This window comes from Mustela lutreola, chromosome 5 (genome assembly GCF_030435805.1).
Source record: "Mustela lutreola isolate mMusLut2 chromosome 5, mMusLut2.pri, whole genome shotgun sequence".
Taxonomy (NCBI): domain Eukaryota; kingdom Metazoa; phylum Chordata; class Mammalia; order Carnivora; family Mustelidae; genus Mustela; species Mustela lutreola.
The window spans coordinates 86,894,421-86,953,654 of record NC_081294.1 but is presented as its reverse complement, the minus strand read 5'-3'; the positions used below and the strand labels follow the sequence as shown (position 1 = coordinate 86,953,654).

The following is a 59,234-nucleotide window of genomic DNA, read 5'->3' as shown; positions in this document are numbered from 1 at the left end:
CTTATGTAGCTCTTTTTGCCCCCAGGGACTGCTTCAGGAGAGCCACACATTTTCCAACTGTCCTTTTCTTAGGTACCTCCTAAGTTTTTAGACCTGGTGGTGATGCATATTTGGGATTTGGGGAGAAGGACCACCAAGAACAGGAGGCTGGAAAGGAGACCTGGCTGGCTGTTGCAGACCAAAGTTAGGAAAGAGTACAGATGGAAATTAACCAGTAACTAGTCCACTAGTCCCCTGCCAACAGTCCTTGCCCACTCACCGCAGGGAAGACCATACGCACTGTTTGGGCGCAGTTTCTCCCTAGAACCACTCTTGACATGTTGGGTCATTTCATTCTGTTACAGCAGGCTGTCCTGTGCATTGCGCGGTATTTACCAGATCCCAGTAGCATACCCCTCCCATGCTCTGTGACAACCAAAAAGGTCTTCAGATGTTGGCACAAATACCCCTGGGGAACAAAATACCCGTGGTTGAGAACCACTGCCTCAAGGTTCTCCCATCTGAAGACCATCCTGGAAGATGGTAGCTTCACACAACTCATCTGCAACTGGACACCAGAGTCATAGTGGGGATCCAGTTTTCCTTCTCTTTTTAGTTTGCAGAAGGGGAACTTCAATCTCATTTCCACTAGGCTAAAGGGCAGCGGAAGGAGGAAGCCCAGGAGTATGGGCCAAGTGGTCCTTCTTATAGGGATGAAGGGAGGGCGTGGGCCGTGGTTTTTGCCCTTGCTTCTAGCCATCAGCACTGAGGAGAGAGTGGGGCACCTTCTGTAAATGCAGTTTGATGACAGCATCAGAGATGCTCCTCAGGGACCCCAAGAAATAATTGAACAAGACTTCGGAGGGCTAGGGATCTTTTAAAACAGAAAAGGGCAAATGTTAGAAAACATCTTTTTGACTTTTACAACCTATCAATCAACATACTGCTTCCTTCACTGAGAGTATCTTCCTATGAAAAAATGTCAACTGAATTTAGTGCTTGATGACTGTAGTATATAGTGCCATCGTTCATTTACATTCTGGCTCCAGTTCTTTAACTTGTCATGGCAGCAGTCCACACTTTGCATAGCTAGGTTATGAACCAAGGGTCTTTAGAGGGTCATGAAATCAATCAAGACTTGCAAACTTTGTTTAAAAAAAAATCTAATGAAATGGAAAAATATCAGTGTATATGCTATTTAGAATAAGTATAATTTTATGAATCTTTTGTTTCGGTTGTATACTTGTATATATAAATGCACACATGTGTACTGAGTCACAATGTCAAATAATATATTTCTAAGTGTGGGGATTGGTCAGTAAAGTTAAAAAAAAGTACTGGTCTAGGAAAATATGAAAGTGCAACTATGCTGATTTAAGGCTGGATTATGGTCTAATATGATCTTCAGAGCTTTCCCAGAAACCCATCAGCAGTAGATACTGCGTATGCCTTGATCCATATTCCTCAGTCTGTCTTGAAGTCACTTTCAGACAGCACCTTACACACCTGGTTCCTGCGTTTCTCTGCCTAAGAACGTTATCTTGTTGAGACAAAGGGCTAGGCCCTTGCGAAGGTCAGGACAAAAGTCCCTGAGAGGTAATGCCAGGAACTAGCTTCCAAGGGGGATGGGAGATGGTGGGTATAATTCCAGCTTCCTCATCCCTCAGTGGGACAGTTCTAAAGTATTACACACTCTTTCTAGGAGGGTTACAACACAGACTGAAAAGAGGAAACTGAGGTTCAGATAAATTAAATGACTTACCCAAGGTCACATGCCAGTGACTTTTAGACTCAGGTCTGTTTTATTCTGATGTCCAGTATGCTATATCTGGGTTGTACTTTTTCTCCCAAGGTACACTTCCCTGCTCCATAAAGTTATTGGCCTCTAACAATTTCTCCACATTAACCTACTTTGTTTTCTGGGCCAGGCCTGAACCTGTGCCATTAATTCCCTTGAACTCCTCCATATGGCAGGAGCAGCAATTCCTATAAGCTCCATTTCCCAGGCTCTTAGGTCAGCTGGCTTCTTCTTGGCTTCAGGTAATGGGAGGCACTAGCAGAAAATCACAGAGAAGAAGAGAGATACCACGACACTCGTCCCTCTCTCTCTCTCTCAGGTTACATCTCCGGCACAGCTCGAGTTAGGCAAGTACACCATAGTTCCAGCTTCCCCCACTTACTGGGCCCTGGACTGTGGTGACATTGATTATTCTTTGTCTTTCCAGCTTAGGAATGGTAGTACTTTCTGCTTTTGCAAATCTCCAGATTACTTGACAGCCCTCTGTTTGGAATCTCAGCTCTTTTAGGACCTCCATAACCAATTCATGGTTTAATTTCCTCTATTTAATTTTTATTTATTTATTTGGATTTCCTCTCTTCAAATCTTAGAATGGTTTCTGTTTTACTATTTGGAACTGATGTACTTTCTAATCTTATATTTCATTAGGAGTGATGGTGAGACTTCTGAACTCAACGTATGTAATGCAGGACCATGTTATGGATTAGCTGATACTGCATTCAGGATCGGGCCCAAGATTCCTTGTCAATGTTTGTCTCTAATTACCACGATTTTTTTGGGGGGTGGGGTCTCATTTTCCATTTGCCAAGTGTGCCAGTGTTCTAGCCCAGGTTCCCTAGAAAACAGAGCCTAAGGCAAGGATTAAGTGATGATGTATTTGGGAATAATTGGGCAATGCAAAGTCATGGCAACAAGAGTGAGGAAAAAGGGAAGTCAGATAGGGAAGGACATGGAGCAATGCAAGGTGGTGCATAATTATGTTGGTCATTGTTTCATGACAAAGTAACGGGAGGCCCAGCAGATTGGCTGAGCAGGTGCATCTACTCAACTACGCTGGACATCTCAGGACAGGTTTCTAGGGTTCGAACTAGTACCCCAGAGTCATGCATCCAAAGGAGGGAAAAGAGGAAATCTAACTGCCTGACACTCTTCAGTCTCCTGTATCTGCATTCATCAAAATTTGCTTCATATAGAATCAAAACTTTCATGTTTCTGCCTTACACCATCCAGCCCCTCCAGTAGTTTACTCAAGAAGCTAGATTTCATGCTCTGCAGCTGGTGTATTGTCTGAGTGCAGAAGGGGCAGGAGAAGCCAGATACCAGCATGCAGTTCCCTACACAGAGCTGGTCATCCATGGCAGAAGCTGTGAGTCTGAGAGGCAGACTGGGTGGAAAGAATCAGAGGGGGGCACATGTTATGGCTTGAATTGTGTGGACCCCCCAAATTCATATGTTGAATTTCTAATTCTGCAGTTTCTCTCATGTGACTGTATTTGGAGATCAGGACTTTTTAAAAAGATGTGATTAAGTTAAAATGAGGCCATTAGAGTAGGCCCTAATCCCATCTGACTGATGTCCTTATAAAAGGACTTTTAGATATATAAAGAAACATCAAGGATACGTGCATACAGAGGGAAAGCCATGTGAGGACAGGACGAGAAAGTAACCATCTAGAAGCTAAGGGAAAAGGCTTCAGGAGAAACTAGATCTGCCAACATCTTGGTCTTGAACTTCCACTCTTCAGAACTGTGAAAACAGAACAGAAAATAAACAGAACAGAACAGAACAGAGAATAAATTTCTGCTGTTGAAGTCACCCAGTCTTTATACGGCAGCCCTAGAAGACTAATACAGCACATAATGCTTCTGACACAAACAATTCCAGAAAGTCCTTCTTTTTACATCTAAAAGTTCTGCCAAAGAATAAGCTTGTTCTTGGGGCACCTGGGTGGCTTAGTTAATTAAGGGTCCGAGTCTTGATTTTGGCTCAGGTTGTGATCTCAGGGTCATGATATCGAGCCCCATATGAGGCTGTGTGCTCAACGAGGAGCTGCTTGACAATCTCTCTCTCCCTCTGCCCCCCTTTCCTCAGTGCTTCTGTACTCTCTCTCTCTCTAAAATCAATCAATCAATCAATCACTCTTAAAAAAAATTAAAGAATAGACTTGTCCTTGTACAACTCTGACATGGTCATTTTGGCTTGAAATCCACTCAGTGGTGGGGAGGATTCATTTGTGTGTAAAGAAAAGGGTTAGGGTATAAGTATTTCAAAAGCTGAAATACAAGTTGGTGCGTGAGGAGAGCTGTTTTGTATTGTAGTTTTATAGTGAATTCCCTTACAGATTCCAGCACAGTGAGCTCAGTATGTTCCTTCCTCTCCCAGATGGAAGGCCAGGTAGAGCTGAGGTGGTTTGTGTGAATGAGGAAAAACTTGCAGTTATGGGTGAGTGGAGTTTGCAGAGGGAACACAGAGGGTGGAAGCCAAAGAAGCATGTTCCAGTGAGTCATCAAGTAAGGGGACCTTGAGGAACGTGACTGTGCTGCGACATCATGGGGAGTTAGGTGTCTGAGGTGGGGGAGGGAGATGGACCACAGCAAGTCAGAACAGGTGAGCAATAGGGCTGCCTGAATGCACCGTGAAGTCAGAGGGCCCGAGTCCCCAGCGGGACTTCCTGGCATGACACGGGTGGGTCTAATCCAACCAAAGGCCAGGCACGGATGTGATTTGTAAATGGATTAACAAGTGAATGACTGCTGCCTCTAAAACACCCTTCCAAATGAGGCATTAGGACACATTGCCTATTATCATCAGATTGTACACGTTAGGTCATTTGGAAGTGGCTATAGCTGAACTAGATCCTGATTCATTCATTCAGCACATATTTACCATGTCTGTGTGCACTATGTGCCAAGCAATGTGCTAGGCCAAGTGTATGCAAAGAGGGACTCAGTTGGACATGTTCTGTGCTCTCTTGGCTTACTATCTCTTATACCATATAACTCAGATTATTTTACCTAACTGAATGATCATTACAATAAGTTGATATGATACACATTTTTTCTTTTATCCAGTTTCAAGGGTTAATCCCAAAGGGGTCCCTTAGTTTAGCATGTTTTTTGCTCCAAAAAGAGTTTGCTTAGTCTCATTCATAATTACCAAGATTTCAACCAAATGCTTTTTTTTTTTTTTTTTAAGTAGTTCTTGGTTTCCTCAAAAACATCTTGTTATGAGGAAAAGGGCTCAGGCAGATTTGTGCCCAGATTTAACTCTATCATTTGCAAACTGGGTAAGTTTTAATTTTTTTTAGTTTCTATATCTATGATATAGAGAAGATACCCACCTCCAAGGTGGTTGAGAGGATTATATGAAATAATATGTACTTAAGGTACTCAATAAATGCTTATAATATGGAATACTGCACTTACATTCAGATGTGGAAACTAAATGAAGAAAAAGGAAGATAAAATGGCATACTTTTTGATATTCTTGAAACACTTCTTATTTATTTATTTATTTATATAAAGATTTTCTTTATTCTGAATTAATCTCTACACCCAACATGGAGCTCAGACTCAAACCAAGATCAAGAGTTGTGTGCTCCACTGACTGAGCCAGCCAGGCATCCACTTAATAATGACTTTACATTTTTAAAAATTTATTTACTTTTTTTTTTTCTTAAGAGAGAGTGAGCACAGGGAGAGGGGCAGAGGAAGAGGGAGAGAATCTTTTTTTTTTTTTTTAAGATTTTATTTATTTATTTGACAGAGAGAGAGATCACAAGTAGGCAGAGGCAGGTAGAGATGGGGGGGGGGGGAGCAGGCTCCTTACTGCTTCATTCCAGGACCCTGGGATCATGACCTGAGCCAAAGCCGGAGGCTTTAACCCCCAAGCCACCCAGGTGCCCAAGGGAGAGAATCTTAAGCAGACTCCCTGCTGAGCTTGGAGCCTGACAACTTGGAGATTGTTCTCACAGCCCTGCGATCATGATCTGAGCTGAAACTAAGAGTTGGATGCTTAACTGACCAAACCACCCAGGTGCCCCTACAATAATTAAAAAAAAAAAAATTGAACTGAGAAAAGAAGGGTTAGAAAACTACCTCATTGAGGGGCACCTGGGTGGGCTCAGTGGATTGGGCCTCTGCCTTCAGCTCGGATTGTGATCTCAGGGTCCTGGGATCGAGCCCTGTATTGGGCTCTCTGCCTGCTTCCCCCTCTCTCTCTGCCTGCCTGCTTATGATCTCTCACTCACTATCAAATGAATAAAATTTTAAAAAAGAAAATCTAAGGAAAAAAAAGGAAAAGAAAACTACCACATTGCGGCGCCTGGGTGGCTAAGTGGGTTAAGGCCTCTACCTTCGGCTCAGGTCATGATCTCAGGGTCCTGGGATCGAGCCCCGCATCTGGCTCTCTGCTCAGTGGGGAGCCTGCTTCCTCCTCTCTCTCTCTCTCTCTCTTTGCCTGCCTCTCTGCCTACTTGTGATTTCTGTCTGTCAAATAAATAATAAATAAAATCTTAAAAAAAGAGAAAACTACCACATTGAAAGTAGGCATTAAGCCTTTCAAAAAGTCCAATGGAGTCAATTTTCTTTCAGTACTAGATATCTCTTTAGATGAACACCAAGTGAAGGAGTTGACTTGTATTTTTGGGCCATGCTGTAGCCCTGCGCCCAAGGTTGTACCTTTAAAAACCAGAATTGCACTCAGTACAGCAAGATGCTCACATTGTGAGAAGCCAAGCAAGAGTATAGAAAGTGCAAGTGTTCCGTCTCAAGCTAACCCCAGAACATAGTCATTGAGGGGATAGAGAGCAAAGTCACTGGCATTCCTTAAATTGTGCATTTTCCCTTAAGATAATTTATAAGTCTAGTTCTGCTAATACCCTGGGAGATGATGATGATCCTCCATCTAGAGAAGACCCTCTTTATCCATTCCCTGGGCATTCCATTGCAGTTAGAGTTACTAAGATGTAAGAAGAAATCTTAACAGAGTACTTTTAGAAATACACACTAAAATGAAGGATATATAATAAGCTAATAGAACTTACTGAATGTGTGTTTGATCTTCCTGTCTCATATATTTTTTAGGTTAAGCATAGTATGAAGAGCAGAGTATTTTGGTCCTTGCTGGGATTTTTTGGTATCATTGTGGAGTGTAGATAGTGAGAGGCAGAATAATTTTCATTTAATGACTTTCTTTCTTTTCTCTCCTGACCATTGTCAAAAAATGCATTGCTCTTGAAGGAGGGATCTGGAAAGAACAAAATAAAGAAGCCAGCATTGATAGGCAATATTAATCACTATTTAAACAAGTATTTTCAACTAGTTTCAATACATATTGTAGGCCATATCTCCAAGAGGAAACTGAATTTTTTTCAGATTTCTACATTTCTATGAATACTAGATAATACTCAAGGATAAAAATCCTTATGTTACTTCATCTTATGATATTTTCCTACTTCCTATTAGAAAATAAAAGAAAAGCTAACTTCTAGATTGGTTATTTTTAGCAACACATATCTTTCTCTATCATCAAATATTACATTTGAACACAAATGAAATTAGTGGAATATTTCTGATTTTTTATTCATAATTCTTTTATTTCCAAAGCAAATACCAAAGTTCAATACATATATGTACACATTTGCCAAAAAATTACTATGCCATTGACCACATCCTTTGCAATATAACTTATCAATTTTAGCTACACATTACATTGAATGAAAATAAATGAAGTAATGGGGAACTGCATATTGATTACTCTTGTTTTTATAACTTATGATACAATGAATAAACTCTATTAGATGTTACATCATTATAATCTTGAATTGCCTGCTTTTAGTAACCTGTTTTATAGTAACATGTTTTGTGATTTATTTCCCAATGGTTTTTAATATGCCTCAAAATAAGATTTAACACACTCATTAGAATTGGAAAATGAAGTCAGACTTTTTCTGAAAGCAAATCTGACCTGGCAGTTTGGTTTGACAAAAGGGACAGTCTTTGCTAGTTGGGTTGTCTGGAAAATATTTTCCACAAACTAAATGGGCTGAATATACAGGCTCATGGTTTTGACAAAAATATATTTAAAACGTGTGACAAGATAAAAAGGATTTTACTTAAAAATACTGTACTGGGGGAGCCTGGGTGGCTCAGTGGGTTAAAGCCTCTGCCTTTGGCTCGGGTCATGATCCCAGGGTCCTGGGATCAAGCCCCATGTCGGGTTCTCTGCTCTGCAGGGAGCCTGCTTCCTCCTCTCTCTCTCTCTCTCTCTGCCTCTCTGCCTACTTGTGATTTCTCTCTGTCGAATAAATAAAAATCTTAAAAAAAAAAAAAAAATACTCTACTGGGACGCCTGGGTGGCTCAGTTGGTTAAGCGGCTGCCTTCGGCTCAGGTCATGATCCTGGAGTCCTGGGATCCAGCCCCCCATTGGGCTCCTTGCTTGGCAGGGAGCCTGCTTCTCCCTCTGCCTCTGCTGCCACTCTGTCTGCTTGTGCTCTCTCTCTCTTTCTCTCTGACAAAAACAAACAAACAAACAAACAAAAAACTTAAAAATACGGTACTGACAAGAAAGTATGAAAATTAAGAATATTTCCATTTTCCCTCCCTTTTCTGAGTATGTTGGCTTAAACATGTGCCTCTAAGAGAAAAAAAAAAAAAAGTAACCAGTACTTATCAGTTGATAAGTCTTGGCAAAGTCTGTTTTGGTATTCATCAAGATTGAAGTGAATTATAGTGAAGGACCATAAGGACTGGGTAACAAATCCTTTTGCAATCAGGTAGCTGTTAAGTCTTTGCTTTCAACAAAATTGAAGACAATCAGAATAACAGTGTAAGATTAGCAATAATGTTTGATGGAGATCACATATGATATATTACTAAGGGTTCAAAGAGTTCAGTGATGGTTTAACAACAAAACTCTTATTGTATGAATATAATTTCTCAGAGTTTACTTCTTTTTTTTAAGATTTTATTTATTTATCGGGGGGGGGGGGGAGAGCAAGCACAGGCAGACAGAATGGCAGGCAGAGGCAGAGGGAGAAGCAGGCTCCCCGCTGAGCAAGGAGCCCGATGTGAGACTCGACCCCAGGATGCTGGGATCATGACCTGAGCCGAAGGCAGCCGCTTAACCAACTGAGCCACCCAGACATCCCTCTCAGAGTTTACTTCTATTCACATAAAGAATAAGAATGGAACCAATGTTAAACTTGTTCTCATTCTAGTATCCTGTAAAATTTGTCCACAGTACATGATCTAATTTTTTAAAGATCCCATTCATCTTAATAAGAGATTGATTTCAGTGCAATTTTTATTTCTGATCAATAAGCTTTAATCAAAATTTGTGATATATGTATATTCTTTTGACCAATTGTGAATTAATAATAGGACTAAGAATAATTGGACTGATAACTTAATCTAGAGGGAAATTATTAACTTTGAGGGTCAATTTACAGAGATATTTTTGTTGCAGAAAAAGATAGCGGGGCATCACCAAAAGACTTTTAGGCTTAAGCATATTACACTGGGATAAAATTCTTCGGATGAAATAGGATGGGAATATGAGATCAGAGAGAAAAAGGAATTAAAAATTTTCCAACTGTTAAAGAAGAAATATATTCTCTATTTTTTTAAGTTTTTATTTATTTATTTATTTGAAAGACAGATCACAAGTAGAGAGGCAGGCAGAGAGAGAGAGAGAGGAGGAAGCAGGCTCACCTCCAAGCAGAGAGCCCAACGCGGGGCTTGATCCCAGAACGATGGGATCATGACCTGAGCTGAAGGCAGAGGCTTTAACCCACTGAACCACCCAGGTGCCCCTATATTCTCTATTTATAGAAGAGAATGATGGACATATCAAATTGCTATGGTATTTAGATTCCATTGCATACATTTTGCTTTATTTTAAAAAAAAGATTTATTTATTTATGGGGGTGGGTGGCAGAGGGAGAAGGAGAGAAAATCCCAAGCAGACTCCACTCCAGGCTTGATCCCATGACCCTGAGATCACAACCTGAGCTGAAATCAGGAGTCAGATGCTCAATTGACTACACCTCCCAGGTGCCATCCACCACTGCATACATTTTAAAGTGTTAAATAAAGACTTTATTTTTAAATGACCACCATTACAATACATTGGGAAGTATATCCTTTGCAACTCTTTAAACTTATAATGGAAAAATTAGATGGCAAGTTGGATATGTGCAAAGGTTTATAAATATTTACAATGCTTTTGAGAATATCCCTTAAATTTAAAGTTACTGAGTTGAGGATCTAATTGGGATCATCTTACAAAGGTGTGTTAGCCTGATGCATTGATCATATTTTAAGGACAGCCTTGAATCATGGGTCAGATAGATTCTCATGTCTGTGGACCAGGTTCTCTTCTTCTTTGTAATGAACTAAGGATTCACTCTCTTTTCATCTCTGTGAGTACTCTTTTCTTTTTCTTTTCTTTTCTTTTTTTTTTTCCTGAAGAGAATTTCCCTTTCGTTAACAATTTTGGCTTAGTCAAAACGTATTATAGGGGCCCCTGACTGGCTCAGTCATTAGTCATCTGCCTTCAGCTCAGGTCATGATCCTGGGATCCTGGGATTGAGCCCTGAATTGGGTTCCCTACTCAGTGGGGAGCCTGCTTCTGCCTCTCTTACTCCCCCTGCCTGTGTTCCCTCTCTCACTGTGTCTCTCTCTTTCAAATAAATAAATAAAATCTTCATTAAAAAAGTATTATAATGAATTAGGCTGCTCAGAGACTAGTCATTCATTCTAACAAAAAATATTTTTTTTTTTTACTATCTCACAGAAGTGGATATATTTAGAAAAAATGCAAGTAGTCTGATCCAACAGAGCTGAATTGTTAGCATTGCAGTCTTATATGAAATCATTTTGAGAGGTAATATTAATTGGATACTCTAGGTTAGGGTCTGCAAACTGGAAACTCACAGCATGATTTACTTCATGTGACTTACTTGACCTAGATTGTGTTTAAAAATTTAATTAATTGACAAGTTTTTATTTTTTAAAAAAAGATTTTATTTATTTATTTGACAGTTCACAAGTAGGGAGAGAGGCAGGCAAAGAGAGAGGGGGGAAGCAGGCTCCCCGCTGAGCAGAGAGCCCAATGTAGGGCTCAATCCCAGGACCCCGGGATCATGACCTGAGCCAAAGGCAGAGGCTTTAACCCACTGAGCCACCCAGTGGGTTTTAAAAAAAAGTTTTCAAAAAGACAATTGACAAGTTTTTAAAAAGACTTCATAAAGATCCAACTTTCTAGTTGTTTTTGGAAAATTGAAATGTCTGGAAGCAATGGGCCCACATCCTTACAATGCAAGAGCTGGTCTGAGATTAAGTTTATGGCTGCCCCATTTAGGCAGGATTATTATCTATTGGTTTGCTATTGCCCCCATTTTTGCCTTCATATTAGCCTATTTCACCCATTCATTATGCCTGCCTAACTACCATAGACATTAACATTCGATAGCCTATTATTTTCCCTTGGGTTAGATGGAATCTGTAGAAAGCTAAATATTTGCATTGTATTACCATGGCCCTAATAAAACTGCTTTCAGTAGGTCCTATGGCCATATAGAACTCTCGTCTTTCGTAGATGGTCACTAAAAGAAACAGTGTTGTAAAACGTACTAATGCTTTTGAGGATCTGGTAGAGGGTATGTCCCTCTAAGTTACTATGTAGCTCAGGCAAGATATTTCTTTTAAAGTGTGCTGAAAAGCTTTGTTGCCCTTGAAGAATTTGTATATCTCTTTTCAAATAAGATGAGAATCAAACAACTAATTGAATTTATTTATTTATTTATTTGCTTTTTCTTCAGAAAGCTGCAAGCCATATTTACGATTTAACTCTTGTATTGTATTACATCTCATTACCTGAATAGTCTTGTAACTTTTTCTCTGGTGTTAACCTCCTGGTCCTCATTTTTCATATTTACATTTTCTTATTTTATTTTACCTATTTTTAAAAAATTTTATTTATTAGACAGAGAGAGACACCATGAGAGAGGGAACACAAGCAGGAAGAGTGGGAGAGGGAAAAGCAGGCTTCCTACCGAGCAGGGAGCCTGATGCAGGGCTCGATCCTAGGACTCTGTGATCATGACCTGAGCCGAAGGCAGACGCTTAATAACTGAGCCACCCAGGTGCCCTATTTCACCTATTTTTTGTAAAATGTCTCAAAGTACACATTTATAAACTTTTCTTGATTATTTCATTTCTTTTCAATTTTTTTTCTTTTATGAGAGTTTGTGTGCACACATTGGGGGAGGAGCAGAGGGAGAGGAGAATCTCAAGCAGACTCCTCGCTGAGCAAGCAAGGAGCCCCACAACAGGTGGGGTTGGGGGGAAGGGGAGCTGCAATCTCACGACCCTGAGATCATCACCCAAGTTGAAACCAAGGTTGGATGCTCAACCCACTGAGCCACCCAGGCTCATTTATTTCATTTCTAAAGATGGTTGGAGAATCCATTACATTTTGGTTCTCCTTGAAGGCTTACCATGGTTTCAGTTTTGAGTTTTCCTTCCTCTTGTTCCCGTCCACCACATACAAGAATACAGTTAGTTACGTTATAAGCTTTTGAGAGACTAGGAATCTTATGGTGATTCTAGAGTGCACAGTGTCCTGCGTAGGACTTGTTCTCTACATAATGCCATATGTTGTGTAGTGACAGAATAACAAAAAAACGGTAAAAAGCAATTTTTTATTCCACTTCCTGGAATGAGGAGACTTTTTGTCTGTACTAACTCCTGAAAGTCTTGTCATCAAAAAGAATAAGAGATCCATGTACATAGGTAGACTTTAGACACTCTATCATAAAAGGAATGTGTCATGTAAGACTAGGCAGTAAACTTTTCCTCTACTAATTAGAAGGTGAGAAAATAGCTCTGCTTCCTTAAACTGAAAATTTATTTAGCTTCACTATTTTTCTATGAATCCTTATTTAGTACCCTCGACACAGATTACATAAACTATGAGAATATAAGCAGTCAAAATTACAAATACCTACATGGAATCTTCACAGTTTATTTAAAAAAAAAAAAAAAAAGAATCTGCAGAAACTCTACTAATGCAAATACATGAGTCTCTATACTTCCTGGACATGGCAAAATGGAATCTAAGACTACATTTATAGTTTGGATTAGCCAAGTTTTGCTATGAAGAAAATATTTTTCCTAGTATTAAGTACAAGGCAGGCTGTTGGAGACACTTTCTTCATGATTCAGATCCCTGACTTGGTCTGTGGTGGCTCATGCTGTGGTCAAGCAGATCAGGGAACTGTTTAATGGCTCTGTTCACTGGACATGCTCACTGCATTTCTAAAGTTAATCACTTGCACTTAATTTCAAGCCTTTTTTTTTTTTAAACTTTGAAAACTCTAAACGCCTCATTGAGGACAGTACATATAACATGTGCCAAGCCTCTAGTTTCAAAGTTCAGCTTTGGCTGGACAAAAGGTCGAAAGATATGTTTCACAGCAGGGAAAGTGTAATTTTCCATGTCTTTACGATGTTTTGAAATGGTTGAGGTGATTTTTCGCTAAAATTTCCATAAATAAATAAAGTTTACCAGTGGAGTAACTTTAATTTTTAAGATGCCTTGGCAGAAATGTTGAAAGTAATTCTTTCCCCTACTATTCATAATCCAGTCTTCAGCGTCAGCCTTCATATGTGCTCTTGGAGGGGAGAATCAAAGGTGACCCCAGCATAAAAGCAGACCTGTCATGTGTGGACTAAAAGTATGGGAGGTTCTCAACTTGTGAGCAAAAACCTCAACTCTGTCATATAACATGCCACAATTTAGCAACAATTGTTTAGCAACAATTGGAAGAACTCTAATGTCTGAGATCACTGTCCTCAGCAAGTCTCTGTAGGGTCCTGCCATACTACTCTGAGTATTTGCATCTGCCTTATCCATGGAGCTTACAAGAGACTTTTCTCTTCCACGTTTTTTAAAGAAGATTTTATTTATTTGACAGAGAGAGAGAGATACCACAAGCAGGCTCCCTGCTGAGCAGAGAGCCCGATGTGGGGCTCAATCCCAGGACCCTGAGATCAGGACCTGGGCCAAAGGCAGAGGCTTAACTCTCTGAGCCATCCAGGCGCCTCTCTTCCACATTTTTTAAAACTTTATTTTCCATATATGTTGTTATTTCTGGCTTCCTGCCTCAAGACAATCCTGTACCACAAGGACTTGGCATAATGACTTGAACTTGCAGGATTTACTTCTGTGGGCTACCTGTGACTTGTTAGTAAATATTTCTGCATACTTGCTTAAAGTAGTTCAGTGTGGATATGGATCTGTCGGGAGTTAGTCTTACTTCTCCCAATGAAGAGCGAATGGCCAGAAGGCACATGTTAAGAGTAGGTATATCTGTTAAGCCTTGCCCTCCCTTCTCCACCCGTCCACTTGCCTATAGGACTACTTTTCTTTTTGACCATAAGCAAAAGTTTGGCCTTTTGGGTGGAAGGAGAGTTTCTGAGACTCGGTTCAGGGCCTCTGATATACTATTTTGCTCTTCCACAGGTCTATCAAGTGTCTTCCCCTGGGTCATCCCCTGGACTATTTCGTAATTAACAACTCTTAGGATTGTTCTAATTTGGGGGGTACATGCACGGTTTATTTTATGAGCAACTCCTCTGAATTGTGCAAGTCTCTTCAAATTCTTTGCCTTGATGATCTTTTTGTCCGTTCTTCTGTATGTCACTATCTCTGAAAGCCTGTATGGCAAATGACCACTTCCACCAGCCACTCCAAGAGCCAAGATATGCCGGTCTGCACCTTCCATTCCTCAGGTCTCTTCCGGGAAACCGCAAAATGCGTGGACGCTGTCCTCTCATTCTGGACTGACCCTGCCGTCCATCAGTCACTTCTCCCATTTTCCAGGGATTTCTCTTGTCCGTCAGTCTAATGCATCGATCACCTTCTTTCTTTTTCACTTGGAGACGTCCGTCGAGTTGTCCCTCCACGTCTCCTGCCCGCCTCCTCCACGTCCTACCGGACTAGAGTGTCCGTCCAGCGATTCTCCGCTGCCCCGGCCGGCTCTTCGGCCTCGATTGCCTGGACGTGGGTCCGTCCCATGCCCGAGTTTCCATTCGTCCCCCACTTGCCTCCAATTCGGCAGGAACTTTACTCCTAGCCGAAAGGCGAAGGGCGGGTCAGCGCCGGTGCGCATCGGCCGGTCCGCAGGGGGCGCGGGGTGCGGCGTGGGGCTCCCCGCAGGGTGGGCGTGCGAGCGGGCCGGGGGCGTCGCGGGCCGCCCTGCCCTATAAGGGGCCGAGCCGCCTCTGCCGCCGGGCGGGTGCCGGGCGGACCGCGGCGGCGGCGGCGGCGGCGGCGGCTGCGATTGGCTCAGGCGCCCCATCCGGGGACTGGGCTCGGCGCTGCTCGTTCGCCCTAAAGGTACCAATATGGCGGAGGTGAGCAGAGAAACCGGGCAGGAGCGGCCGGGCTACAGCGGGCGCCCAGCGGCGCCCGGCGCCTCCGGAGCCGGTCTGGGAGACCCGGGCCCCTTCCCGCGGCTCCACGAGGGGCGGCGCGGCGGGACGGGGGCTGCGGGGCGGCAACGGGCCGTGGCGGGGCCGGCCGGGGGGCGGGAGCGGGCGCGGGAGCGGTCTGCCTCCGGGACTAGGCCGCGGCGGCTCCGGCCCCGAGCCGGCTGCGCGACGGGGCCGGACCGGAGGTGGCGACCGGCGGCAGCGAGCCCCGGCCTGGGGACGGCGCCGTGCCTTGCTCCGGGGTAGCTGACGCGGGCCGCCGGAGCCTCCGCGCCGCTTTCTAGGGCCGGGGTGGGTGGAAACCGGCCGAGCTCCCCCCCCCACTCCGCGGCCGGATTGCAAGGCGGGGAGCGGGCTGCGCCACTGTCCTGCGGGAGGAGTGCTCTGTGCCCCCGGCCCACTGGGTCCGGGCTGCGGCGCCAAGGAGCTTCTCGCTCCACTTTGCTCTGGGCACCGAGGCAAGCGGGATGTACGGTCGCCGGGCTTCGCGGTAGGCGAGCGGGACTCCTCGCCCCGCAGCCCTGGAGGTGCGGGAACCCCTGGGTGTACAGGGGGCAATCCAAGACTCTCGACGTTATATCTAGGGGCTCTCGGTAACCCCACTTTCTTCTGGCCTGCAGGAGGGAGGCAGGGCTAGCAAAGCTGCCCCGGCCGTGTCCCCCGGGACTGGTGATCTGGGGGGAGGGGGTGGCGCAGCAGGAGCCCCTTCGGCTGGAGCTCGCTGGGGTGAGGGGCTCGCTGGCGGGCCTAAGGGAGAGACTGAACACCTTAGAAGGAACTAGCATCTCTGGGACTGAGGGGCCGCGTCTCCAGTTTCGGGAGAGAGAATGGGGGGTTTGCGCTTTGGTTTGGGGGCGGGTGTCCAGTTTCGAGCTGGCCTACGCACAGGTCCGAGGACAGCCTCGGAATTGGGGCTCTCGGGCCTCAGGGGTAGACTAGGTGATCGGAGGACGATTCCCTTCCAGGAAAGGGTCTTGCTTTGGAAGGTGGTGTTTGGGTCCGTGGAGAGCCGAGTGGGATGGGGGACTCCGCGATGCCGGGGAGTGGGGACCGATGCCGTGAGTCGACTGCTCTGGGTTTTGCTTCTCCTCTTTGTAACTTGCTGAGCTGCAAGGAGCGGCTTGGAGTTGCCTCTTAGACTCTGGGCTTCGTCCCGGGTCTGCGAGTTTGCACACTGGGGACTCGGGGAGGAAGGCGAGGCAGCCAAGAGGGGCCCGAAAGGGGCTAGGAGCGATTGGAGCGAAGCTACGTCTTGTACTTTTGGCAGCTGCGGAGGAGCTCTGGGCTCCGCCTCCTCTGCGCCCTGTTGCCGGCGCTGCCTCTTCCCCCTCGGCTGCGCGATCTAACCGCACGTTTTCTTCTCTCTCCTAGGCTTCTTTTGGAAGTTCGAGCCCAGGTTTGTCCTATTTTCTTACCTCTTGATGGGTCCCAAAGGGTAATGGGGGGTGGGGGGGAGTGGCTCAGAGATATATTACTAAAGGTTTTTGCACAAAAAATTGTCCTGCGAGTTTTTTCATTTGTTTTTTAGAGTTTCAGCGTACATTTTGGTAATTAAGTTGTTTGAGGACAGAGAAGTTACACTTTTCTTTTTTTTCTTGCATGTTTAAAAAAATAGCTTGTTACAAAGCTGCTAACAGACAAGTGTTCTTTTTAGTAATATATCTTTAGTTATCGCATACTGGTTTTTTTCTCCAAGCCTGAAACAGTTAATCCCGAATTAACTTTCCACTAACTTTTCCAGATTAGTTTAGGTTTTATTTTATTTATTTATTTTTTTTTCAAGAAATCAGCTCTTTAATTTGTTGAAACTTTGGGATTGCTTACATCGCTTAGTAACTAGCCATGACTCCCCATCTCGCCTTATTTTGTCTCCTAAATTTTTTCATAATTGAGAAATGACTATAGATTTATTGAAATTGGAACTTGAGTGTTAGGTAAAGCTACCCACCTTAAAAGAAACATAGAATTACAAGTTTGTCACGTGAAAGTGGTGATACAGAATTTTTGAGGTGAGACAACCTTAGATGATCTAGTAGTGTTTAACCTTTTAGAAATGGGAAACATTTCAGGTTCTGATGAAAGCAAGGGACTGTCTCCTGAACTGTCTATGTAGCATTATTGCATACAGTTTAGGATTTCTGGCTCCCTTGAATACCATAATGGAGAGGACAGTTTTGTTTCAGTTTCTCACCCCCTTTCCAGCCCTTTTTTGGCTGTCTCTTTTCCCTCTAATAGTCTCCAGGAAAAGTATCTCTGAACTACTCCAAGTCCCTTACTTTACACTTGAGAAGACTTTTAAATAACTCTACTGAGAGTCACCTAGTTAATAGAGCCTATAAAAGCTCCCAAATCTTCCCTTGCAGCATATTGCCTTAGTGAACAGCCCATTTCCTTGCGTATTACTTTGTGTATTTAGTTGACTTTTAAGGTCTCACTTGATTATCCTTCAAGGTATTAGAAAATAATTAGTCACAGAGTAGAAGAAATTTGTGGTTATTTTTTAAATAGCTGTCTACATCTTTACATTTAAAAGATTGTTTTAAAAAATTTTTCTAATTTTTAGACAAACATTTCTTTGTCATAACTGATTTCAGGAACAGAGTATTTATATACATGATGCCAAACATCTGGATGATAATGGAATTTTTCCATTTTGCATCACTGTCTGCTTTTAAGAAGTTGCAATCCAAATAAAGAGCAAGAAGACATTGTGGCTTTCGTGTTTAAACAAATTTTTATAACCTGTTTTTAATCACTTAGCCAATTTTCAAGAAAATTTTAGAACTTAGAAGAGGCTCGTGAGGTCATCTAAGCCAACACTATGCATTTCACAAATGAAAAACTGGACTTGGGCCCAGAAAGTTTGAATGACTTGCCTCAGGTCTCAGCAGGCCAGGGACAAAGGCAGGAGTAGATCCTTAGGCCCTTTGATTTCTAGCCCTTAACTGAATACCTTCCACTTTAAGAGGGAAGAGCACAGTGACCAGTGATATGGGGATTACAGAAGAGGACAGGGTTCTGCCTTAAAGAGGTAGAAGAGTTACCATCTGTTTCATCCCTGAAACTTTGGGTACCACAGGGGTTTCCAGAAATTCCTCAAAATAGGAAATTGATAATGGTGGATGATCTGCTTTTGAGCTCTTCAGTAACTATTCATTTTTCTCCTTAAAATTAAGTTAAACCGTCTGCATTTCAACAGGTTTGAAAATGAACTGATAATATCTTTCAACATTAAAAAAAAAAACCACCATAATGTAAGCTTCCTAAATAATTGAGTTCCACAGAAGTTGTGTTATTTTTAGGACTAATTAGAGTTCTCCAAACTTAGAAACAAAATCATGGAATTACATCTGTATTTTTTCTCACAGTGAAAAATCTTTGCAGTAGGTCAGTACTTTGGGGTGATCTCATATTGTCCTTAAATGTTTGAAATTCAAAATATTAAATAGCTTTATTAAAAACAGACCAAACTTTTTATGTTAGATGTATTTCCTTCCACTTTCCCCTTCCTCTACCCCAAGATTCTGGTACTTCTTTGCTTCCCTGCTCCTATTTTAACTGGTCTAATTGAATTAGCTACTAGAGAAAACTGTTTTTCATAGATTCAGTTTCATTCTCTTGGGATTGTGAATTTTACTCATTTCTCAACTTCATTTTCAGAGTATCCTGTAGACTTCACATTTGCCTTAGAAAAGCATTGCAATTTCATAAACCAGTATGAATTGGCCAGAACAAATTGCATCTTTCAAAAACCTATAGATACGATTTTTCTATATTTCCTTTGCATTATCTTAAAAACTAATTACCTTATTAGTCGTCCAAAGAAAAGCATGTTCTTATAATTTAATGCCTGTGTGGAGAGTTTGAAATACAGTTCTGGACATGAAAAGTGACATACTACTTTTAGAGACCGATTAGCTATATAGTTGCTTTTCAAAAACTTGAATTTTTTCCTATAAACCCGATTTCTATTGTGTTTTGTACCTTTGAGGGTTGTAAGTAGGGTAACATATATATTCTCTTTGCTTGAAGTATTGAGCTTTAGTGTATAACAGTTTCATATGAAATCTTCCATTAACAAATAGTCTGTCATTTTTCTGTTGCTTTTAGACAAATGCATTAAACTGACAAGTTTGACTTTTAGAACATTTTTTTTAGGACTCCTCTGTTTAAATCATTTTGCTGCCAATATAGGTTCTGTTCTCATGGACTGGACTTTTATTAACGTGTTTTTAAATTACTCTGCCTTGTTCTTTTGCTGATTTAGATATCTTTTCAGAACTATATGGTCTTTATAACCTGTTAAGTATATAGTAAATGGATTTAATAAAGCTCACATATAAACATTAAAAGGAACTGGCAGAAGAACACAAATTATTTTTTCTTGTAAGTAGTGTTGTGAATATGTAAAGTGATTCAGTTTGTTTCATTCCAGTTGGGTCTTTGTCTTCCGAGGATCATGATTTTGACCCTACTGCTGAGATGTTGGTCCATGACTATGATGATGAAAGAACTCTCGAAGAAGAGGAAATGATGGATGAGGGTAAAAACTTCAGTTCTGAAATTGAAGACTTGGAAAAGGTAAAGGATTTTACTTTCATATTTTAATAACAAACTTAGAGTAAAGATTTTGATATTGTATTATGTATTATTTTACCATCTACCTGAAATAAAAATAGGTTCCGCGTCTTTGTTTTTGACCTTTTATGGACTTTTAAGTATTTGAAGCACAGTGAAGTAGGTATGTGTGGTCATCTTACAGATGAGAATCTTACATAATGAGATATAGAGAACTGTGGGTCCTAGACTTGTTGCTGAATTGTAGTCCAGCCCAGTGCATTAAACCACATTATTCTACTGAGGGTAACACTTGAGTTTAATTAAACACCGCAGTAGATACAGGGAGAAGTCTCTTCCTTTTTTTTTTTTTTAAAGATTTTATTTATTTATTTGATAGAGATCACAAGTAGGCAGAGAGACAGGCAGAGAGAAAGAGAAAGGGAAGCAGGCTCCCTGCTGAGTAGAGAGCCAGATGCAGGACTCAATCCCAGGACCCTGAGATCATGGCCTGAGCTGAAGGCAGTGGCTTAACCCACTGAGCCACCCATGCGCCCCAGAAGTCTCTTCCTTTAAATAGTTTGTAATCTGGTAGAATACTGAAAGAATGTTGAAAGAGAAAAAGTTTTACTCTATTTTTTTTTTTTTTTTTACGATTTTTTGAGAGAGAAAGAGAGACAGCCAGAGAGGGAACACAAACAGGAGGAATGGGAGGGAGAGGCAGGCTTCCCATTGAGAGGGGTGCCTGATGTGGGGGCTTGGTCACAGGACCCTGTGGGATCATGACCTGAGCTAAGGCTGATGCTTAATGACTGATTAAAAAATAGAGTAGGGGCGCCTGAGCCACTCAGGTGCCCCTACTCTGTTTTTAATTGTAAAATAATAATGTCCCATTTTCCACCCCTCAGTCATCTTTTAAAAAGTTGGCAATAATAAATGTAGTTTGTAACTTCTTAAACCTAAAATCAATAGAGATGGAAATGAACTGGATTTTATTTATTTTATTTTTTTAAAAGATTTTATTTATTAATTTGACAGGGATCAGAAGTAGGCAGAGAGGCAGGCAGAGAGAGAGAGAGAGGAGGAAGCAGGCTCCCCAGGATCAGAGAGCCCGATGTGGGGCTCCAATCCAGGACCCCGGGATCATGACCTGAGCCGAAGGCAGAGGCTTTAACCCACTGAGCCCCCCAGGTGCCCCGAACTGGATTTTAAACACATATTTATACCAGGACTATAGAGAGAGGTCTCTGTAGGGGTGATTTGAAAAAATGTTGGATTGTAATTATCTATAAATTAATCTTATTTGCACATTTCTGATCAGCTCAGAATAACAAAAGCTTTCAGGAATAATATTAAATAGTAATAATCTTTTGTGTTTTTTATTATTATTATTTTTAAAGATTTTATTTATTTATTTGAGAGATCACAAGTAGGCAGAGAGGCAGGCATAGAAAGTGGGGGAAGGAGGCTCCCTGTCAAGCAGAGAGCCCGATTCGGGATTCGGGACCAGATCCCAGGACCCTGAGATCATGACCTGGGCCGCAGGCAGAGGCTTAACCCACTGAGCCACCCAGGCGCCGAATCCTTTGAGTTTTTATACCTCTTTTTCTTCACGAAGACAAGATACATTCTTTTCTTTTTTTTCCTGTTTTTTTTTTTTTATATCTTATTTATTCTATCAATATCAAAAGAGGTGGTTTAATATCACCAATTTTTGTTTTTAATTTTAAAAAACTTTTTTTATTTTTTAGTAAACATATAATGTATTATTAGCCCCAGGGGTAGAGGGACAAGACACATATCTATATAATCTCTTCTGCTGTCTTTGTAAGGCAGAGATGAATTCTTATTGCATAACTTCCTTCATGTTCATATACAGGGAAATAGAGGCAGTCTTGAGGATCTAGATCCCAGGCTTGCTCTGGTAGACCTGAAAATTTCTAAACGTGTTCATTCACTTGACAAATTAACCCAAGAAAATTGTTGTTAGATTTAATCATTTAAAAAAAAACAAACCAATTCACAGCTAAACAGATTTGAGAATATAGGATAAAATGGTTGGGAAATAATTAAGAAAAGCTTAGGGTATTGCTGCTCCTTTCAGGGGTGATGATTAAATGGTGTCTTTTGATAAGAAAAGATGTCCAAGAGTCTTGAGCTCTGCCTTGGCTTTATTCAGGCACTTCCTTCCCAGCTCTTATGATGGGTAGCCTAGAATAACTGAGAATTATAATCCAGCTAACATTATCTCTCTGTCGGGGCGCCTGGATGGCTCAGTGGGTTAAAGCCTCTGCCTTCGGCTCAGGTCATGGTCCCAGGGTCCTGGGATGGAGCCCTGCATTGGGCTCTCTGCTCAGCAGGGAGCCTGCTTCCCTCCGCCCCGCCTGCCTCTCTGCCTGCTTGTGATCTCTCGCTCTCTCTGTCAAATAAATAAAATTTTAAAAAAACAAAACAAAACATTATTTCTCTGTCAAATAAATAAAACTATTAAAGAAATAAACACTGGTAATTAATTTTTTGCTTTGTAGTGGTATCTATCACTGAATTTGATAATTCAGAAAAATTAGGTCTTTATTTCAACTTTTCTGTACTTGGACAGTTTTGCTTCTTGGCATTTTATGACATTTTTGGAAATTTCAGAAAACTATAGGTGATCTTTTTTTTTTTTTTTTAAGATTTTATTTATTTATTTATTTATTTGACACAGAGAGAGAGAGATCACAAGTAGGCAGAGAGGCAGGCAGAGAGAGGGGGAAGCAGGCTCCCCGCTGGGCAGAGGGCCCAATGTGGGGCTCCATCCCAGTACCCTGGGATCATGACCTGAGCCAAAGGCTGAAGCTTAACCCACTGAGCCACCTAGGTGCCCCACTACAGGTGATCTTTAAACAGATTCAAGTGAAGACCTAAGAACTTTGTCTCCACTTAGAAGCCTAATCATTCTCTCATGGAACAATGGACAAGAGGACCTATTTCTAAGAGTGATTGCCCACTTCCTCTGAACTATAACTCTTATCTGTGGTAAAGCATAACTATGTAGATGTGGTCTCTATTCTTTGTTGATGTTTAATGAAATGAGAAATTGAATAAACAGCAGATAGTCACAAATACAAAGAGTAAAGATCATTTATAGAAGAAATTTAAAATTATTTCTATATCATTTAAAGTACTCTTGTTAATCTTTTTTTATTGGAATACTGATTTAGGTGTTCTTTTTTTTTTTTTTTTTTTTTTTTAAGATTTTATTTGTTTATTTGACAGAGAGAAATCACAAGTAGATGGAGAGGCAGGCAGAGAGAGAGAGAGGGAAGCAGGCTCTCTGCTGAGCAGAGAGCCCGATGCGGGACTCGATCCCAGGACTCTGAGATCATGACCTGAGCCGAAGGCAGCGGCTTAACCCACTGAGCCACCCAGGCGCCCCTGATTTAGGTGTTCTTACCTGTTCACAGTCTTAGGGGCTTGATGTTAATGTTTGTTTTTAGAAATTACAAGTAGTTTTTATATTCGTTGTAAACTTGATAGTTTATAGACTATAAATATGGCTGTATTTTAATGCTTACAGATTTTTGGTACTAAGAGATAAAAACAGTTTTTGTATAGTAGAACTTTGGTATAGAGAATACATTTTGTGACTAGATATATGTTATGAAACATATAAAATAAGGTTTACATTGTGTCTTACTATAGTTTATTCATGTTACTGTTTTATGAAGTTTTAATTTAATAGTCTCCAGCTATAACTTTTAGAGAATTTCTTTACAATAATTTGTAGATTTCTCACTTGATATTCATTGTGAAACGAGAAAGTAAAAATCACCTTTTCTTCCACTTACACTTTGGTATAGATCCTTTCTGTTTTGTGGGTTTTTTTTTTTATTAAGTTTTTAAGACTACAGGTATACTGTTTTTGCAATGCACATTTTAAGATATTAGACTGGTGTTATATGAAAATTGTTCTACACTTCACTTAGACAATTTCTTTTGATCAATCCAGGAACACCATCAGGTGTATCAGGTAAGTATTAGCATTATTTCCTTGGTTAAGAGTCCCTGTTGATTGTGAAATCTACCACAGATGTAGAAATAATATAGATGGGGCAGGGAGGAACAGTGCTATGGGAGATGTGGACATTGGTAGTGGGATGCATCCTGATTTCTGGTATGTGAGGTTATGCATCGTAGGATCAAGGAAATTATGATACTTTTTTGTACAGTTGAAGAAATGTAGGTGAGAGGAGTTAGGTGATTTGCCTACAGTAACGGTTAGCAGTTAGTCCTCTGCCTCTAGATTTTATATTCTTCCTGATACAAAACCTTTGAGTTAGAAAATACTTCATTTATAAGGATGACTAGACTCAAATACACCCTTTAAAGTTTAGGGTCAATGAAATGCCTGAGAAAAAGGAGAAAAATCTTCTACCTGGGATAAGGTGCTGGATCAAACTTCTAAGCTGTTAGATCTAGTCACACAGATCTCAGAGATGGAGATTTACTCATTCCATTTTTTAAAAAAAACTTTTGTACTTCAGAGGGTTAAGTCCTTAATTAATAGGTCTAATAGAAAAGAAACCTCATTTGTGAAGTGTTACAGAGATTGGATTTACCTTTCCTAGTTTTGCTACACAAGTTTTAGTACAAGTAATTTCTATATTTTAGCATCCGCTCCCTTTAGGTAACTAGTGTCATTCCTTGAATGTGTTGGTGAAGTTCCACTAAGATAGTCACCGTCTTCCTCAATACATGATCATACTTTTGTCTTTATAGAGAAAGTAGGGTTCTCATGAGTCACTACCTGGAATCTCCTGTGTACCCCACACATACAAATTTAACTTTTAAACTCATTCTTTCTTCTCCCCCTCTGTCCCAAGAGTATATGCCACATCTTAGGCTAATTCGTAATTCCATCCCTCCCGCCCTGAGCCTGTTCTTCCCACTTATTCTTTTATTTCGGTATAGAAAATCCTACTCATATGTTTCCTAAATTGGGGAGAAATTTTTTTTAACCCTGTGTTGCCTTTAGTGATTCTTGTTTTATAGTGTGTATACTTTCTCCCTCCATTCAGTTCATTCAGAGTACCTTCTCCCCTCCATCAATTCAGCTTTGTTTCTCCCAGCAGGCTGTAGGGTCACCAATAATTTCTGCTTGACAGGTACAGAGAATTCCTGTCTCTCTTTATTTTCACTTGATTTTTCTTTGATATTTGGCCTAAGTGACTGTCTCTGGTATCCACACTTGCTTCTTCCTTAGCTTATGTAATTCTGCTTTCTCTTAGTTCTAAGTCCTCTCTGGTATCTCCCTCTTTTGTATTTATGGGCCATTCTTTCTTTGCCCGCATTTTAACTGATGGCGTTTCCCAGAGTTCTAGCTTTTGTCTTCTCACTCTATATGCCTTTTCTGGGTGACCTCATTCAAGCCCATTGCGTCACCTTTGCCTTGAATTATTATTTACCACCCCATTGTCCACCTTCAAGTTTGTCTGATGTTTCTGTCTCATAACAGTACTATAGGTATTTAGCCTTAGCGGGTCAGAAACCGGCAATCCATTTAGACTCCTCTGTCACTTTGATTCATTTTATCAAGTAAAGAAATAAATTCTTTTCTCTTAATTTCACTCAGATAATTCCCTTCCTTAATTGGGGCTCTCATTATTTTCAAAATGTATATTGTACTTAAAATTTTCCAGACATAGCCCATCATCTTCTAGGGTGATATATCTGGAAGTTCTTCTGATACTCCCTTCTCTTTTCTGTCTGTCCTCTCACCTTTGGCTTTAGGTATCATCTAGATGCTAACAAATGCCAGATTTATATCTCTAGCCCATCCTGATCCTGTGAACACTAGGCTGCTGGCCAACTTAACTCTTCTACTTAGATGTTTCTTAGTCCTCTCCAACTTAACTTTTGTCTTCTGCAGAACTCTTGTTTCCTTCAGAAACCCTTCCTTCAGTCCTTTGTTTTTTTTTTTTTTTTCCAAAGGTTTTATTATTTGACAGACAGAGAGAGCACAAGCAGGGGGAGCAGCAGGCAGAGGGAGAAGGAGAAGGGCTCCCCTCTGAGCAGGAAGCCCAATGTGGGACTCAGTCCCAGGACTCTGGTATCATGATCTGAGCTGAAGGCTCGTTTAACTTACTGGCCCACCCAGGCACCCCTTCTTCAGTCCTTTCTATCTCAATAAAAGTTACCACTTTTACTCAAATAGAGTTGCTTAAATAGAAATCTGGAGAGGCATTGTTTTCACTCCCACATCCAGGAGCTCATTTGATTCTACCTTAGAATATATATCATCTATTTACTTTTCTCCATGTTTATATCCTACCTTAATCCATCATGGAACCCTTAGGTGGTCTCCCTGCTTTTCTCTTCTCTTTCCATCTCCTCAACCTTTTCTTTATGTAACTCCCCAACATTTAAGAAAAAATAAAGTCATGGCACTCCCCCTTCATCCCCCCCCCCCACTTTTTTTTTTTTTTAGTTTTCATTCACTTCCCATTGCCCTGGGAGTAAAGGGCACTCTCTACCTTCCCTTTGATCTTGTGAAAGTATACATTATTCTGTATTTCAGGACCCTCTTTATTTCCTTTGGATTCATCATAATTGACAGTTTTGTATTTGGGTATTGTCATTATCCCCCGCCACCCTCTTCCCCTACCACCCTGGTCCCCCAGACTGTGCATTGTAGAAGGGCAAGACCTCTTTTTCATACCAGCACTTGGTACAACGGCTTACTGGCACCCAGTAACTGCTCAGTCGGTGTTTCTTATGACACACCAGAAGGCCCTAGTACATAGCTCTCATCTGTCGAATGATGCTTAGCTTGGTCTTTGTCCCCTATGTGGCACCTCCCTAATCTCATGTATGCCATTATTCCTGCAGTTTAGTTCTTCCCTTCTCTTATCTATCAATGTATCTACCATTTTTGGAATTGATTATTGCAGTCACCACATTGTATTGTAATTGTTAACTTACCGGTTTCTTCCATCAAGACTGAACTCATTGAGAGCAGGGATTTTCTATAAATCTCTGTATCTACATCTAGCAACCTCTGCATAGTACCTAGAACCCAGTAAATGCTGTGTTGATGGAAAGGTGGACTATTAGTGTATGATGTATGAAAATTGACATAGAAACTATGAGGTTTTGAAGAACTATTACAGACAGGTGCAATGCAACGCAATCTCCTCTTAGAACTGATACGAGCCAAAGGGAATAGGCTGCATGGAATCTGCAAGGAGCAGGGTCAGAGAGACTGAATCTGGTTCTGGGCACATTTGAGGGGTTCTGTTCTTTGGTTTGAGAGAAGAATAATTGATGAGGTTTCCCCATGGCATGGATGACCTTCCAACTCCATTTCTGCTAACTCCATGCTACTAAAACAGCTTTTTAACTGATTTCAATCCCAAGCTGAAAGGATTTCATGAGTGACAGGATTGGTACGGTCACTGGAAAGGCATAGGTCTCCTACTGCAAATTTACAAAGTCAAATTCTGTTATAAACCTTATTCTAAGTTAATTTAGCATGAATCTGTTTGAATCAGGCACAGTGAAAAATACAAGTTCTAGACCTGTAAAGGTGAAAGTCAGATTCTTGGGTACCTCCCCAAGCCTGGCAGGCAGTATGTTTCTAGAAATCACAAGTGGCTCATTTCAACTCACTTTGTGATCTGCTGAGGACATGTTTTACATACTCCGCTTTAGCATTTTCATGCTTTTGCTTCATGACTTTGACATTTTGCCTTAAAGGGAAAACTAAACCTATAGGCAAGCTTAATGAATTTCTTAATAGATGAGCATAAACATTTCTTAAAATGTTGAGCAGATTAATCTATAGATTTTTTTTGTATTTATGTATTTGAATAATTATGAATAGTTGCTGCAAGTAAGTGAACTGGCACTGGGATTTGAACCCAGAACTAAACCTCCGTTTTGTCACCTCTAAGATGGTGGTAATGATACTAACTTCATTAGGTGTTTATAAGAGAGAAACTTAAAATAGTTACACAGAGTACAGATAAAGTGTTAGTAATATAAAAGGATAATTTTGAATAGTAATGTATAAGTATTATTAGTATTAGTGATTGCTTAGCAGTGATTGCCCTTCAGCTATCATCTAAGTAACATGAAGAATAAACCAAGTGATCAGTTGTTAAGTCCAAGGAAACAAGCTGAATATTACATGAAGTTATTGATTGATTAATTGTGACTTCTTTCAAGGTAAATCTTTATACTAATGTGAATGTTTTAAAAAAAAGATCACTAAAGCAAATATTTGGGGAATTTTTTAAAGAGTAAAATGCTGCTGGAAATAAAAATGAAGATATCATTAGGGTTTTTGTTAATATATTAATAATACTCTTAAGTGTTTGAGCCTGTTTTCTAGCAATAGTACAAAAAGAACAACTAAAATTTGGCTTTGATATGATACTGCTGTTTTTTTGAAAATTTATGAACATTAATGGCATCACAGTTTATCTTTTTTTTTTTTTTTTTTTTTTTTTTTTTTTTTTTTTTTTTTTTTAAAGATTTTATTTATTTATTTGACAGAGAGAAATCACAAGTACACTGAGAGGCAGGCAGAGAGAGAGAGAGGGAAGCAGGCTCGTTGCTGAGCAGAGAGCCCGATGCGGGACTCGATCCCAGGACCCTGAGATCATGACCCGAGCCGAAGGCAGCGGCTCAACCCACTGAGCCACCCAGGCGCCCCATCACAGTTTATCTGTGCTTCTGTATTGTGACATCTACTGAGCTTATGTTTGTGTCCTGGCTTGAATAGGAAGGAAACATGCCTCTAGAAGATTTACTGGCGTTCTATGGCTATGAACCTACAATTCCAGCAGTGGCAAATTCCAGTGCAAATAGCTCCCCAAGTGAACTTGCTGATGAACTACCAGACATGACACTAGACAAAGTGAGTACAGGCGTTTAGTGAGTTGGGGGAAATTGGAGGGGGAGACAAACTCTGAGAGATTGTGGATTCTGATAAACAAACTGAGGGTCTTAGGGGTGGTGGGGTGTGGGTGAGCCTGGTGGTGGGTATTAAGGAGGGCATGTATTGCATAGAGCACTGGGTGTGGTGCATAAACAATGAATTTTTAGAACACTGAAAAAAAATAAGATAAAAATAAAATTTTTAAAAAAGAAGAAAAATTCCAGATCCATTACCATTGGGTGTTTTTATTAGTTTCCTTTTAACTGAAAGCATTTTATATTTCTGAAATGTAAATTTCTTATTGACCCATTGCTCTTTATCATTATTGTGACTGATTTAAATATTGTTGGGCTTTGATTACACTGCTTTAAAAGTGTTAATGGCTTCTTAATACTTTGTATGTTTGAGTGTTCTCCCATAAAGTTTATCTTTCCTATGTTGACGTATTGTATCTAAACTTAGATTTTGCCCTGTTTTTGATCTTCTGAACTCTTGAATCTATTGATTAATAAATCCCCTCCAGAAGCCTTCAAACCAAGCTGGCTTAGATGTGGCATGGTTGGAGAGAAGTTCTGTTTTCTTGGGCTCTGCGAGTGGCAGCAGCCACAGCAGCCAAGGTCTTGGTGATATATCTGTAACATTGTTGGTTGCAGGGAAGGCATAGTCCCTGCTGAGGAAAGTTCATACAGCCAGGGTCTCTGCTAACTTTCTATGGTCTCTGGAAAGCTTTCCTTGCCTTTCAGATCTCAGACAGGGAGAGGAATCCACATCTTGGAACCTCTTCCTGTGAGTTTTGTTGTTCCCCCTTTTTCAGTCAAATGTGGTATTAATGTACCACATCTTAATGACTGTAGTCACCCAGGAAATATTGAGTGCCTACTATGTACCAGAACACAGATGACTATATCCTTAGATAAAAGTTAATTCAAACCTGTTTCTTTTAAAATTATATCACTAGTCAGGAGTTTTTCATTGGTTAGATTTTTTTTTTTTAATTATTGGAGAATAAGAGTTTGGAGAATTTTTTGGTTTTGTTTATTTATATTGGTAGAAAGTGAGTTTAATTTTTACTCACATAGAAATAAGATGATTTTTGGGGTGCCTGGGTGGCTCAGTCATTAAGTGTCTGCCTTTGGCGCAGGTCATGATCCTGGAGTCCTGGGATCGAGCCCTGCATCAGGCTTCCTGCCATCCCTCTCTTGTTGTGTCTCTCTCTATCAATAAATAACATCTTAAAAAAAAAAAAATTATTTTTGTTGTAAATTCACTAAAAATTAGCCTGCAGGTTCAGATAAGCTTTCTGCTCCTCTGTGAGTTAGGCAGATTTAATCTGTTAATAAATATTATACATAGTTAAGTACCAAGTGTTATTAAGTATTTATATACATGAAGTAAATTATAGGAGCATTTCATACTTACTTTTCTCAAAACTAAGGGGCTTTCAACAAGTTTTTAATTGTATCATAATACATAGTGTTTATAAATAATATGAAGTTGATGAAGTATTACTCTTTTTTTAAATGAAAAAATTTTTTTTATGAGATGTAGTAATTTCTAACTCCAGCACTGCATTCTTATTCCTATAGGAGGAAATAGCAAAAGACCTATTGTCAGGTGATGATGAGGAAACTCAGTCTTCTGCCGATGACCTGACACCATCTGTGACTTCCCATGAAACTTCCGATTTCTTCCCTAGGCCTTTACGATGTAAGAAACTCAGTCGTTACTGATTAATAGTAGCACCTATGCTCTGGCTCAAGTATGTTTTATGGCATTCACTAGTTTGTCAGACATAAAACAAAACAACAAAAGAGTTCGTCAAAATATTCTAAGTGTTTTACTTAATGGAAATATAATTCTGTTACAATCCAAATACGATTGTAACTTTTTATTGGGGTAAAGTTGAACTAACATGTTGTTTTAAAACTTAAAACATTTGGTTAGTTTTGCAAAGCTGTCTATTTTCTTTCCCAAGATTCATCTGTTGCTATGGTAACCAATCTTAGTTCTTCAACCATGAAATTTTATGGACATTTCTTGACTTGTTTTAGAAGGCCCTTTACTCTCCTGGTTTTGAAAACCATCAGATGCTCAATAAGTATTTTTTATCTTTTTAGTGATTTAGTTCTTTTTTCTTCTTTTTAGTTCTTGGTGTTACCCCTTAATGTATATCAGTAATATTTAAAACGACTTTGAAGTGAAATAATTTCTTACCTATAGTCTTGCTTATTTTTTTAGGTATTTTGATCATAGAAGAACTATTCACTTAACAAATAAATGCAAATACACATACAGGTGTATGTGTGCAAAAACATTTTTGATATACTTAATATGCACCTCTTTGTTTCCCATTCTGGGTTAGCATAAAAGAACTCTACTGCTTTCTGTTTTTTTTAAAAGGTGAACATAGTGGTTTTCCTTTGCCTTCAGAAACTCTTTGATAGTAGACCAAAAAAATCTTAAGGATACTATACACTTTCTTAGTATTTTCAGTGTCTTGTTTTGACTAGTGTTAAAATGTAAATAGTAAAATAAGTTGAGTATATTTGTGCTGATCTCATTCATTCAACAGATTTTTTATAAAATACCATGTGCCAGGGACATGTGCTGCAAAAACAAGCAGTAAAACCCTTTTTAAAATTTGATTTTTTTTTTTTTTTTTTTTTTTTTTTTTTTAGCAAATACTACATGTGATGGAGATAAGGAATCAGAAGTTGAAGATGTTGAAACAGACAGCGGTAACTCACCTGAAGATTTGAGGAAAGTAAGTTGAGTTACCATCATAATAACTTAGTGGATAGTTTGGACTAAAGTAGCTTTTAAAAACATTTCTGAAGTAACTTAAGATAATTTTGCTGTTGTGAGATGAAAGTTCTTTCAACTTGTAGTAACTCATTAATGAGTTGGAACTGGTTTTTCAGTGTATTTTTATAAGTTGTTTTTACTTCTGAATTTTCTTGTAGGAAATAATGATTGGTTTACAGTATCAGGCAGAGATTCCCCCTTACCTTGGAGAGTATGATGGTGATGAGAAAGGTAAGATTCTTGGTTTTGCTTTTGATACTATTTGGTAGGCCAAACTATCCCTTAATATGTTTGTTTATTTGTTTATATATCAACCTAGGGAGTATACATCATTTTTAGGGGAAGATTTTATTTATTTATTAGAGAAAGAGAGAATGTGCAAGTAGGGGGAACTGCAGAGGGAGAGGGAGAAGCAGACTCCCCACTGAGACGGGAGGCCATTGTGGGGCTCAATCCCAGGATCATGACCGGAGCCAAAGGCAGATGCTTAACCAACTGAGCAACCGAGGTGCCCTCAGCCTTGGCAGTGTAAAGATAGATTTGGAGTCAGTGAAAGTTTAGGCCTGACTCAGGAATAATATATCAAAATTAACAGATTTAGAGAACCACTTCTGTCTTTATACAGTGCTTCTTAGCCCTACGGGTATGCTAAGGCACCAGGTAAAGTCATGGAATGCCTCTGCAGGTACATCTGTTTGACCTACATCCCATTCTAGTAGAAGTGGGTAGAATCTCATAACCTGAGATAATGAGCACATTAGAGATAAAATGCTCTTGCAAAGAAAACTCTTGATGAATAAAGACTCTAGAAGAAATTCTTCTGTACGAGCCCTGAAAGCGAAGGTGATAGAACAATTCTGTTTCTTTTTTTGTACACCCCTACTTAAGTGTAATTGGTTTTTCTTCACATTTTTGGTAGATCCCAGTTATAATTGGTTCTGAAAATATGGCAGAAAATAAAAATACAGATACATTTCCCTAGCTGAACTTGGGAAGCCTGGAGATTTGACCGTGCACATTTGACTTTCCCTAAGGAGTCAGTTTGTCCCTGTGACATCATGGGGCCAGAGCAGCACAGCGACACAACTCTTCCTTAGTTTTTCTTTTTCCCTTTGCTCTGTTAGGTTATCCTCCATTTAAAGGAAGGGAAGATGGGCTACCCTAAGGTTGTTAGCATTGGCAGCTTCAGCAACAATATTTTTCTAAATTGCTCTCAAAATGCTGTTGTCTCAGGGAAGCAAAAACAGTAGTTGATCTTGAGATGGCCCAGCCTTTCCATCCCCCCGCCCAAATGACACACACCCTTGAAGTCAAGAACATGCTCAGCCACTATCTATAAAGGCATAGAGTTCAAGAAAAACTCTAGTGAAGCTATTACAGAATTTATACAGGTTATTTTTTCCCCCTCATTAGGAGAATATAAAACACCCTCTGCGTTTTACATTAGATTTCACTAGGCATAGAATGCCTTCTCATTGGATAGTGAATCCTATCAGCGAGAAAGCTACTTGCTCTAAGCATTGAAACACTCAGCCCTCAATAAAGTTAAAAAAATTTTTTTTATACCTTTACCAATTAAAGAGTCATCTTGTGAGACAATCAAATTGCTGCCTCAGAGTTAGTTGTGTGTAGTGTGTAGCCTATCAAAGAAGAGGAAGGACAATTAATATACATCTAGGAGTATGTTTACTATTTTTAATGTGTTAATGGAATTTTCTTTGTTAGTGTATGAAAATGAAGACCAGTTACTTTGGCGTCCTGGTGTGGTTTTGGAGAGCAAAGTTAAGGAGTATCTTGTTGAGACCTCATTAAGAACTGGAAATGAAAAAATAATGGATAGGATATCTGCAGGAACGCACCCAAGGGACAATGAACAGGTATACTTCCACTTCTGTTGAAACAGCAGCTAATTAATCTCTCTTGGTTTTCTTTTCTTTTTCTTTCTTTCTTTCTTTTTTTTTTTTTTTAAAAGAAGGGGGACAGGGGTGGAGGTCAGAGAATTTTAAGCAGGCTCCTTGCCCAGCCCGGAGCGGATGCGGGGCTCGATCTTTATAAGCCTAAGATGACCTGAGCTGAAATCAGGAGTCAAATGCTTGACCGACTATGCCACCTTCTTGACTTTCTTATATATGATTCAAGTATTTCTTACATGTGAACTGGATATCTCTTTCGCTATAGATTTTTAAAACTTGGAAAACGCTGGTTAAGGAAAAGTCCCACGACCTAGTGATAACCACTCCATACTGTTTCACATTTTTTCTTCTGGTCCTTTCTTCTGTGTGTATGTGCATATCTTAATTTGAATCACTTATTTTCCTTGCCTTTGAGAATTCTTTAGTATCTCTTCCTGATGACTGTATATAGCTATAATATAACTTATTTATAAGTAGCTATAATATAACTTATTTAAACATTCTCTATGGTTGGACCTTAGATTTTATAATAAAGGTATTTTTTAGATTATTCTTGAATTCTGTTCAGGAAGTGTTGAAAAGTATTACCTATTAAGATTGTATAAATATGCTCTAGGAGCATTTTTTAGGCACTGTGTGTGTACCTATAGTTGCAGGATACTCTTGATTATATGTGGAATGGGACTGGGCAATTTCCCTATGTTAGATGATTCTTTTCTAGTTCGGAAAAATTAGACCCTTGCCTAGTAAGGGTCTTCTTTTTTTTTTTTGAATGCCCCTGGTATTGCCATCTGACATCATTTTGCCCCTCTTGTATACTTTTCACTCTGTATCTTTAGCCTCAATAATCGTAACTGAAATGAATATCCAGAGAGATTTGGACTCAGACTTGAATTTCCAAGTAACATACAGAAGTCGTTGTAGCTGAATTTCGGAGTAGCTTTGCAGCTGTCAAAAAGAAACCCCCCCCAGGTTTTTGTATTGATAGTCTATTAAACTATAATTTAATTTTGGAAGAATTAATACCTTTAAAACACTAAACCTTCCAGTTCAAGAACATGGTCCGACTCTCCATTAATTTTACCTTTTTTTAATCACTCAAACGTTTGTGTTTGTGTATCATGTAGATCTAATTAACTTAATTTGACAATATCTTAAATATTTATGTGTATTTAATACTTTTGTTAATAGGAACTCTATTATAATTATATATTGTTAATATAGAGAAATAATCAATTTTTTCAGAATGTATTTTTTCTCAAGTAAAATTAATTTTCAGTTTTTATCAGGCTTTCTGGTCTTAAAGTCATTATTGAATTATATATTGGTTCCTTCCTTAACCATTTATTAGATCTCTTATTCCTGTTAACTGTCTTACTGCATTAGCCATAATGCTCTTCTCAGAGACTTTTGGTAGTGATAGTAATTTGAGGTCTTCTTTTGATGGAAACTCATATATCTAAGGTTTTTACATTAAGAATAATAACCAGTTCTTGGTTTGATGGAAGCTGTCTTTATTATACTAAGGTAGTAACCATCTACTTAAAATGGTTTTTGTCTTTTATAAAATTAGAAATGGATACTGATTTATCAGATGCTTTTTTAGCACCTGGATTGTTTTTTAATGATTATGTTCTGAATATTAACCTATTGATGTATTAATAGATTTACTCATATTGAGCCCTCTTTGCCTTTCTTGGAAATTACTTGGGAAGGTGGATTATTATTTAACTTTCATTTAAGTTCTGTCTGCTGCTATTTCGTTTATTTGTAATTCCAAACAGATTTAATGAGAAATTCTAATTTTAAGAAAAATGACACCCTTCATAGTAGACCATGAGACCATTATAAACCCTAGTACTCAAGTACCCATACTTCTCTTCTAGGACTGCTCCTGTTCCCTCTTATTAACGCTCTAAAAGGCAGGGAGTAGGTGATGTCAAGAAATAAGACCATAATTCTAATTTTTCTGAACTAGAAAAGAATCATCTAACATAGGGAAATTGCCCAGCTCAGATGGCCTGGCAATTAAAAATAAATAAATAAAAAATGATACTGGCAGGTGACTTCTGAGAGGTAGAGTGAAAATGAACAAACTTTTGGGATACGAGAGTCCATCACCAGGATAGTTAAGTAGACTAAATGTTTGGGCAAAGATATCCCTAAATGTCTTGCATTTAGATAGCATTTCAGACAGTATTTGTTAGGACTTTTACTAGTCTCCCCCCGACCCCTTTTTTTGTTTCTATTTGTTTTAATGCTCTTAAGTGTGAATTTCTGGTAGTTTTTATTGGATAGGTTTTTTTTTTTCTTTCTCTTGTAGGCATTATATGAACTTCTCAAATGTAACCATAATATAAAGGAAGCAATTGAAAGGTACTGCTGCAATGGAAAGGCATCTCAAGGTAAGGCACTTGGGATCAAGAGAGAGAAGTGATAGGGGATGCTCATTTGGGGATTAGAATAAGCAAAGTATTGTAAAGGATGGAGCAGTCCTATAACACTTTTGTAAGATCTCTGTTCATCTTCATAGCCAATAATTTTTTCCTTTTCTTGCCCTCTGTTTTTAGACGTACGAGAGATTGTTCAAATACAAATTAGTTACCCCCTGTCACCTCCACTTTCTTGAAGAAATAGTTACAGAACAAAGCAGACCCCAGAGATGACAGTATACCCAAAGTAATTAAAAAGAATGATTTTATGATTTCATTGAAAAGAAAAGTTGTTTTTTTAAACCAAACAGGAGATTAAAGACTAAAAAAAGTATTATAATATATTCCATAGAATTTATTATGAAGAAGGTATTTTTAGTAATCATGTAATAAAATTTTTATAGTACTTAGGCTTTGTTTTGTGTGTGTCAGGGAAAAAGATTACCTTTAATTTCAGTAGTTTTGTCACTATGTAAATAATTGCATGCACCATAGTTTTCATTAAGAAGATACAGAGTGAAATAATACTCAGTAATATTATATAAATGATTTGGAAGAATAGAAAAGCTGAAAACAGTACATTTAAACTTGTAGGTTGAGATAGTCTATAGAAATGTTTTCTTGTAGAAGTTGGTTTTTTGATAAAATTATTTTTAAGCTTTCCTAATCTCAAAAACTAGATACTGTTTTTTTTCTTTAATTGAAACTATGTTTTATCTTTATGGTGGGCTGCTCTTAGGGAGGACCTGGTCCCCAGTGTCTTCAAGTGAAGAACTTCAAATTTCCTCTGCCCCAAACAGATTTGAGGTCACTCATATTAGCATCTTCTGAGCAGTTGAATGGGATTTAGTCTTTGAGAGCATGGGCTGTTTCATATTCCCATTGGGTTTCCAGAGTGAAGCACTCTGCAAACTGACTTTAAATAAATATGTATTGGTTACTTATGGTCTTTAATTAAAAGCACTATCGTTTTGATATAATACCCAAAATAAGGCGCTTTTTTTCCCCAATAAAGGCGATAACTTTTTTTAATTTGAAAAAATGCTCATTGTTTAAAAAAATTAAAAAAACAGCATAAATGATAGAAAAACATTATATTCTTATCCTCCCATGTAGAGAAAAAGAACCCATTGTTTATATTTTGGTGTTGTTGATTTTTAAATAAGATTTGTATTGTGCATACTTTTGATAATCCTGATATCTTCTGCATACAGAACTGTGTGTATGTGTACATGTGAGAGAGAGATTGAGAGAGAGAGGGATAGTTAGTTAATGGCATTTTATAGGGGAAACATACTGAAAGTGTAAATTAGCAATTCATGTAAAAGAGCTCTGAAGCCATTAAAGTTTCTCTCTAAATCTCTTTAGAAGGAATGACCGCATGGACGGAAGAAGAATGCCGGAGCTTTGAACATGCACTCATGCTTTTTGGAAAAGATTTTCATCTTATACAGAAGAATAAGGTAAGTTAGGCAAATTAGTATAGATCGGTTAGTATAGACAATGAATAAAAACCTGTAAGTTTTAAGTCACTTGGGTTTGTTAATGCTTTCCTGTCATTAGCATTTCTTATGTTGCTCTACGCATGACTGGGATTGGCTTTCACGTGGGGTGGTTGAAAGAGGACTCACCTATCTTTTGACATACATAGTTGTTACACTCTACTCACAGAGAATGGATTGACTATATTTTCTACGGAGTCTAACTCTTCTGTTTGCCTTGACTTTGATTTCTTTCTAAGCTCTTAAGAAGTTTGTGGCCTCAAAAATGTTTCTCTTTAGCAGCCAGAGCCGTAGTTGCTGAAAGAGGAATCATTGGTTAACTAAAACCAACTATAAATATTTTAATAACATCCAATGCTGGCAAGGATGTGGAGCAACAGGAACTCTCATTCATTGCTGATAGGAATGCAAAATAGTATGGCCCCTTCCAAAGAGACAGTTTAGCGGTTTCTTACAAAGCTAACCATATTCTTACCATAAGATCCAGCAGTTACACTCATTAGTATTTACACAAAAGAGTTGAAAACTTATATCCACACAAAATGTTAATAGCACATTTAATCATAATGGTCAGAACTTGGAGACAAGTAAGATGTCCTTTGAGGTGGATGGATAAATACATTGTGACACATCTAGACAATGGCATATTATTCAATTCTAAAAGGAATGAGCTATCAAGACACAAAAAAACCTTGGGGGAACCTTTAAATGCATATTATTAAGTCAAAGAATCCAATCTGTAAAGGCTATATTACAGTATGATTTCAACTATATGACATTCTGGAAAAGGCAAAACTGGGGAGACAGAAATCAGTGGTTACAAGATTTATCATAGAGGGAGTGATGAATAGACACAGTATAGAGGATTTTTAGGATAGTGGAACTATTTTGTATGATACTCTAATGGTGGATATATTTCACTATATATTTGTCAGTAACTATATAATGTTTAGTACCTGAGTGAACCCTAATGTAAATGATGGACTTCGGGTAATAAAGATGTGCTGGTGTAGAGTCATTGTAACATGTACCACTGTGGTGGGAAATTGATAGTGGAGGAAGCTCTGTGTGTTTGGGAGTAGAAGATGGTTATGGTAACTCTGTACTTTCTGCTCATGTCAGCTGTGAACCTAAAACTGCTCTAAAAAATAAAGTCAATTTTTTTAAAAGTGTGTGTGCATGTGTATATCCCAGTAGTCTGGAATAATTAACTTTCATTAAAGTATGGTTTATTTGTTATTATCACTCTACATCATAAAGGAACATAAGATTTGAAGTGGGTGGGTAGGTCAATATTTTATTCCTTTTTCTTTTCATTATAATAGACTTTATTTTTTAGAGAAGTTTTTGGTTTATAGAAAAATTGATCAGAAAGTACACAGAATTCCCATATGTCCTTTTATCCCTACAAACATAGCTTCCACTATTATTAATATCTTACATTAGTGTGATACATTTGTTACAATTAACGAACCAATATTGGTACATTATTATTAACTGAAGTCCATGGTTTACATACTGATTCACTTTTTGTGTTATATGGTTCTGATAGGTATGTAATGACTTGTGCCATTAAGTATATATTGATATCCATCCACCATTATGGTATCATACAGAATGGTTTCACTGTCCTAAAATCCCTTGTACTACAACCAATTCCAATCTATTCCTCTCTTCCTTCCTCCACTCCTACCCCAGCATCTGGCTTTTTACTCTCTCTATACTTTTGCCATTTCAGAGTGTCATATGGTTGGAATCATATAGTATGTAGCCTTTTCAGATTGGCTTCTTTGATTTAGTAGTATGCATTTAAGGGTTTCTTTATGTCTTGTCATGACTTGATAGTGCATTTCTTTTTATCACATTTCTTTTTATTCCATTGTCTGGATATACCAGTTTATCCATTCACCTTGGGGCGCATCATGGTCCCATTCAAGTTTTGATAGTTATATGCTGCTATAAACATCTGGTGTGAAGGTTTTTGCATGTTACTTGAGTTTTCAACTCCTTCAGCTAAATGCTAGTAAGTGGGATTGCTGGATTCCATGGTAAGATTATGTTTGGTTAGAAACATAGAAAATCTTTAAAATGTCTGCTAAAGTGGCTTTACCATTTTGTATTCCCACCAGCACTGAGAGTTCCTCTTGCTCCACATCCTTCCAGCATTTGATGTTGTCAGGGTTTTAGATATTGGCCATTATAATGGGTGTGTAATGTGTCTTGTTTTCATTTGCATTTCTCTGATGACATAAGATGTGGAGTATCTTTTCATTTGCTTATCTGCCATCTGTGTCTCTTCTTTGTGAGGTGTCCATTAAGGCCTTTAGCCCACTTTTTTAATTGAGTGGTTTGTTGCCTTATTGTAAAGTTTTAAGTGCTCTTTTTTGATATTTTGGATAATAGTCCTTTTTTTTTTTTTAAAGATTTTATTTATTTATTTGACACACAGAGAGAGGATCATAAGTAGGCAGAGAGGCAGGCAGAGAGAGGGGGAAGCAGGCTTCTGCCAAGCAGAGAGCCCGATGTGGAGCTCGATCCCAGGACCCTGAGATCATGACCTGAGCCGAAGGCCGAGGCTTTAACCCACTGAGCGCCCCTGGATAAGAGTCCTTTATCACATATGTGTTTTGCAATTATTTTTTCCCTGTATATGGCTGTCTTTTCATTCTCCTAACAGTGTCTTTTGCAAAGTAGAAGGTTTTAATTTTAGTGAATTTCAACTAATCAGATTTTCTTTTGTAGATCGTGCTTTTAGTATTACATCTAAAAAGTCATTGTTATCCCGAAGGTCATCTAGCTTTTATGTTATCTTCTAGGAGCTTTATAGTTTAGTGTTTCACATTTATGTCTGTATTCCATTTTTAGTTTATTTTTGTGAAAATTGTTAAGATCTGTGTCTAGTTTCTTTCTTATCTTTCTTTCTTTAAGGTTGTTTTGTTTTGTTTTTACATGTGGATGTCCAGTTGTTCTAATACCATTTGCTTAGAAGACTATCCTTCATTGCATCACCTTAACTCTTTGTTAAAGTTAGTTGACTGCATTTCTTTGGGTCTGTTTCTGGGCTCTCCATTCTCTTGTGTTAATTTGTATTCCCCCTCCCCCTCCCCAGTAGCACACTGTCTTGATTACTGTAACTTTATAGTAGTAAGTCTTGAAGTTGGGTAGTGTCATTCCCCAACTTTGTTTTCCTCTTTCAATATTGTGTTGGCCACTCTGGTTTGTTTGTTGTTGTTGTTGTTGTTTGCCTTCCCACATAAACTTTAGTGTTAGTTTGTATATTTCCCCAGTAACTTGCTGGGGTTTGGGTTGGGATTGTCCAGAATTTATAGGTCAAGTTGGGAAGAACTGACATCTTAACAATCATGAGTCTTCCTACCCATGGATGTGGAATATCTTTCCATTTATTTAGATCTCTGATTTCTTTAATCATGGTTTTATAGTTTTCCTCACATAATATCTTGCATGCAGTTTGTTAGATATATACCTAAACTATTTCATTTTTGGGGTGCTAATGTAAATGCTATTGTATTTTAAAATTTCACATATTGGTGGTTTATTGTTGGTATATCGGCAAGGAGTTGATTTTTAGATATTAATCTTATATCCTGCATCCTAGCTACAATCATTTATTCCATGAGTGTTTTGCTGATTCTTTGGAATTTTCTATGTAAACAGTTATGTCATCTGTGAACAGAGACAGTTTTAATTCTTCCTTCTCAGCTCGTTAACCCTTTATTTTTTTCTTGTCTTACTGCATTTGCTAGACCTTCTAGTAAGATGTTGAGTAGCTGAGAGCCTTTTTGTATGTATGAAAACCTAATGTTTTCTTAAAGACGAGATGAAGTACTTAATTTACTGAGTAGATAAAACTTTTTCAAGGGGGCGCCTAGGTGGCTCAGTGGGTTAAGCCTCTGCCTTTGGCTCAGGTCATGATCCCAGGGTCCAGGGATCAAGTCCCACAACCGGCTCTCTGCTCAGCAGGGAGCCTGCTTCCTCCTCTCTCTCTGCCTGCCTCTCTGCCTGCTTGTGATCTCTGTCAAATAAATAAATAAAATCTTAAAAAAATTTTTTTCAAGAAGTCTTGGTTGTTTAAGTCAAAATAAAACACAAGTTTTTCAATGACTAGTGAAATCTGTCCATTCATTCCATAAATAATTAAGTTCTGCCATTTACCAGGCATTTTAATTGCTAGAGATACATTAGTGAGTAAGACAGGAAAGGTCTCTCTCCCCAGAAAGCCTATGTTCACCACAGAAACTTAAAGTGAGTGATGTTTATTGAAATATGTACTTTATTTCTTCACTTAAAAAGCTTGTTCCTTATGTTATGAACTTATTATATCATGCTCATTAATCAGGATAGAGACTCTGAAACTTCTTCATTTGATGCTGATTAAGTAATAGAGAAAGTGCTTATTAGATAAGGATACAGAATGTTGTCTGTATGCCTGAACTCATACCTGTAGCTGTATATAGTTTGACCAGCCCCAGTCTGAATGTGGGGCCAAGTTGGCAAGGCTCTTATTTTTTTTATTGTTGTTGTTGTTATTTTTACCAAACTCTGTTGGAGCTATGAACCAAACCCATGTTGAAGGAAAATACCTGCCGTTAGCTAGCAGATCATCTTAAGTCACAGATGCAGTTGAGTGCTACTTCCTTTCCTAAGGGTTCTGTGTCTCTTTTGCATTATGGAACCCTTTGATAATCTGATGATACTGCACCTCTTCTCCCCAGAAAAGTACAGCTGCATATTATTTTGGAATTTAATGGATGCCAGTGAATATCATTCATGGACCCCTCAGGGTTAGGAAGGACTGTTGGCTTCAGTCAGAATCATAGTGAGAGTTCAGTGTGGAAAAAGTAAAGGTTGCCATTGTTTTAAGATTTTTAGGAAACATGTAAGATCATTCCTGGATACACATTTATCTTATAAATGAATACATTCTGATTTAAATAACGAACTTTGAGCTTTTGAATGTATCCTTATTATTCAATAGTTTAAATGTAACAACATTTTACTAGTAAAATGTTCAGAATTTATAATAGGGAGTATAGAAAGTAAGACCCATAGATTGAAGTTACAGTGTTGTAAAAAAACAAACAAACAAGAAAAACCCAACATGGTGGGGCGTCTGGTTGATTTGGGTCATGATCCCAGGGTCCTGGGAATCAAGCCCGAGTTGGGCTCTCTGCTCAATGGGGAGTCTGCTTCTCCTGCTACCTCTGTTCTCCCCTTGCTTGCGCAGCTGCGTGCTCTCTTTCTATGTCAAATAAATAAATAAACTATTTAAAAAAGATGTTACTGGGCGCCTGGGTGGCTCAGTGGGTTAAGCCGCTGCCTTCAGCTCAGGTCATGATCCCAGAGTTCTGGGATCGAGTCCCATATCAAGCTCTCTGCTCAGCAGGGAGCCTGCTTCCTCCTCTCTCTCTCTCTCTGCCTGCCTCTCTGCCTACATGTAATATCTCTCTGTCAAATAAATAAAATCTTTAAAAAAAAAAAAAAAAGATGTTACTGAAAAATGGGTTGGGTCTCTTGGTTTATATTTAAAAATTTTAACTTTTTTTTTGTTAGGTGAGAACTAGAACAGTTGCTGAATGTGTAGCATTCTACTATATGTGGAAGAAATCTGAACGTTATGATTACTTCGCTCAACAGACAAGATTTGGAAAGAAGCGATATAACCATCACCCTGGAGTTACGTAAGTACTATGGGGTTGATTTGAGAGACTTCTGTTTTTAACTGTGATAGGCAGTCTTGAAGTTACTGGGCTATGTTTTTCAGGGACTATATGGATCGTTTGGTAGATGAAACAGAAGCTCTGGGTTCGACAGTAAATTCTTCAGCCTTAACTTCTAATCGACCTGAGCCTCTTCCTGATCAACAACTGAACATTCTCAACTCTTTCACTGCCAGTGACTTGACAGGTAAAATGGCATCTTTTTGTGTTCATTAACTTAGCGCAAAATTGGGTCATCTTCGTTTCAGGACATGGGACGACTTACTTACACCATTTTCCATTTCTTTTTAGCCCTGACCAACAGTGTGGCAACGGTCTGCAACCCCACGGATGTGAATTGTTTGGATGATAGCTTTCCTCCACTGGGCAACACACCCCGTGGACAAGTCAATCATGTGCCTGTCGTAACGGAGGAGTTACTCACCCTGCCAAGCAATGGGGAAAGTGATTGTTTTAATTTATTTGAGACTGGATTTTATCACTCGGAGCTAAACCCCATGAACATGTGCAGTGAAGAGTCAGAAAGACCAGCAAAGAGATTGAAAATGGGCATTGCTGTTCCTGAATCCTTTATGAATGAGGTTTCTGTAAATAATTTGGGTGTGGACTTTGAAAATCACACACATCACATCACCAGTGCCAAAATGGCCGTCTCTGTGGCTGACTTTGGCAGTCTGTCTGCCAGTGAGACCAATGGTTTCATCAGTGCCCATGCTCTGCATCAGCATGCCGCCCTTCACTCTGAGTGACAGGAGTGAGGCGCCCAGAAACAGTGGGTGTGCAGTACCAGTAAACTTGAGGAAAGGATCAGGTTTGCTTAGTCTTTCACTGGAAGTTTGAACCTTTTTCAGTATGACATCAGTGATGTCAGTATGTATAGAACTATATCTTGATTTATCAAGAGTATTTTCATTTTTCAATCCATAAATGTGGAAATGAACTATGATCAGCAGAGTTGGGAACTAAGATTGAACTCTGTGGTGCAGCTTTAAGCTCTGCTTATCTCTTCCTCATCCCCCAGTACCTCTTCTCCACTCCCTTCTTTTTCTATTCTTTTCAGTTCCCCACTGCCCTCACTCCCAGTTTCAAAACCTGTAGACAGAGGCCACCAGCTCAAAACCAGCACAGATGTTCTGAACTGAATGGAGTGGCTTCTTTTCGTGTAAATTCCTTTTGCCATAATGGATGCAGTGGAATAACAATGTTTACAGGTACCGATCCCAATCCCTGCTCAATGTAGCATTTTTTGGTTTTATTTTCTTAATTAAATAAAAGCAGGGGTAGGTTTCTTTAAACTGCACAAACATGCAAGGATTTTTTAAAAATGGAAACTTCTCTCATGTTATTCAACTAGAGCACTTCAGTTTACAATACAGCAAGTCCATCTTTATGGAAGCCAGCACGAGGAACTGCGTGCAAATTATGAAGACGCTTGCTTGGATCCTGTTTCAAAATTCTAGACCAGGGCTACCTTACACAGAATCAGTCATTTTACTGTGGGAAGCGTACTGTGTACCTTATTTATTGGCTAAAAATTTGGCATTTAAAGATGTGGTATTCAGATGGGGTTTTGTCCACCATTGTCAAGATTATAATTGAAAAATCATACTGGTCATTGATAATTAGTTTATCCTGAGGCAACTGACTTGCAGGACACAGTCTACAAAGTCTAGGATGTTGCCACGCAGTGGTTTACGTTTTAGGACACTTCTTAAGTTGTTTGTAGCACTGCAGTTCAAAGTGTTAATATTTTGGAGGGACTTCTAGATTTTACACTTAATGCAGTAGAACCTTGAAGTATATTTAAACTTTTTTGTTCAGCTTGGACAGTTGGTGAGAAAAATGTGAGTTTCTATCTGCAATAGCATGGTACTTTACCACTTTAAGTTTCAGAAGTGATAGACGTTCAGATGCATCTCAGACTTTTATTTTTATTGCAGACATTGTGAATGAGAAGCCATTGTCCTAAACTTTGGCCATTTTTGCTCTATAGATACGCATCTCTAAGTTAAAAGGTGAATTCAAACAATGTGTATGTAATACAGTATTAGGGTGTAGTAAGCCTCGCTTTTATAGTTCAGTTAAGACAGAATTTTGCTTTTTTTTTTTTTTTTGCGTACCGTCTTAATTTCCAAATTCTACTAGTTGTCTTGCTTTGCAAAAACCTGAAATGTTTGGCTGCATTGCTCATATTTGTAAGAGTAAGTCGCTTCAAGGTTGTGCTGAGGAGTAGATAGGTTGTAGTGACCTTAGTAGTGATGGAAAGGGAGGGTATTTATTATACAAACTGTGAACTGCAATGACATCCTTAGTTTTGGATGATGTGTATTCTTATTTTTCTTTGCAGCATTTTAATGAAGATTGCTTTGAAGTGTTTACGCAGTAGCATATTTACTATAAAATTTAGTTTAGCACAGTGGACAAAAGTAGTTAAATTAATAACTTAAAATCAGTATCTAATTTATACATCTAAAGTCTAGCATTCCTGTGTGCACACAGTAAATAATGGGTAGCCTGGGCTCTGTGTTGCTTTCAGATATTTTTATCCAAGTTATCAGCTTCTTATTGCTGTGGTGTTGTGCTAAACTTTGAACCTTATTTCTTCTGTTAAAAATCAGTATACCTTTTATAATTTAGTAAGATACTGGCCATAATCTTCCATTGTTTTAACTTTGATTTTTACTCTGGGTTTACAGTGGCTGGTTTGTATAAAGTAATTTACACAAAGATGACTGAATGCTAATACCAGTTGCACTTAAATGAACATGCCCATTCTCAGTAGCTGATGCAGTAACATACTCAGTTTATCTATGCATTGCTGGGATCTTGATATAAGATGGAAACAGTGTTTCTTATCTAAAGTTTTGATTATCAGCAAGTTGAATGGACACTTTAGTTATTTAAATAAAGATTTTTGACCAAAATCCAGTAAATGATATGAGAGAAAAATAAATTCCAGCTAGTTTAATAGATTTTTAAGTGTCAATCTGATTTTAGCCTCTTAGAGAGTGCTAACTAGCTGGTAATGTTTACTTTTAATTCCTTGTTAAAATGAGGCAATAATTTGCAAGATTTTTGTATATATATATGTAAATTCTTCATATCTTTTTAGATCTAATTCAATATTTTCTGACTGCTTCCGCCATGTATAATACCATTTTTGTGCATGCTTGATGTGACATTCATAAATTGTACCACTATGACTTTATCCATGTAAAATAGCTATTTATTGAATTTTCTTTTGAACGCTGGGTTTACTGGTTTTTCCCCCCTCCAGTTAAGCATTTTAACAGAGAATTTGTTACCGTTTATTAGAAGAATTGCGTTTGAGAGCATGAAAATTACTGATTTGCGATTTTATGAAGAAACAATAATGCCTTTATTATCAAGTGTTAAGCACAATTCTTATAACAAACTGTGATAAATTCTTTTTTTGCCACATTATTTTCTTAAGAACAAACCAAAAATCCATGGTGAGCTGTTGCATTGTTGGCTGATGTATCTTTTATGTACAGGGAATTTGAAGAGGACCTGGATTCATTTAGAAGTGTAACTGGTGCTGTGATTATAGCAATACTTTACTTTTGTTAGTTGTACTTCATCTTTTCCATGCTAGCTTTTTAAGTGTTTAGTTTTCCTCTTGTCATGGTCAACTGCTGAATTTACTTGAAGGATGTAGAATACTGTTTAAACAATACTGAAGTGTGTACAATTAGGTCAAAGAATTGTGCAATTGTTTCCTTTTTAATTTTTAAAATTGAGGGTCATAAATATTTGAGAACTTCAGATCTAATAGAGCATAGTGATACTATTTAATTTAACCAAAGTCTCTAGTGAATATTTCAACTTTGAATGTAAACTAATGAATAAACCTGACCACCAAGGAGATTGTTTGCCCAGAGTTTCAAAGCACATTGTCTACAAATGGAAATTGAAATAATTTATAAAAATATTGACATTACTATGTTTTTTAAAAAGTTCTTAATTTTTTCACTAAAAGGAGGAAACTATTAGTTTTATTGTTAGGTAGATATTAAAATTCCTCTTAGATGACCAGTGATTCCAATTGTCCCAGTTTGAAATAAGTACCCTGTGAGTATGAGATTAATTAGTGACAATCACAACAAGTTTTAGTAACAGATGTTCAAGAGGAAGTTGCTATTGTTGCATTGATTTTAATATTTGTACATAAACACTGATTTTTTTGAGCATTATTTTGTATTTGTTGTACTTTAATACCTGGTGTACAGTTCCAGAAATAAAAATCTGGAAATCTTTTTTTTTTTCTTGGTTCGTGTGAGTATTTGCTGCAATTAGATACTTATTTAATAAATCTTAAGCTATAACACATGGGTGGAAACTTAACCACTTTTCAGCTGGGATTTTGCTGTTGTAAATAAGTATGTGACAAAGTTAGTATATAAAATAAGTTTTCTTTAAATCCTCTATAACAGATTTTCATTTATGCTAAACCAGCCGTCCCAGAGTGAGGCTTATTACACTTTTAATTCAGGAGATATTTACTGAATGTCTTGTGTTTCAAACACTCTTCTAGGTAACTTTGTCTTTTAGGAAGACATGGTATCTGAAATTTGATCGGATGTTAGTACTTGACAATATATTTATGGTAAACTCGTCTTTATAGTTTAGTAGACTCTAGAAATATATATATTTTTTTAACATTTTTTAATTTATTTGACGGAGACCACAAGTATGCAGAGAGGCAGGCAGAGAGAGAGGGGAAAGCAGGCTCCCTACCGGGCAGAGAGCCCGATGTGGGACTCAATCCCAGGACCCCGGGATCACGACCCGAGCCGAAGGCAGAGGCCTTAATCCACTGAGCCACCCAGGAGCCCCTAGAAATATTTTAAACCTTCATCTTTTCAAGCCGATGATCTCGTCTTAGTCTAATTTCACAAGTTTGTCCTCATATTTCATTTGCTCTGAGTGGAGCTTTATGTAGTCCATTCTTTTTTTAAAGATTTATTAGAGAGTTGGGGGGGTCAGAGGAAAAGGGAGACAGAATCTAGTCCATTCTTAATATACAGTGATCAGATTGCACACAAGGTTCAAATTTTGTACAAGGACATGAAGAGGATAAAATGAAAGCACATACTCTGACTCTTTTGCTTTGATTACTTGTCTAAAACTGCATTCCTCCAAGCACAGACACCACAGAAACTTAAATGTGCAGGCCTCTGGGGGGACCACATACACAGAAGTGCCTTCAGGTGGGGCTGAACACCAGTGTTTTGAATCCTGCCAAGAGCAGCTGCATACCATGTGAGAGCTACAGAGTACTTCAGGCTTTTAGGGGAGGGAGGAGAGTCTTGAAGCAGAATTTCTCGTGACTTATAGACCTTATCCTTGTTGGCCATAATTTCCATCAATGATAGGCTTTGAGCTTGCTGCCTTCTCTGACTTCTCAAAGAATCTGTAAGTTGGATATTTCATTATATACACTTTGTCTTCATCCCTAGGATAGGACGGTTTACCACTTCCCATCTAGTAAGTGTTCTCTAACCCTTTTCCTCTCTTTCCATGTCTATGGGGATTCTCTGACAAAGCTGGGCACGGGCACTGAATTTGTGATTCTAGATCAGGAGTGCTCATGTGTTCCTAGGTTTAATACACTAGTTGACATGCACTTTAGAGAGAGACACAGCTGTTGGGTAACTCGGTTTTGATGAGGCAGTTACACGGAAGCAAAGCCTCTATTTCCATGAAGTTGTTTCATGGAACTCATGAAATGTTAGAACTCATAAAAGCATTTCAGAAGTATGTCAGAAATGAAACCATCCATTTATAAGTCTAAACAATTATTTCGGTAAGAAAAATAGATGTTTCTGTTTTAAAATGCCTATGTTACATTAAAAAATTTTTTTCACTCCTCCAGTGCAGACCAAATTATTATACGAGGCAAGCTTTATTCTCCACCATGAGCACTTTATGAGCAGAAACCATATTTTATTCTTTGACTCCCCCAGAGCCCTTCATGTGGTAGACATTTCCTAAAAGCTTGATGACATCGTCTACCCTTCAACTAATGGTGACTTTGCCCCTAGCTTTAAAAAAAAAAGCTTAAGACAAAAGCTTAAAGAACAGAATAAAGAAAAACCCAGATTGAGCAATTGACATTTTATCATATTTGATATTTTTCTATATAACATACCTTTCTTTTCCTCCTGAAGTAGTTTTAAATTTACGTTGCAAGAGTTCACTCCTAAATACTTTAGCCCACCAAATACGTCCACAGGAGTTAGTATTTCTTTCTTTTTTAAAGATTTTATTTATTTATTTGACAGAGAGTACAAGTAGACAGCGTGGTGGGCTGAAGGAGAGGGCAAAGCAAGCTCCCCACGGAGCAGGGAGCCCAATATGGGGTTTGATCCCAAGACCCTGGGGTCATGACCTGAGCCAAAGGCAGCTGCTCAACTGACTGAGCCACCTAGGAGCCTCAGGAGTTAGTATTTCTGTATTTTACTTAAGGGTCTGTGTAACAGGATCTTCTTTGTTCAAGTGGTCAAGTAGATTGGTTTTTTTTTTTTTTTTTTTAAGTAAAATTAGTCTCCCTGTTTTCCCAGCATCTTGGTGACACAAATAAAGGACAAATGAGGCAGAGAAAAGGAATCGGATGCTGTCAAAAATACACATTTAGTATCTACACGAGATAAATCTAATAGAGAAAAAGAAGGAAAGCGTAATGGGAATTTTCAGGGCTTGCAGCTGGGGACTGTCAATTTCAGTAGGCTGGTTGGGCAAGGTGACTCTCTGAGGGAAGACCTTTGCAGGCACAGAAAACTAGAAGTCTGAAGTGCAAGTGTGCCCAGCAGGTTTCGGAAGTGGTGAGGAGACAGATGCACCTAGGGTAGAATGAGCAAGAGATAAGGTAAGAGGTATTGAGTGGCTATGTCATGTATGTGAAGCACTTGGGCATTTCTTCCACTATATGAGGAGTAATCAGAGAGTTTTGAGCAGAGGCTGGTCAAGATGGGAGTTATATTTATAAGAACCTTTCTTGGTGATCCATTCTGTAAAGGCAGCAGGAGTGGAAACAGGGGAGGCAATTAGGAGACTATTGAAATTACAATAAATGAAGTGAGAAAAGCTGTTGATGTAGCAGTTTAGGTGGTTAGAATATGGTTATACAGGTTCCATGTTAGAAATCAAGGAGTCCAATAAAAAATATCCTCTTCATCCAAGTTTGGAACTGAGAGTTAAATGCAGGAGTCAGGTCAATGCAGATCAAATTAAGTATCATGAGTGAAACTCACTGGAGAAGGTTGCTTCAGAGCTGTGGGCAGGTCAGCTCACTAATACTCTACCTCTGGATAGACTCACTGGCTGGGTAGAGAGCCCACGAGAAGGAACTAGAGGGGTCTGGGCCGTGGGTGCCTAGTTCTCCAAAGAGAATCTCATCAAATCACTCTTCCTGCAACAGAAGCAGAGAGAGGCCAGGAGCATCACTAATGTCAGCACTCCCCACTGAAATAAGAGAATGGGAATAGGTGTCCCTCCCACCACCACTATCTTTTAACTGTATTTCTATGCTAAAACCATCTCTCTCACTCTTTTAAACTTTGTATATGTGTGTGAACATGCAAATAAGAGTAAATTCCAATTCCCTCTTACCTAGCTAAAACAATCCTTAAATCACACACACACCTACACACACACACACAAAATTCATGACAACACAACATACATTTTTTGCTTTGTGTTTATTACACAAAATATTTACATAAATATTTTATGTCAATTTATTATTTTTTTATTTTTCATTTATTTTTATTTTATTTATATTTTTATGATTATTACATAAAAATAAGTTTTTACAGAAGTTTGTACAAATCAACAGTGTAAGAAATGAAAATTCCAGCTTGGCTGGAATTTTATAACCACCACAGAGATATACAAAATAAATGAAAATTTGAATTTAAAGTTCAGTAGGTTTTAACTTAATAAGCTACTGTATATTTAAGGGAAAGCCAATTAAAATTGGAATTGTATTCCAAATTTGAAATTGCAATGAAGCACATAGCTTTTATCATAAAAACAAAAATACCCCCTCCAATTAGGCCTCAAAATATTTGTCCTATAGGTTAAACGACGAACAAAAAACATTTAGAGTGAACTCAATAGCTGGGTAGAAAACCTAATTTCTAGCTCACAGTTAGCTAACAATTGTATAGTAGTTTGAAAAAAGCTCTTCTCCTTGTTTGATGTCCCTTAGTGCTACAAGAATGACACATCGAAGTGGGCTGAAAACAAAAAGAAAAATACACAAAAGTCGTAAGTATTAACAGATCCAAGCTCATATTTTTAATATAACCATCATAGATCTTATAATTTTACTCAAATTTCTTACTATTGTCTTAGTTATTTGACTTCCATGAGGAAACAGCTCTTATCCCTGATGGCATTATTATCTTATTTACTTATTTAAAAACTTATTTATTTACTTATTTTCCCTGATGGAGTTTAAATACCTATGTCTATTCCTTAGCATTAAAAAGACCACAAATATGTTGTTTTTATGTTCAGGCTCTCCAAACTGGTTATCATAAAAAGCATTTTAAAATGACATTTATTATAGTTTAACATTTTAAAATTAATCTTTATCTTTGTATTCTGCAAAGCCAGAAACATTACTTAAAATTAATTGGAATTTTGAGGCACCTGGGTGGCTCAGGTGGTTAAATGTCTGACTCTTGATTTCTGCTCAGGTGTTAATCTCAGGATTGTCAGTTGGAGCCCTGTGTTGGGCTCTGTGCTGAGCACGGAGTCTGCTTAGGATTCTCTCTCTCCCTCTCTCCCTCCACTATCCCTCTCCCTCTCAAAAAAAAAAAAAAAATCAGAATTCAAAAAAATACTTTTATGGATACCACAAGACATATGTAACCTTCAATGTTCCTACTCAGTTAACGTTTCCTGTACTTGTTGAACAGTAATGACATTGTACTCCACCGTATATGGCTAAAACACTCAAACTATTAGCTATACAAACACACATGAATAGAGACAGAGAAGTTATTGAGTTTTAAGTAAAGAAAATAGTCTAAGTTTTAAATCTCATTCATCTTAAAAGGACAATTTAATGGGGTCCATATAAAAGTTTGCTAGTAGTTGGCAGCTCACTGTCATAACGATTATATCTTCCTATAGCATCGCTGATAAAAAACTCTACAGAATTACTTATATGTAGAAATTGATACTTGAATTCTTTCAGCAGACTTTCCACTTGATGAATAGAAAATAAACCTTATATTACAAATATGTACCTTCTGAATATTTATCTTTTTTTCATCGTTAAGTTTCCAAACCTAATACTGAAATGGGCAAAAGAATTAATAGTGTAATTTGGCTTTTTTCTTTAACTGGGTACTCTCAAGTGAGATGAAGAACATGATCCTTAAAATGATTAAAGTAAAAAATGTATTTGAAGAATCTGTAAGAAGAAAAATAACAGAATCACTTGAAAAAAATTTTAAGGTTGATACTTTTAAAGTACCATACAGAATAAAAATGGGTAATAAGAAGCAGAATGAGCTAGGTTAATGGAAAATTTTAAATTTCAAGTAAGTGTACATTAACACATTCAGGTATAATGAAAAATCAAAATTTAAGTCATAATTTTTCACTAAAAGAATTTCCCCTAATTCTATAGAGCTTTTTCTTGGAAAAAAAAATTTTTTTTGAGGTTTATTTATTCATCTATTTGGGGGGGTTACATGTGAGCTGGGGGAAGAGCAGAGGGGGAGGGAGAAAGACAAGGAGACTCCTCACTGAGCAGCCGAGTGTGGAGCCCCATGCAGGGCTTCATCCCAGGACCCTGAGATCATGACCTGAGTCAAAACCAAGAGTCAGTAACCTACTGAGCCACCCAGGCGCCATAGAAAACATATGTTTTTTAAGTATAGTATAAGACAGGAAAGAGGAGAAAAAAAACTAACCTTTGTTTGTCACAGCTATAGGCAATGTTTGGAAGATACTGCTTCAGCTCTATAGGGAAGACTGCAGGCACATCAAATTCTTGATAGCAGACATTAGCTGCTCTATCTAGGAATAAATATATAATTTTTATGAACAACCATTTTATAAGGTCGTGAAAAAACAGTACTGAATTATGACACTTGTGTGATTTTCCAAATTATAAGAACATGCTCAAATAAGTAATCACTATTATGTTCCAGGCATGATTAGATTATATATACATACATACATATATATATACACATATTATTTACTTTTTGAAGAATTTATTTTATTTTAGAGAGAGAGTGCACACGTGTGAATGGGCGGAGGGACAGAGGGAGAGAATCTCAAGCAGACTGCCTGCCTAGCTCAGAGACCAACTGGGGGCTTGACTTGTGGCTTGGTATCACAACCCTCAGATTATGACCTGAGATGAAATCAGGAGTCACACATTCAAGGGACTGAGCCACCCAGGCACCCCTATTACTTACAGAGGCTCAGAAAGGTTAAAGGTTAAGTAGAAGAGTCAGGTTTCAAGTTCACATCTCCATAACACCAAAACCTATGCTAAATACAGCCAGATCAAACTTAAACTTTTGGGGAAGTCAAGCCCTATGAGAAGGTAAGTGACTCATGCACATAGCAACAGAAAGGGATACCAGTCTAGTTCAACCTACCAGGCTCTACTGAGGCACTGAAAGAATGATCTCTAAGTGAACTATTTAAAAAAATGCTACAATAGTGATGATCAAAAGAGCAGTTATCAATTGCCTATATTTATTGCAAAACCAGAAGAAAAACAATAAATTATTCAATTAATGTATATCATTACTTCCCCAGATTCTTTGATATCTGCCCCCAGAATGTTATAGTTTACTGATGGGCTTTGAATAGCTGAAATGTTAAATATAACTGCCTTTGGCACTCAGTCATAGGGCAAAGGAGGAAAATGACCACTGCTGTATTTTTATCTTGTCTCACAGACCCAGGATGCCAACTTACCATTTGAACAATTGTTGACATACTGTCCTACAGCCAGTGGATTACAAATTTCTGATGTTAGCCATGTACTATCACTCATTTTGAAAGGACCAAGTCGATCTCTCCCATTACAAGATCTGAAACAGGTGAAAAAATTACCTAAGGGATTGTTCTTTTATATCTTACAATAAAATCCAAAAGTATAAAAGTAACCCTAAAACTGAACAAGTCCAGGTTCTCTTAAAAAAGTTTTTTTTTCTTTTTTTTTTTCCTCAAAAAAGTTTTATCTAGTCAATAGGGCAACTGAGTGGCTACTTAGCAGCTGCTTAAACAGATTTTTATTGAAAGTAAAAAGGCTAGTGGTCATAATCATTTTGTGGTGGTCCTATATTAAGTTTGAACATGGGTACCAACTTACCTATATACAACTTTTGATATTCCTTTGTCATTTCCATCAATGAGTACCCCATCCAGGCATCTAAAAATGAATGGATTTCCAATGGACTGGAAAAAGATTGGCTCATACTTCTGATATACTGTACCTATTATACAATAAGATACAGATATAACATGTAAATATCATAAATATCTGGAAACATAAGTAAAACATGAAAGAAATTGTTTTAATTTATCCACCCTTTTTCTAATATTTTATCTCCAGTCTAGATGATCACATTCTCTTTGGTTACTTTCCTCCTTGGAAGAGTGCTCAATAGTAAGTGGAGCAGAGGACCAATTTGTTCACACAGCCAAATAAAATGTGACTATTCTGGTTGATTAAAATGTGAACACCACATCTGAGGTTCAGTTTTACAAAGTCGTGGGTTTGTTTTGTTTTGTTTTGGCTTTTTAAAGTAGGCTGTGATTTGACATCTATTAAAAAGTCTTTTAAGAAATGTACTTTGTTAAAAACTGATTTAATAATGCAGAAAGAATGGGAATGAATGAGTCTGACATTCAGGTTGTTTCTCCTTTCATTGGCAATGGAGGAAAGGACAAAATACTTACTGGACCTGTCCTATGTTCCAGGCATGCTAAATTTGTTTTAGTATTCATTTGTTGCTGACTTGTTCTATTTAGTCTTTACAGGTTAGTTGCGTAGGAGGAAACCAACTTTCTTGCTTAAGGATATACAATCAGAAAATAGTAGAATGACTTTTTGAAAACCTAGGTCTACTTAAGCATTCACACATATTTTGTACCACACCAAATTATATCATCTTAATTCAACAAATAACATACTCTCCTGAGCATTCTAGTCAATGGTCTTTTTGCAAAGCAGCTGCTTTACTTTCAAAGTGTAGAAATGGCAGGAAGGTCTTCATTCAATGATTCATAGGTTTCTATCTTTCCTGTTTTAACCCATACTACTTTTACCTTTAGTTACCAATTATGTAAGCCAACTGACTTATTCTCTAGTGCTTTCTAAGTAATTCATCTTATCAAAGTAGGCTATACTGTATCCCACATTTAAATATTTCACATTTAAACATTAACTACAAAAATTTCCTTAAAAGAAAAGAAATACTCAAGGATGTTTTCTAACACATAAAATAATTTATGGTTAATTTCTAAATCAGAATTTAAGAATCTGTGGAAATTTGAGTTTTCAATTCAACGCCTTAACTCGAAGGATTATGCGACTATATATTTACTTGAACTTATATTAATGGGTAAATAGAAAACTCTTGACAAAGCACTAATTGTGTGATTACCAGGATACATAGATACAACCGCGCCTTTTGGTACCCATCCTCTGGTAACGAAGACCCCTTTTCCAGCAGATACCAGTGAGCTAGTTTCTCGGGCAACACTGAAACCCAATGTCTTATAAAGAATTTCTTCTGGTTTAAAGGTATTTTGCTGTTGATGTCTGTATTCAAGCAGTTTCACCCTTGGATGTTGAACTGACAGTAGGTTGTGGTATTTTGATTTAACAGTTTCTGGAAGCATAGTCAAGATATCTGATTGCTTATTGAAATCATTTATGAATAGAGCCTGGAAAACTTTCAGTAATGTTCCTAGGACATCTTCATCTGAGATAACTTTGTCTTTGGATTCCTCTGGAACATATCGGAGGGTCCTGAAAATGGGAAAAATTTCTGTTCACTACCCTTCAACTGACAAAAGCCACACTTCATGCCTTCTGAGTCACTGGCCTTAATGATGATTATTCTCATGTGTCTGAACAGCATAAAACTGAGAGGTTCAGCGAAGAGTTGTTTAGGGGTAGTTTTAGTGACCTAGCTCCGGACAATGCCTACCCATTAACAATAGCTAGTATTTGTGAAGCCTCTAACTGTACCAAATGCTGTTGGGTCCTTACATTCATGATCTCTTTTTTTGCAGATGGGGAAACTGAGGCTTGGAGATGTTGGGGAATTTGCCCAACATCCTAAAGCTGTTAAGTGAGAGAGCCAGAAGCTGAAACAGAGCTAGTTCTTTTTTCCATCACACACATAGCCATTATGTGAACATCACATAAGAATCCACATATTGCAATGGCTCTTTTTGTAGGCGTGTAATTTTTAAAGACAAGTTTAACATTATACACTGTCACATTCTTTCCTGGGAGTACTGACTTCTTCAATGGCTGCATCATTTTTATTTGCATAAAGGTATTTTTACTTCTTAACAAAAAGTAATTCCCGCTTCACAGTTCTATAATAAGGATGGCCCTGAATTCACGTATTCGCCGACAGAAACTTTGGAAAGGCTCTTTGGTTATTAACCGGCTTTCAGTGGAGCTAGTGTGCCCCATTTAAGTGAGCCTTACTGAACTGCTTCCAGATCGCTAGCACGCCACTTATAAGAGCCTGCAATGACACTCACTCCACAGCCACCCTCTCAGATCCCTGTTTCAGGCATGAGCTACTTTAAACCCAAGACTCCAATGTGCTTTTAGTGGCATTTTGCTCGTTTTTACGCGTGAGTCCAAGCTGCTATCCTCACAGCCAAGCTGGGCTGTTTTCACCAGGTAAACTATGGAGCTGTGAAAATAAACCTCGATTTGGCTTTTTTAAGGACATTCAAGATCCTAACTATGCCTTGGCGGAGAGAAGACCACGCACCCTCTGGCTTCGTTCTTTTTCAAAAGTCTCTCTTTTTTCCGCCGGCACAGAAGCCGGAAAGAACACGCGCCTCCGCACGTGGGCAACGCCCGCCTCGCAGACCTGGCAGCGCGGGGCACCATGGGAGATTAGGCCACAGGCCCCACCCACCACAGGCTCCCCGCCCCCGTCAGTATCCCAGCTCCCCTCCGGACTCCACCAGCCTCGGCCTCGCCCTCTTCGGGCCCCGCCCTCTTCGGGTTCCACCAGCTTGGGGCCCCGGGGCCGGCTTAAGCTCCGCCCGCCCGAGACTCCGTCCGCCGGAGGCTCCGTCCATGTAGGGCTCACGGGCCTCGGGTCCAGCGGCCCGGGTGGCGTCGTGGAGCTGAACGAAGGCGCCCCTGGTCTGCCGGTCTCGCCCTCTCACCTAGGGTTGTGGCTTAGGTTCAGCGCGATCCAAGGAACGAAGCGGTACTTGTAACGGCGCCATCGCTGCCGCAGGCCCCGCAGGAGGCGACCCGGCATGGCTGTCCCGCGGCGCTGTGACGAGGGCAGCGCGGAGAGGTGGGTCGCGGTCTCGGGCCCGCCCCGGCCCGGGGAGGAGCGGGGGCCTCGCCGTCCCGCCCCTTCTGCGTCTCCGCCTTCAGTTCCGAGCTCTGTGGCCCTGGTACTCCTTTGGATCCTCTTGCTGGTGTCGTCTGTGCCTCTCCTTTATTGTCCCCAGCTGGCTGAATCAGAGGTGCGTAGAGCGGAGGCAAGCCCTCTCTCCCCCTTACTTTCCCCATTCGCTCGTGTATTTACACACACCCACACACACCCACTTAGGACAAATTTAGCTCACGCTTAGTTCCAGTGGAGGCAAACTTCAAGAATCTCGCAACTATCTTCAGATCCCCCAAGTATTTGTTAAAAATTAAATGTGTTGGTGCCATTTCCTCAGGCCGGAAACTGCTCTCCTCTTCTCTGGCGGAGAATGAAAGCGAAATCCTAAGCAAAAGTCTAAACAGAACGCATGAGACCTAGTGAAAATTCAGGTAAAGTCAGGTGGCTTTAGGACTAATTTGTTCAAGCACAAGGAGAGAAAGAATATCTGCCAAAGTCTCCATTTCACTCTTATCTAATGCAAAATGTTGGCAAACTCTAGAGGCTCAGGTGTTGTGTTTGGTGGATTGGCATCCTGCAGATTTACCGGATTTGCTAAATGGGGTCAATTCAGTTCCAGGTTGTATTAATAAATGGCCTTCAAAGAAAGTGATTTTTTATGGTCTCTAAACTTAAAAGGAACCGAAGAGAACTAGTAGTATGTTTACTTATAATAATATACTTTTCAAAAAATTTTTTGTATATATTTCCAGTGTTTTTAAAATTTTTATCATGTAGTGTAATCATCTTTGTTGTCCATCCAGTTAAGGAGACCATTTTGCATAGACCCTATTTATTATTGATTGATTGATGTATAATGGTTTATAACATTAGTTTCACATGTGCAACATGATTCCATGTTTGTATTATTGCAAAATGACCACCACAATAAATCTGTTTAACGTTGGTCATCATACATAGTTATAATTTTTTTTCTTGTGATGAGGACTTTTAAGATCTACTTTCTTAGCAACTGTCAGATATACAGTATTATTACCTATAGTCACCACATTGTACATTATATCCCCAGATCTTACTTCTCTTGTAATGAGCCCCTACCCTCCAACCCCTGGAAACCTCTCGCAACCATCAGTCTGTTGTCTCTGAGCTTGTTTTATTTTGTTTTTTTTAGATTTCACATATAAACGAAATCATATGTTATTGGCCTTTCTCTGTCTTCTTTCCCTTAGCATGATACCCTCAGGGTTCATCTTTGTTGTCCCAAATGGCAAGGTTTCCTTTTTAAGGGCTGGGTAATGTGCCATTGTATGTGTCTCTCTTTGTGTGTGTGTGTGTGTGTGTGTGTGTGCGCGCGCGCGCGCATGCATATACACATATACGCACATATACATACCTTGATTCTTTATCCATTCATCCATTGATGGACACTTCAGTGGTTTCCGTGTCATGGCTGTTGTAAATAATGCTATAGTGAACAT

General features: G+C 38.7%; 2 protein-coding genes across 3 annotated transcripts; one reads left to right on the top strand and one right to left on the bottom strand.

The window, feature by feature from the left end:
• The first annotated feature begins 15,095 nt into the window (after window positions 1-15,095).
• MIER3 (MIER family member 3) lies at window positions 15,096-47,430 on the top strand. 2 transcript variants are annotated; one of them, XM_059175030.1, is made up of 13 exons: window positions 15,096-15,199; window positions 16,649-16,673; window positions 19,713-19,858; window positions 28,602-28,736; window positions 30,344-30,464; window positions 31,436-31,521; window positions 31,721-31,793; window positions 33,288-33,439; window positions 35,799-35,880; window positions 37,276-37,370; window positions 42,981-43,108; window positions 43,192-43,334; window positions 43,439-47,430. In XM_059175030.1, exons 1-13 carry the CDS (start codon window positions 15,191-15,193, stop codon window positions 43,894-43,896), a joined length of 1,653 nt encoding a protein of 550 aa, XP_059031013.1. In that variant the 5' UTR covers window positions 15,096-15,190; the 3' UTR covers window positions 43,897-47,430. The 2 variants fall into 2 exon arrangements, with proteins under 2 accessions (XP_059031013.1, XP_059031011.1); XM_059175028.1 differs by having other exon boundaries at window positions 15,116-15,199; window positions 37,279-37,370.
• Window positions 47,431-50,847: 3,417 nt separating this feature from the next.
• Window positions 50,848-57,714, bottom strand: SETD9 (SET domain containing 9). Its single transcript, XM_059175027.1, has 6 exons — window positions 57,581-57,714; window positions 55,819-56,186; window positions 54,522-54,645; window positions 54,125-54,240; window positions 53,101-53,206; window positions 50,848-51,408 (listed from the first exon to the last, which is right to left on the bottom strand). Exons 1-6 carry the CDS (start codon window positions 57,676-57,678, stop codon window positions 51,321-51,323), a joined length of 900 nt encoding a protein of 299 aa, XP_059031010.1. The 5' UTR covers window positions 57,679-57,714; the 3' UTR covers window positions 50,848-51,320.
• Window positions 57,715-59,234: the final 1,520 nt, after the last annotated feature.

Coding starts and splice junctions, on each gene's coding strand:
- MIER3 (XM_059175030.1), top strand. Junction 28,737..30,343: donor CAGACATGACACTAGACAAA/GTGAGTACAGGC, acceptor TTATTCCTATAG/GAGGAAATAGCAAAAGACCT. Junction 31,794..33,287: donor GTATGATGGTGATGAGAAAG/GTAAGATTCTTG, acceptor TTTCTTTGTTAG/TGTATGAAAATGAAGACCAG.
- SETD9 (XM_059175027.1), bottom strand. CDS start 57,678: ATGCCGGGTCGCCTCCTGCGGGGCCTGCGGCAGCGATGGCGCCGTTAC. Junction 56,187..57,580: donor AACCTAAGCCACAACCCTAG/GTGAGAGGGCGA, acceptor TCCCATTTTCAG/GACCCTCCGATATGTTCCAG. Junction 51,409..53,100: donor TATAGCTGTGACAAACAAAG/GTTAGTTTTTTT, acceptor TTTTGTTTTCAG/CCCACTTCGATGTGTCATTC.